This window comes from Amaranthus tricolor, chromosome 5 (assembly GCF_026212465.1).
Source record: "Amaranthus tricolor cultivar Red isolate AtriRed21 chromosome 5, ASM2621246v1, whole genome shotgun sequence".
Lineage (NCBI taxonomy): Eukaryota > Viridiplantae > Streptophyta > Magnoliopsida > Caryophyllales > Amaranthaceae > Amaranthus > Amaranthus tricolor.
The window spans coordinates 17,761,544-17,833,632 of record NC_080051.1 but is presented as its reverse complement, the minus strand read 5'-3'; the positions used below and the strand labels follow the sequence as shown (position 1 = coordinate 17,833,632).

Sequence of the window (72,089 nt, the reverse complement as noted above, 5' to 3'; positions counted from 1 at the left end):
TGGAACTATTATGTACAACTCAATTGCTTATTTGTTTCCAAACACATATCTGCAATTTCTCCATACATAATCAAGTGAAGTACCCGCTAATGATGAAAAAATGATTATATATATATATAGAAAAAGATCCAAACCCCAATCTGGATAATTCTTTAACATGTTCAATTCTGCTAATATGATGTTGTATCTGAATTGTAAGAATCACACCAACAAATCTATGATATATAGGTTGATTGACGAACCTCAAAACGGACTTCCGTGTGCTTGAGAGATTATACTAACATCTATTGCATTAAAAAATAATCCAGAAAGACTACAAATAAGATTTAAGAATTAATGCAGTTGTTAAAGATCAGTGGACCAAAAAGGCAAAAGGCTGATATGCTAACATGATTTTTAGATTCTGACAAGTTTTGGAAGGAATCCTATAATTCCAGATCTATTGATGTCAACTCATAGGCGGCATAAAAGCTGCATGACAAAGTTCTGGTTTGAGGCAATGCTGGCAAGAAACTCTACAAATCGGCGAAGAGGAAGAGATCAAGTTGATTCAACTCACATGGGTGGTTTTGTTCCGCACACAATGGCCAAGAGGAGGTTGATTAGTTTTATTTAATCGTAAAAATTTTATATTGTATTTAATTGTTATTTTCTAATACTCTTTTATCAGTAAATGTTGAAGGCGATTCGACCTCCATCTTATAAGGTATTTGGAAAAACTCATGGTCAGATCGATGTTGAAACTAGGTTTGCTGAATGAACCAACAAATAGGCAAAAAAGATTTATGTAATTAAAATTTTAAATTTTAATTTATCTTACAATATTATTTAATTTACTAGAATGACGAAGACTATAAGAAATCGTGGTGGTGAAATGCGAAGGTGTAATAAGGAGGTAAAAACTATATAAAAGATAAGCAATACAAAATTTTAGAAGCTCATGATTTACATGGATGGAGAGGATCAACTAATTAATAGAGACGGGTGTAAAGAAGCTACGTGAAAGGCAAAGAGGGCGATAGCGGTGAGAAAATCTTTAGCATATGAGGACTTATATAAGAAGTTAAACAAATAAGAAGAACATTGTATTTATAAGCTTGCAAAGTTTAGGTTTTGAAGGAGGCGGGATAACGAGGCAGTTGAGTACATCAAGGATGATGAAGAATGAGTTTTATTGAGGCATGAGAACATTAACATGAAATGGGAAGAGTATTTTTCTCAATTGTTCAATAGAGCTTGAGGCCTAGAGGAGGTAAGAAGAAAAACTACTTACTTACAAGGTCTTCGTGAATATAGTCTATCCAAAGAGATAACAAGAGAAAAGGTGAAGGAAGCTCTCAAGAAAATAGGGAATCTAATGTAGTCGGACCAAATTTTTTTTTCTATCAAGGTGTAGAGTTGTTAGACTAGAGGATATCTTGAAATTGACAAAATCTTTTAACATTATTTTGAAGATGTCTAGGATGCTAGAGGAATAGAGGGAAATCACACTTATTCCACACTATAATAAAAAGGAGATACTTAATTATATGAGAATTATAATAGGATCAAACATCTATGTCATGCAATGAAATTGTAGGAAAGACTAATTGAAAGGAAGCTCAGGTATAAATAGTAATAAAACAGAATCACTTTGGTTTCATGCTAAGATGATTCACTACTGAAGATAATCACATTCAAAGGAGGTTGATGGAGAAGTGTAGTAAAGAAATAAAGATTTACATATGATAATCATTGATCCGGGGAAAGCTTATGATGGTGTACCACAATTCATTATAAAGGATAATGTTGAGGTTAAAGGAATAGTGTTGAGGTATATTAAGAAAATTCAGGATATGTATAACAGAGTCACAGTTAGATTTCAGTCACATGTAGGGGTAACTGAGCTTTTTTCAATAGAAGTGAGTTTGCATCGGAGATTAACCCTAAGCCCTTTAATGTGCAAATTTTATTTACGCCCTGTAGTCGCAGGTCGAACACAAGGAAGTTAGGAGAAGAAACTTGCTAATCTCTACTAATTATATTGCACAAGGAGAAAAAAGGTTGATTGGTTGTTTAACTAATAAACTAAAAATGTAGACATGTATCAAATTTCACCTCAAAACTTTTGCATTATAAACACTCTTTCACTCTTTTGCTCATTTTCTTTATAGAACATCTTCGCCTGAGTTAAAATCTCCTTAGTAAACTCCGTCATCATTAAAACCATGAGAATTATGCTTAAAACAATCAAAACCACTCAAAATCAACATGAATAACCAAAACGAGTAAAGTAGCATAAATCTTAAAAATAAGCATGGAATTACTAACAACGACCATTATTAAGGAGTATAAAATGATATAAATAAGTGCAAATATTTGCACTTATCACCCTTTCCTATCAGCAATAATACTTGATGTGTTGTCCAAATCTATTTGTGAAAGTGTTCCCTGATGCATGCTAACTGCTGGCGATATTATGCTAGTAGTAGAAATTAGTGAAGAAGTCTTTGCAAGGCTCAATGAATGGAGGGTAACCCAAGAAAGAAAATGTTGCGAATAAGTCATTCTAAAATAGAATTCTTACGATGAATATTTTTGCGAGGGAGAGGAAATTGGTTAAACTAAAGTGTTCATTGGAGTAGACGCTGTTGCACAAACGACTTTAAATATTTAGGATCAGTAATTCGATGTAATAAGGAGATTAATGAAGATATAGTGCACTAAATTGAAACTGGATGGCTTAAATGAAAAGCATCCATTGTGGTTATGTGTGATAGAAGATTTTCAACTATATTATAATGTAAATTCTACCTAGTTGAAATCCGACCTACATAGTTTGTTGTATGGGCATAAATGTTGCCAATTACGAATATATGAGCATAAAATGGGAGTAAGAGAGTTGCTAATGTTCATGTGGACGTGTGGAAACTTCAGGTTAGAAACCTAGTTTTGAGAGAAAGGCTAAAGATTATACCCATCTTTGTGAAGATGTATGATAGTAAATTAAGATGGTTTGAGCATATGTAAGGAAGACCATCGGTGCGCCTTTGAGAAGAGTGGAGAATATCACGATTGGTGGAACAATAAGTTGTGTTAGGTCGAAGAAAATATGGGAGGAGAAAATTAGAAATGACATGAACAAGTAGCACTTCTTGGAGGACCTAATCGACTATAGATAAAACCAATTTAAAATGTCGAATTTTTGTAGTAGACTATTGATAGTTATCTCTACCATTTTTAATGTTGAATGTAAGGATAAAAATTAAAGAAAAAAATATAGGTTATGGTCAAAATTAAAAATTACATAAATTTGATGGGATAGACTAAAAAGAAAAATGAGATCAATTTTTTTGGAATAGAGAAAGTAATTAAGTTGGGGTCCTCATGAGATCTGATCACTTTGATCATGGTTAGAAGTATTTAATAGAGCGGATCAATTTCTTAATGGGGTGGGTCGGGGCGAGTCAAAGAAAAAACTTAATAGGTCGGGCTTAGCTTGCTCAGAAGCCCGATTTACCCAACTCGACCCAGCCCATTAAAATATCTTAAATAATGAAAAAGGGTTGGAAAAATAGTACTTCCTCCGTTCCACTATAGTTGCTACATATGACTTTTTGCGCAATCCAATGTGTTATTTTGATCTTTTAAATATTGAACGATGCACATCTAAAAATTATAAAAAGTTAATATTATGAAAATATGCGATTAGACGATTCAAACAAGATCCCACATGACTATATTTTTTCTTACACATTAGTCGCAATATATAAAAGAACCTTGAACGATAAATAGTGTCAAAAGATTAATATAGTGAGTATTTCAGAAGGGAGGAAATACATATTTGCAATACTTAGATCAATGTCTAAAAAATAATTATACTATACTTCATTTAATTATAAATGCTTGAAAGTACTGTCCAAAAACATGGAATACTTAGATCAAAATGTTGTTAGAGTACATAACACATCCTGGGGTCTTAAATATAAGTTTAAGCTTTTGGTTGAGTTGGTTTCATAACATAGTATTAGAGGCCAGCTTGACAAGAAGTCACGAGTTCAAATCTTAACCACTCCTCATTTAAAAGTGAAATATTCAGCGTCATATATTATTAATGTATAAGTAGGGTCAGTGCTATATAACACTTTTAGCCCAAAGAACTCTTATAAGAGGAGACGTGTTAAAGTATGTAATATTTTGAAGTCTCAACCATCAGCTTTTTGGATTGATTCCTTGACAAATGTTAGCTTCACCTAGGTTCTAACCAGCAAACATCCCAATTGATTTCCAAGTCAATGTTATAAGAACGAATATTTTGATCCGCCAGATGATAGGAAATAGTGTTCTAAGATGATTGTTAAAAAGATTTTTTGATGACGTATAATTTGTTTTAATGTTTGTACTAATGTTATTTATAAAAATTGATAATTATTTCTAGAGACAACGGAGCATTAAGAATTTAGTACTATTAATGATATTTTTAAGTTCCGTTTGTTGGTATCTAATAAAGATGCTTTCTTTGTGGTGCCTATTGCCTAAATAAGTATGCCTTGTTTACGGTAACTATTTTTTTCTCTTTAAATTTTTAGGGTTTTTAATAGAGCTTTTGAATTTTGTATTATTTTGATGATTATAGAATATAAATTATAGATAATAGATGCATTATTCAAATTAGATGATACAATGATTAAATAGTAGTCAATCAAAATTTAAATTGTGATTAATTAGTTTGATAGTTCAAAGGTAGTATTATAGTTGTATTATTCAAATTTTACTATTTTAATCAGTTCGATTGTTTTTAACAATTCAAATGGCTAGTATTTTAAATTTAGCTTCTGGATCATCTCAAGGCTCTACTAATTCAAGGTTCAAAAGTTCACCAATTTCTCTAAAAACGCTCAACATCAAAATTCATTTGAATGTATTATTCAAATTCACATGAATCGTCCTATATGCCCTTAATAAATCATTGTTGAATATAATCCTTTTACATATTTAAATGTATTTTTTAATTATCAACATTATTTTTTACTGAATCCACCCCCACTGCATAGCGTATATAAAATTACCAATAAAATAATATTAATATTTTTCCTCATGCGGATAATAAATTAAAAGAGACACAATCAAAGTAGCAAGTTGCATACTCTGACATTAGTCATGATGAATAAAAAAAGAAATGGGAAAGTTGATATAGATTTATCAAGTGTCTAAAACATGTCCATTATTGAAGTACGTCACTCCGTCAAAATTCTATAAAGCTCTCTTTTCCTGTGGCTGTTAGTGGGCATTACGGCATCAGTACTATTAGCAACAAGCCAAGCCAACTACCCATTTGATGTTCCATGTCTCCTCAATACTTGTATTTCCATATCATCGATATATATCTGATAAATTATAAAATATCATTTCAATCTGTATTTAGAGTTTTAGGATATATTTTACATTTTTTTCTTTCACATGGTCTTTAATTTTGTACAATTGTTTTTAAAATGAAGCTATTGGATGAAAAATTAAAGTTGAAGAATCTATCAGGAATCACAAATAAGTTTCGAAATGAGAAAATTTAACAATCGATTAAAATGATTAGAAAATGAGTTATTTTATTAGGGCTCGACAACAATGATGGCTATTGTACAGTGATAGTATTTGGACCTATGATTTCAACTTTTAATCATGCCTACTCTATCCAATTTAATTTTTTTTTGTCGTCGTTTTTTTTAGAATGAGAGCGAGAAATTTGGTAAATAAATTATTATTAGAAGAAATTTAATATAAATTTAAAAATCCCAATGGGAAGGGAATGAAGAGGGAAGAGAGGCTAAAAATAAGTATACAAGTGATACAAGTATATAACTATAAAGAACTAGTCAAATCTTAGTTTTTATTATAAGAAATTCTTCTAAGAAAAAAGAGTTTAATCTCCCTTTATAGTAAGCTGAATATGAATATGAGCAACAATAAAGCAAAGAATTGGAATTGTAGCTTCCCAAAGGGCAAGATTTATAATGCAAAGAGCAGCCCAGAGAATCTGTTTGCTGATCTTCGTTCAATAATGAATTCCGTAAAAAAATTTCTATTAGTCAAAATTAATTTAGAACAAATAGTTTAGTAAAATAGATTTGATCAAGTAGAAATGAGTGTTCATTAGTAAAATTTATTCCAATCATTAAAATTAATCTTAATTAATTAAAATCAGTATCAATCAGTAAAAATTACTTTACTTAGTAAAATTATTTTTATTTATTTGGAAAATTTGTTATGAAGAATTCAATCTATTTTCAATTACCTGCCAATAATCTCACATTTTAAAATTTTTTTAATAATTCAACTTTTGCTTTTAGTATGTTGTCAATGGACCCTTCCAAAAATGGCCTGCTATATCATGTTACTTCTCATCTTCTTCCTTCTTTATAATAATCTAATCTATTTGTCGTTACCTATCAATAATTTCACTTTTAATTTTTTTTTATAATCCAACCTTTGTTTTCAGTTTGTTGCAATGAACCTTTCAAGAAGCTAAATGAAATTGCTATTATTTTCCAAGCTTATGAAGTTGATCATTGAATAAATAGTAATTGTCTTTACATACAAATCTCATCAACTAAGGGTGTTCAAAAAATCCGACCCGTCGACCTACTGACTCACATCCTAAATGGCAAATCAATTTTTTTTAAAAAATAATATAATCCAAGTCGATACCCGACCCGCCCTAACCAGGTTGGGTCATGGGCCACAAAATACATTGAATGGCAAAGTATACTACTATTTAAATCAGTGACAAAGAAAAATTGAGTATTTAAAAAATTGTGGAGTTTTAGATAATAATTGAAGAGAAAATGTGTTAAGAAAATTAAAAAAGACTTAACATGTATGGATAAGATATGTTGGATTACTATAAATTAGTGGCAAAGAGAAATTGAGTATTTAGCTTCTTGAAGGGTCTATTAGCAACAAAATGAAAACAAAGGTTGGATTATTAAAAAAAAAATTCAAAGAATGGGATTATTGACAGATAATGGGAAATACGTTGGATTATTATAAAGGAAAAGATGAAAAGTAAGCTGATATAGCAGGTCATTTTCTAAAGGGTTTATTGACAACAAACTAAAAGAAAATGTTGGATTATTAAAAAATTTTCAAAAAATGAGATTATTGGCGGATAATAGAAAATAGATTGAATTATTCACAACAATTTTTTCTATTTATTTTCAAATATTTTCATAATTAAATTTACAATAAAAAAAACTACATATTGGGTATGATTATCATTTAGTTAGTCATTTTGCACCAGTCCCGAAAATTATGAAAATGAAATCCATGTATATAAATGTTAATCTAACGTACTTCCATTCCATAATACTTACTACTGATAGTAACATATTCTCACATAATATGTCACACTCAGTAGTAACTATTATGAAACCGAGGAAGTATTATACATTACATGTTTAGTCTTCCTCGAATCATGTTCTCTTAAAACAATTGAAATTATGTTATTTTTGTTGTATTGCTATATTTTTATCATAAAAATCAAGGATTTGTTATGAATGTACTTATTAAAACCTAACCTATTAATAAACAACCACGTGTTTAATTATTTTTTACTTATGTTACTAATAGTGTGATGCATAAATTATTCTATAACTTTTGCCAACATTAACATTTTAATTTATATGAATTTATCAAACTAACATATGTATGAAAGTTAATTTGATCATAATAAAGTTTTTTGTTCACAATTTTTCATCATCATCTAATGCCACATTTTCTAATGATAATCAAATTGGAATGTATTTAAAAAAAAAAAATGAGATTGCTAAAGAATAATAATCATGACCATTAAATTTGTCAATATATATTCCTATTAAAATTATACTAGCTATTCAATACTATTCCAGCCATTTAGCTACAATTATCAAACAAATCATAAATATATATTGGATCAGTCTAATAGAATTGGTCTATGATTTCAAGGAGTCACGGTGATATAAAAAAGGTTAAGGAGGCTTAGCTAAGCTAGCTTCTTTCCTAATCATGATGTAGTAGCAATATAATGGAGTGCACGTGATAACTTAAAGTTGATCTTAATACATACAATGATAAGATTAGATGGAGATCAAACAAGATCTATTTAGATAGTACTTTGTTCTAATTTCTAAATTATGGGCTGACTACCCAACCAATGGAAGGTCACATTTCCAGCTCCATTCTTCACTATGAAGTAGGAATCCTAATTTTCTAAACTTACTGCTCAGATAAATCCCACCCATGTCATATTCATTCACTTGGATTAGCCTTCCGTACAATGTACTAGTCATATAAATTAAATACATAAATCAAGTTTAGGTAGGATAATTTATTTTAACTATCCTGTTAAATTCGTCCATATCTAGGATAATGTACACAAAAATATTTAACCTTCAATTATTGTTATTGGGTTTTTAGGTAAATTGATTTTAGACGTGTCTAGTTGTTAACCATCAAAGCCCAAGTCATTGCGTTGTAGATTTCCACCATGAAATTATACGCCCTGGGTTCCTTTCATTTAATACAAGTTGTAAAATGGATAAAATTTAATAAAGGCATGCTTGGATTGAGTGTAAATATTTAAAAGGTAAAATAAATCAAAGTAAGAAAAAGAAGTTGATAAATGAGAAATTAGTGAAATTTGATTGTTGTAGAGGTGAAAGAATGGTTGCGAAGTAATGAAAAATAAAGGGAGCTCTCAATTTTATAGGTTAAATATTTATTTAGGGGAGGGTGGGAGAATGTATTACCTCCATAATAGGGAAAATCATCTTTTTCCTTCATTATTTTTATTTCATGCTTATTTTACCTTCTTTACAACTATCTCAACTACTTCAAATGCACCTGTATTTGCTTTCATTTCATTAGTTTGACTTTATTTTTCCCTTAAATATTCACACCCAATCTAAGAATGCCCTTACGGAAAATTGTGTTGGAGAATAAGATAAAAAATTAGTTGATAATAGAAATGAGTGGTTGAGATAGAGAGAGTTTTAAGTTTATAGATGAGATTAATTCGTTCCAAATAAAAAAAGAATACAAAATCAGTAGGACAAACTAAAATGAAATTAAGTGGTGTAAATTCAAAGGGGCAAATGAAGTAATGTGATATTGATACATAAGGACATGCTTGTATTTAAGTGTAAATATTTATGGAAAAATAAAAGTCAAACTTTAAAATGAGGTGAATTTGAAAGGATAGATGAGAAATTAATAATAAATGATATGAGGAAGATAATGAAAAAAGAAGATGATTAACCTTACCATGAGGAAGAAGGAGAGAAATATTTCATCTTCATCCCACTAGGGTAAATATTTCCTTCAAAATAAAACTAATTCTTCTATTTCTTCTTTTTCCATCACTTAATATTTATTTCTTACCTTTAACGACATTAATATTATTTTATATTCTAATAACCTTATTTTCTTAATTTGACTTTAATTTTTCCATAAAATATTAATATAATTTATAATGAAATCCCATCAATGTAATTGTCATTGATATACTTTATCTATTAACCAAAAATATTTTTTAAAAATGCACTAATTTATTGCCTTGAAACTCTTTCATTAGAATGGAAATAGAACCCTAACCTCAAGAAAAGAGGAATGTATGACCTACAACATGTTATATCGGCTACTTACAAGTTTTTATTTTTATTTTATTTTTATTAGATTATAGATACCTAAAAATCATGTTAAAGATTTTTATAACAAGACAAGTTTAGATTAAGTAATTAAGTAGAATAAATTTCTTATGTCTAGTTTATAAGTTGAAAAGATTATACAATTTGATTATAAAGACAAAGAATAACATTTCTTACTTAAATTCATATGAATTTTCATACATTTAAAATATATTATGTCTTCAAGCATAATGTAAAAAACAATTCACAATTATCTACTTGTTATTGAACACCTTTGAACTTAGTTTTACCCTATGCTTGTCAAAATTGAGACTAACCATGCTCATTAACCATGACCAGAGTAGATGACTTGAATAAACTCCTCTTAAACTCCTGCTCACAAAAAATCAAAATTTAAATGTAAATGTTCTTCTTATATAAAATCTTTACTTTTTATATCATATCTGTTTGACCAAATTAACCTCCATCATTCTTACGGTTTTCACATATTTTCTATTAACTTTATTCTAACAAATTTTTTATATTTATGACCCTTGCAATTTTCAAATCATGTTTATTTTTGAAATCTTTTATATGCTTACACTTTTCATATTTTTCTCATTAATTACTAAACATAATTTTTTTCAATATTCTCTTTTCCTTAATTTTAAAAAGATTCAATATGGGAAGAATTTGTCTTAAAACAATTTTGTGAATCTAAATTAGCGCACGTATTATCAAATAAAAAAGCATAATTCCTAGTCATAAAAGTGAAGAGTAGTAATTAGTGGATCATCACATACAGCCGAAAGTGGCACACGTAAGCATGCTCGTCGTCTTAATTAAACATTACGATTCATTATATGATCGGTTCAATATATGAAGGGTCACCACCATTAAACACCAAATTTTGAACACAAAATTTAAGTACAAACAATTTATTAATATTTCAGATAAAAGGTAGGAGTACTAATCCTTAATCCTTTCGTGTTTAGTAGGCAAGCAGAATCCCTTAATCATTTTTATTAATTATTTTAGGAATATGCTAATTGTTTGTACATGATAATTTTATTATTTTATTTATGTCCATGATAAAAATGAACATGTAATAACATCATCATTTTTAACATTATTTATTTTGAATTACTGGGTAGATTATATAACAAGCTTGTCTCTGAATTTTTGATGGCCCTGAGCGAAAAATAAATATGAGATTTTTTAGTACAAAAGTGTATATTTATTTTTTAAGTGATAATAATAAACTACTATTGTATTTTTATTGAATAAAATACAACAAAATAATAATATCACTATATTTTTTATAGGATTGAATAATAATTATCAATGAAAAAAATAAATCAAACATAACTACTGTCCAAAAATTATAAATATTAAATTTTTCAATATTTAATTCAAAAATCAAATATAGTTAATTATTTGGGTTATTAAAATAATAGGGCCTTCAGCCGCCACTCATGTTGTAGAGCCGGCTCTGGGCGGAGAGATGACGGAGAGCTAACGAGAATCAAATCAACGTTATTTTCGGAGAAAATGGTACATACTTTAACCGATATGATTTTCGTTAAAAAAATTATTAAAGGGTATATATTATCATAATATATATAATATGGTGCATGCTTTGTCTACAACCAGCATAGGCTGCTTGATATATATACTGAATATTTCAACATAAAATAACATGCTTGAGACGTGGTGTTGTTTTCTGACTTCTGAGTGTAGTCTCCATCTCAACAACCCGCAATTTGTGGCACAATGAGTCTTTTTAACCAGCCGCTAGGCAATTTATGAAGAAGAGGCAATTATAAATTAATAAGGCCATGGGAAAGAAAATTAAATAGCATATACAAGAAGATTGATTACAATTAATAACAAATGACCAAACATGTTAGACATAATCCACCGTTTCTTAGAAGATTGTATCTAAATGAATATTATGCCAATTGAATATGTACTTTATCGATTGGAGATAAAAAAAACGTATATTAGTGGTGATTCCTCTATTATTCGTCTATAAGTATTGACCGGATTATCTCGTATATTAATTTGGACTATGAAATAAGAAACTATTTTCTTATTAGTTTTAGGGTGTAATTTAGTGGGTTAGAGAAGAAGAAAATATCATAAAACATATGATGTTAATGATTATATGAATAAATGCATTATATATACATAATGTTCAATACTCTTTATAGTCTTACTTAAGTAAATAGCACGATAATAACATATATATATATATATATATATATATATATATATATATATATATATATATATATATATATTAGCTAGTCTGATAAGAGAGACCATCTCTTATAGAAACTACTCTTTAGGCCCAACCCAATATAATTTTAAAATTAAAGATAGGAAAAAGGGGCATCACTTGTCTAAGCTACAAACAAAATATCGTCGATGAATAGCTTGTACCAAGGAAAATATTTACAAATATGTTTGGATAACTCATCAAGTATTATAGCAAATAAGAAAGGATTTAGGGCCAATTCCTGGTGCAAACCCACTTCTACTGAAAAAGGCTCAATTGTCCCTACAAGAACTAAATACTAGTTCCGGCTCCTTGCCACTTATCATGTATTACCTTAATATACTTAACGATATTCTTTTAGTCCGAGCTTATCCCATATAATGGTCTTTCGTATCATACCATATGCTTTCTCCAGCTCAATGAACACCTTAGGCAAATTGTTCTTTCTTTTTGTATAGCCTTCTCTCTATTACTCACTCTTATAGCTTCATCGTGATACAGAAAAGTTTGATCCCTCTATAATTTTACATGTTAGAGCATCATTTTTGTTTTTATATAGCGAAATATATAAGTGTGTTTCCCCTCCATTATAAATTCATAAGTAAATTTGTTAAAAGTACATAATAAAACGCGCGATTAGAAGGCCGACCCATATAACTTCGCCCCGATCATTTTCATAATAAATTAAGATTTGTGTTAGCTTTTGTGAACCTAAAATTGACTTGGATTGATAATAAGTTCATGTACGTACAAATTGACCCTCTAAATTTTGTGTTGCTGAGTGACACATTACGCACCCATGATGAATAGAAAGACATTCAAACAACACACCCATGTTGAATACAATTCAAAAATTAGCTACACAAAAGCCTCTCATAAGAAAAGCTTCAAGTACAAGTCAATAATGTATTATTTAATAAAAAGGGGTATTATAATTATAAATTAACATACTTGTGGATGATCGATTTAGTCTAAGATTTGGTTTTGTCCCATGTATATATTGAATATTGTCAACAACTTTAAAATACAAGCTTTGTTGGTATCATCTTCATAAACTAAACTTCAAACATTGTTTTACTCATCTCTCTTTAACAAATGGAAAATCACGATGATAAAGACATACTAACATGCATGCCAAAGATCTTAATTCTTTAACGACCAAAACATATTCTAAAGAATAACTTTATTTTGAAACCTACGAGCTAGAAATCCACCCATTTTGCGTCTAATTAAAACTTAATATAATATTCCTCTGGTGTAATTTTACCATGGTCAACTTTAAAGCTAACTACTGTTATTGATTTATTAAAAAATTTTTGTTCGTTTTACGTTGTTGGATACATTTGGAATATTCTATATAAGGAAACAAAATTTTACAAATGATCTTTTATGGGTATAAAGGAATTAAAATATATTCATCATTTTAGATTATGTTAGATTTTTCTCGATATATAGAATTTAAATATATATTTTTTATATATTTTTTAAAGAAGTAGTACTTTTAAGACTCAAATTATATTGGAAAAATATGCAAAATAATGTTAAATGTGACCAAAATACAATTATAAAACGGAAAAATTATAAATTTAATAATTTTTGGTATTTAAGTTTGAGATCATGTACATATTCCTTTTTGTAAAATATAAAATTATGCAGAGAAACTTTGATATTCTAAAATATTTTATTTTTATTTTATTTTATTTTTATTAGTCAGAAGAATAAACAACTTCCATCTCATAATACAATTATGAATGGTTAATGTAGTTTTTACAAACATGTCAATATAATTTAATTATTAATATCTCTAATTAGACTTAGTTAAAAATTTAAAATAGATGATATTAATAGAATTTATATCAAGAAGATACTAACTAACCCGCACTTAACTATGTTCTAACTAAAATAAAAGTGATTGATGAATAGTCTGAAACAAGATACTCGCATTAGCTAAAAGCAGAGGTTTTCAAAACAAACCCGATGATCCGATATTCATTTGACCTTGTAATCGAACCTGTTTTGACCTAACTTAAAACTAGATTTACATTATGAACACCTGTAGTTATAAGGTACTTCCTCCGTACCATAATACTTGCTATATTTTTCATTTTTGACAATTTTATATTACTTGCTACATTTCTATTTTTAGTAATAAAACAATCATATATATATATATATATATATATATATATATATATATATATATATATATATATATATATATATATATATATATATATATATATCACTAACATTTTATCCTACTCTTTACCTCTATTATTATCCTACTCTATACCTTACTAACATTTTACCCTCTTCAATTAAGAATTAAAATGAAGGGTATAATTGTAGTTTACATGTTGTGTCCACCTTTTTTTAATTCCTATGCCCATACAAATTTAGCAACAAAAACAAAACACAGGAAGTACTTTAGCTAGCAAGTCGAAACCTTAAGCGCTGCATCTAAGAATGGTCATGGGTCCAGGACCCTATTGGACCTGCCCCGAATCCGCCCTTTTTTAAGGGTCTAGGTCTTATTTTTTAAGACCCATCGAATCTGGGTCGGATTTGAATCCTAAAAATACTTGGTGCGTCCGAGTCCCGGTCCAAGGGTTAGGACCTGAATTCGGACCCAGACCGTACCTCTAAACTCGGACCCTGGACCCGCCCCTTAGACCCGGATCTAGACCCTTATAATTATTAATATATATGTGCTAATTAGCTAGTATTAAATTTTCTTACACTCTTATTATTTTGTGACTTCTCTACATGTACATATATTTATATATGACGCTATGGATGTATTATTAGTATTAAATATTTGTAAAATACGCTAATGACTTACAAAAGGCTCAAATATGACAAATCAAAGAGATTTTTTTAGATCTATTAAGGACCTTAGACCCACCAGATTCGAAAGGTCTGGTTCTGGGTCTGAAAAATTTAGACCTTTAGAGTTCGAATCCGAGTCTAGATCTATAAAAAATAAAAGGATCCAAATACGAATCTTGACTGACCCGCTCCATGACCATCCCTAGAGCTTGCATCATTGATTGGTTAATGACACAATTGCAATGCACTTTCGTGTATAGCAGGCAGATTTAAACAATTCCGTCAGCTCGTCTTTTTGTACCAGCTTTCATCACTTTTTCTGCCGCCTATGCATATTGAAATGGTTGGAAATCAAAGTAAAGGCTAAAAAGGTAAATGTTGATTCATACAGGATATGCTTATTAAAGTATATCTACATTACTCCTTTTCAACCCGGGCCTAGGTTTTTAGGGTCTCAGGGCGAAAGATTTTTTATGGGCCCCAAAACTATTGTATATAGAAAAAGTTCGGATCTTAGTATTAGTTGAAAACTAAAATTTTTTAGGGGCCTTTGGCGTATGCATGTCTTGAACTTGCTTAGTGCCGAACCTGCTCTTTCCAGCTTCTGTACAATTGAATTTGCAGTATTTTTCATTTTGGTCTGTCCCACTTAATTTACGTCATTTTTATTTTTGGATAATGAGCAACTACGTTTTTTAAATTTTATCCGTATATTTTAACTCTCTTTTAATTTCATCTATGCAATTTATTCCCTGTATTTATTTATTAGTATTTTCTTAAAAATAACTCAATTTCTCTTTGATGCAAATCAAAGAGAAAGAGATGAGTAAATAATAAAAAAATAAAATGTAAAGATAAGTTAAATATATAGATAAAAAATAAAAAATTAAAAATAAAAATAAGATAATTTGAAAGATAAAAAATTAAAAAAAAAAAAATTAATATTAATATTAGAGTTAAATCATTAATTTCGCGGCGACTGAACAATGATCCATGCATGGCTGCTTATAGTCTTCACTCTTATTAGGAACATTACTATATATAATTGTATATAAATGCCAATGCAATTTAAGGTTAATTAATCTTAATAATTAGCTGGGTTCTTTTTTTTAGCACAAGCTGATTGGATGAAGAAAGGAAAACACCCAACACAACCAAAATCAAACTCATGCTATTATTTATAAAAAAAACAACCAATTTTCAATTATTAGTCTTTTAATAATAAAGTAAAATACGGAGACATTAGAACATTAACGGTTTGTTTGGTAACCGGTACTAAATGGTGGGAATGGTAATAGAATGTTAGAGTAATTTTGGTAAGAATATCTCTTGATAAATTTAATGATCATACTTATTTTCCTTCAACAAGCTCTTTTTATTTATAAAATTCATTCTAATGCATTATTACTAAAACATGTTGTATTAGATGGTAATAAAAAATTGTGAAAAAAAAAACTTTTTTTATGATCAAACTTTCATTACCATGGTAATTTACATATATCAAGAAAATTTACACTACAAATAATTCGTATTACCATCAATTAGTACCATTAACTAAACAGGTTGTAAAGGTATTTAAAAACAAAGATGTAAAGTATTTATAGGTTATTATGTTTGATGATGTTATTTTTAATGTGTCAAACTTAATAGGAAAATTACCAGAAATCCACATATACATGTGTCTATTCACCTAAAATAAATTGTACAAAATAGCTAATCAACATCAAAGTATTTATTTAATACTCCTACTATATAACTCACTTTATTTATGTATGAAATAAACTCCTTAATTTTTATTTTGACTCAGAACGATTGTTTCACTCCCTTATAAGATGATTTGCTTTAAGCAATTAGTGTAATAATATTGAAATATTTATTTTTTTTCCTAGTTTAATTCAAAGTGCCATAAAAGTATTAATTTTTAATAGTTTAACTTGAGTAAAAAAAATATTAATTATTTCTGTGGGCGATTTTGCTAGGGTTTTGTAAAAAATAATAAACGAGCTTTTTAAGTGGATTTTTTGCAAAAAGCCATTAAAATCATACAATTTTATAAAAAGACTGTAAAATTTCATATGACATTCTCAAAGTGATTTGCCATATAGAATAATTCTTACCAAAATTAACATCAAATTATTTATTTAATATGAGTATTATATCACAATTAGATATATTATGTTAAGTTTTCTTAGAATATTATATTTTTGAATTTAAAAGCCATAAGATTGCTAGTTAAAGTTTTGAATATATATATTTTTTTATATTGAAGTATATGCTAATTAATAATTTTTTTTTCATAAAAATTTTAATTTCTAAAATATTTCATCAAGAAATAAAAGATACACGATAATAAAAAATTATGTTGATAATGACAAAAAATCATTACGATGACGTTGTTAGAAAATCACATAGATTTGCCTCCAAATGTATGAAAACTTTAATTAATACTTATATTAACAATCGGATTTTTTTTCATTAAATGCAATATATATTCTAAAATTCTCTATCTATTTTATAAGAAATATTTTAATTTTATATCGATAACATGTTATTGCATCTCTATATAAAATTTATTTTTACATATATTTTTATACTAACAACTTCGTGCATTGTATGAGTTCTTCTAAAAATATTGTTTAATGTTCCAACAAATATTTTTTTCACGAAGAATAGTCCATATAGAAATTCACTATTAACAACTACTTATATAGTTTAAAATTATTCTCACAATTACTTTCAATTTACTTAACAAACCCTCAATTTGGGTTCATGTCAGGAAGATTGAATAGTGAACTACACATGTTCGGAGGAGGTTGATGGACTTCTAGGGAAAGAAAGAAGAATTTGCATATGATGCTTATCAGTCTAAATCGGATAACGCTTGTGCTAGTGTACCACAAACCCTTGTATGGGATAGCATCAAGGGTAAGGGAATACAATTGAGCTATATTAAAGCAATACAGGATATGTATTATAGAGTTACGACTAGCATTCAATCACCTATTGAGGTGGCCGAGCCTTTTCCAATAGAAGTGGGTTTGCATTAAGGTTCAGTCCTAAGCCCTTTCTGATTTTTATAATATAAATGATAAGTTTTTTAACTTTCGTCGTGAAAGTGTTCCTTGGTGTATGCTATTTACAGACGATAATGTGCATGTAGCAAAAACTAGTTATAAAGTCATTTATAATGCAATTTTAAATGTGTTGTTGAAGGATGACTCTAGAAGAAAAAGGGTTGTGAACTAAAATAGAATATTTATAATGCAATTTAGTGGGAAAGAGCAAGTTGGAAAACCTTAGATGATCATTAAAAATGTGTTGTTGTGCAAATGACCAAGTTTAAATATTTAAGATTTATATTTTAGAGTAGTAGAGAGATTGATAAAGATGTAATGAGTCAAATTCAAGCTACATGGCTTAAATAGAAAGCTGCCACTGAAATATTGTAAGATGGAAGATTTCTAGCTATATTAAAAAGTGAATTATGCAAATATGTAATGAGTTTGATGATGAACGTAGTAGAGAAGAAAATTTTAAGGTGAATGTGTGGTCACATCAGAATGTATGTGATTAAGAATCAGGTTATGAAAGAAAAGCTTGCAGCTGCATCTATTTTTGTTAAGATACGCGAAATAAATATTTATTTCGGTATAATATTATCAAAAAATATTATCTAAAAACTATTAATTACTAAAAGTACGAAAATATATAAATTTCAGTATAATATGTTTGAAATTTAATTAAGTTCTCGGAGAACAAGGCATATGGAATTATATAAATAAATATCTTGATATTATTAATTTAAAAATGGGTCCAATATTGTTATTAATATTGGTTTCCAATGTGAAATTAAATTCAATTGAGAAATAAATGTGATGAGCCCGGTATTTAAATGGAACTAGTTTGAGAAGGATATTCTCGTTGAGATGGTTTCACCGTGAGACACACTTCATACATAAGTTTAATAATCCAACTAATATAAACTATTAACATATTAAACTCGTTTTATTGAGAGACGGTCTCTCGCAAGAGTAAATCTTCTTGTTTTTATTTTGTATATTTCCATGGATAGTTGGTTACAACTAATAATAACATTACTTTCACTAGAAGGTGATGGAAAAAGTCCTTCTCAGAAGTTATTAGTGCAATAATCCACATGCTTAGTAAAGTTAAAAAAAAAGTTATTATGTAATTCAATCTTGGCTTCCTTTCTCCCCTAACTTACCCTAAACAAATGAGCATTGGCCATTAAGGAATACCAAAATGTGCATATTTTGTAGTTTTAAGAAAACATCCACCTTCTAGACTCCTCCAAGCTCAACCCCTCCACCATCCAAATAGCCAAAAAGCCATGTTCATCTTTTTTTTTATTTACTTGGTTTCTTTGTGTGGGTGCTCGATGTGGCGGTGAGCATGAGTGCCAATAAAGCAATGACACTTTTATGTTGCAATGTGGATTGTGGACTACAATTAGTAAGTGTTAATATTACTTTTATGTTACATTATTTATTTATTTAGATTAATAGGTGCTAATGACTCTTTTAGGTTACAAAAGTATTAAGTACTACAATAACCGAATGAAAACCCGCCTAGGCTTAAAGTCAGATTGATTATGAAAATGTAAAGTTGGACGAAAAAATTTTTCACCTAAATACCCATTTATATAAAATTGAATTGTGTTACGCTGAGTAGAACAAAGAGCATAAGAACCATATTTATTTACTGTTTGATGTTTAAAAAATTAAGATCTTTCGTCAAGCATTTAAAATTAATAAAGGATGAAAAGAATTTTGCTATATTTTTAAGATTGTACCAAAAAAACTAGATATAAATCATCAAAATAATAAACAATTAGCAATGTAACTAAATTTTAATGCTATTTACCTAAAAATAATAATAATTCACAAAATACTCAAATTTCATATACAATTGCAAAAGTAATCCAAATAGTAAATAAGTACCATTAATTTATTATCATATAAATAGAATAAAAATCAATCAAACACTATTCTCATATATTCTTCTATGTTGGTTGAAGAGATTGGTAACATTCAATTTAATTTGTTGGAAGAATAATATATCATTAATGTGAGGATTGAGAGAGAAAACGCTTAAGATAAATATAGGAAAAGAGATAAAATTAAAGTTGTTTATTTTTTTTCCCATTAATGGTAAAATAAGAATCAAAATTTAATGTTGGTAGGTTTTAACTCCATGACCAATAATATTACACTAAGACACATTACCAATTATGTTACGCTCTACTGATAAACTATAAAGAGTTGTTAATATATGAGGCCCCTATTTGATGGGATTTAGGCGGTCGAACACTTTGAATGAGCCTAGAACCGCCCATGGTCTTACGTAATTGAGGTTTAACACATAGTTCCACCGACTGACATCCCTTTGAAATTGCTGCTAATATCGACATGTTATAAAAGAAAATGTCATTATCCATAATAATCTCAAAGAAACAAAAAAAAGAACAAAAAAGTTGTACTCGAATCGCTATATACTCAAATGGGGTGAGCGAAGTCGAACCGAATCTTATATAGATTGAATCATCAGATTTTCAAAGAATCCATAGTTTTGCTCAACTGCTTTGTAAAGTAAAAACAGCTGCGCCTAATAAATCATACTCCACTATGTGAAATAGTATAAACAAGTTCGATCCGCCTGCCTACAAGTCAGAAATGATGGACGGACGACCATCTTACCTGAAAAAAGCTCATATACATACAGCCAGTCAATTTGGTCTGCGCCCATACAGTCCCATAGATAGTTAACTTTGCCGCACTCACAGCCCAAAAAGGGCGTGTTTTAAGTCGATTCTTGAGCTCATTTCAACTCTAAGAAATAAGAATTCTTAAGAACAAGTTATAGTTTAATTTTAACCCAAGTACCGAGAACATAAACATAACTCAATCTGACCAGAAAATGATCTTTAAATTGAAATCAACGACAGCTGATATACTAGCCCTATAAGCAACATAAAAAACTGACCCAGAGAGTAAACCCTGAAACCCAATTCAAACACATGGATGAGCACACACAGGCCACAGCTATGCGAAATGTATTCCTAAAAAAATGTCAAACATTTAGCTATCAGCTGCGTTTGTTCTCTTAGAACCACCAATCCAATGACAACTACGTATTCTCACTAGTGGAAAAAAGCTCATGCTGCGTGAAATATACTACGGTTCATAAAAAAGCAGCATAAAATGGAAAGAAAAAACGAGTTAAAAAAAAATACAAGTATTAATTTAAAAAACGTGCCAGTAGTGTAACACTTTCTAAAAAAAGGAAACATATATATATTTAGATGGCACTCGATACAAGTAAACACCTCCACATCCTCATCTAATAACCACAACATAGAAGATAAATGGCCAATGGGATGAGTATTACAAATTGTAGCAGTTCGTTATATTAAATATGTAGATGTAAATGATAGACAAGTACGGAAATAATATCACACGAGAAGGAACTTCTTACTTCCAGCACATTCCAGAATAACATACTGAAAGCAATAATGGGCATTTCTGATATCTTAATGAAAAGAAATGGGCTTGCAGTTTTAACATATAAAGCTTATTGTTACCTCACATGAACAAGCTTGGCCAGTTCCGTGTCAGATAATCCCGCCAAGAGAGCAAAGAGTACACACATGATAAGGATTCCAATCATGCAAGTTCTTATTAGCCCCTGATCGAAACTAGGATGGATGTCAATCTCAGATCTAAGATAATTAAGATCAACATTGTCGCAAAGTAGTTAATTTGTAAGTAGTTGATTTGCCACTTCCGTAGAAGAATGTCGAGTAATTAGAAATTGGACTTGAACATATTGCACATGCATTTACCATCCAAACATGCTGGAAGTTCCTCTAAAAATTCGGATAGAATATCTTGGTACTGTTGTCCAAAAAATTTCAGCTTTTGTTGAGTAACAGGATTTAGAACCTGAACGATAAAAATCAAAGTTAAACTACCTACCTCAGCAGAAAAAAGCAAATTAAGACAATCCGAGATAATATAGAAGCAAGGAGCTCACTTTCATAAGAGTTTGCAGCATCATCCGTATTACAGGAGGAAGCCGTATGACATATAAACTGCCAAGACAGTGGAAAATTATCTTGAAAAGGCAGAGCACATGATCTTCTCATCTGCATTGGAAGTCTTAAAGGAGAAAAACCTTCACAGTCTACTAAAACCATAACTCGAGGACATTCACGATCAGCTAAATGCAGGATACCATGCTCCATCTGAGACACTGCATCAAAAATCAATATCAACGCAACAACTTTCACAACAATGAAGATATTTTAGACTCTAGTATGTTGGTTAGTGGTAGCCCCAAAATGATGGGATATCTATCATCTTCAAAGTATTACATAATTATAAACAGACACTAATTTGACCGTGCAGAAAAAGGATAATCAGATCATCTATATGTTTCCATTTCTAGAACCTTAAGGTCTCTTTTAACTATCTATACCATTACATCATCAAATCTGCTACATCCAAGATTGACCTATGAAGAGTGCAATGCAAGCCTAGTGCACAGGAACAAACACTGTTATGTGTCAAATGTATACAATCAACCTTGACAAAGATCAAACAAATCGAAAGTAAAAGGGTGTAAGACAAAATTCGAACTCCATAACTTTACCCTAAGATCAAAACAGAACTCCAAAAGTAAAATGTAAGTGTGTGAGAAAATGAGATTTCAGCTTTGTTCTGTAAATGGTCTATCATAAATTATTTTGGAGATTACTCACACAAACTGGTTTAGTGGTTACTAATAAATGGTTTCCCATCACTGCCAATAAAAGCTGCAATTGACATCTACCATCCCTTAAAGGGGGCAAAACAAAATGATATACCCATGGAAAAAAAAATCAGTAAACCCTTGAGAAGGAATTTAGAATTACCAACTACCTGGGCAAATCGAGGTCGATCTTTATTTGGCAGACTGGTGCAAGCTACACCAAGATGCACAATCAGACAAGGACTGTTCCTATTATCATAGCCATGCCAGAAAACGAAATCTGACCACCCCTTAAGGTCCTGTTCTGAGAGAATGTGGTACGTTTCTCTCCAAAGAATTGTCTTCTTGACTGATGAAAGCAGGCGTGAAAAGTCACCATTTGCAGCACTGTAAAATCTTCGCAGCTCACTCTCATCAATCCTGCAATGTTGTGTATAACCAAATTTCCAATCAGTTATTGATTTTTTCAGACCCCTAAACCACCTCCAAAGAAATCCCTTGTCAACTTCTTTCTTGACAAGTTGCAAGATGTACCATTAAACAACTAAGGGAGAGGCTCGTTGTATGTCTTTCCTAAATAAGGTTGTTAAGTTCTCAACTAAGTGCTGCTATAAAAATTCCTAAATACTAAAAATCAGGGAAAATATCTACAAAAAGGTCATGATGAAGGAGATAATTTGCTGAAAAACTGGGAAGAATAATTCAAAGCTCAAGTCATCCTAGCAGTACTTGCTACCTTGCTGTTATGGGAATCAAACTTTTTCTACTGTAATTGTTGGACCACGAAAAGTATTAGATTAATTATGTATTCGTAAGTTTCAGAATACGACAGAGAACAGTTTGAACCTGAGATATTCTTTAACGAATTTCCAAGGAGCCTAGGCCCTAGATGTGGAAACCATCAAAGAAGGTAACCTCACCCCTATAGTCTTTTGGTTACTTCAATGACTGTTTATGTTTTTTCTTTTACATGCTAAGCAATACTCTATAATTCTTATGATGTACCATTTTAAAAGGCTTGGGAGGATAAATAACATATTAGATTATAGCACAGTCATTGAGTTTCCTTGGGACAAGTGATATGCTAATGGTCACCTTTCTGGTATACTTACCCCTTGCCTTATCAGCTCTTCGTGAAATTTATGCGACCACTCCTCTGATGACGAAGAACTAGGAATGACATCATTGTTTCTGAAATAGTAATGACAGAATGTAAATGATTATAACACCGAATAGTAGCAACAGGACATTCATAAACACAATTCCATTAAAAGCTTGTTACATCGGCAATTGCAGATGATTAAGTCAGTACACCAGAAGATTGAAACATAGAAATTGATTGGAACGTGTAAACACGTCAAAGTCAATGCATTTGGTTTACCTTACATCAACGTAAGGCTGCACAGAGGATGCATCTTCATTCAGGTTCTCAAATAAATGATAACCATGAGGATCATTTGCAACATTTGCCTGATCTGATATTTCTGAAAAAGATTCAACTATGGAGAGAACTAACAATGGTCGTGAGAACTTCTGAAAAAACATATAATAAAAATTGCTCAAGGGGGGAAGAGAGAGAAGTAGCATTGACTGTAACACCCCTGAATTGCCAAGCCTTATACAAAACCAAAACCGCAAAAGATAGGAGGAAATTCGGGTGTAACATTAAAATAAAATAAATAAGATAATATTAAATTTTAAAAGAAATTATGAGTAGAAATTTCGGCAACATCTCTACTAAAAATCAAACATGTGGTAGAGCAATTAGCACAATAAAAAAAAACATTAAATTAATCTAAGGCATCATTGCCTTTAAAATCTCACGGCGGAATGATTCAACGTCGGCTTCTCAAATCAACATGCCAAGCATGGATCGTGGTTCCAGTGTCAACGCTTGCATTTTAAAATGACTTAACTTTTTAGAACAATGCAAAGTTATAAACTACGCAAGGGAAAGACAAACATACAAAGGAGGACACAAGGCCGCGTAACGAAACGTATACAAACCAAAGTTTACAAAAGATAATTAATACCTATAAGGTCAAAAGATGATGGTATGACACAGGTTATGCTGCGCCCTCATTACTCTCCCTCAATGCAATGCAATGCAAAAGAAGCTCCAATACCTGCTACGCCTGTCTATGATCTTCCTGCTGCTCGACATTAGACCAAAGGCCAATGTGTCATACCAGGACAATCATAGAAATTCATCAAACAATCAAACATAAACACAAACACATACACGTCAGTAACTAACATCAAATATAATAAGGCCAACCTACTAGATAACATCATGTTATACAACAACATAAGATGATTTCATAAGACACAAGCACAAATAGTAACCGCTTATCGTCCACATATACTTCTTAATCTCATTACGTCCTTTCCAACCTGAACCATGTGTTCTTGAGTAGAATGCAGGTCTCCACACTCCTCTTCTCAAAACATAAACTCTTGTAAAACACACGTAGTATCAACTCAACCAAGGCATTTACAGACTACCTAACACATGACCGTATAGAGCTTGTCTATCCTAAAGTAAGTGTGATCATAGTCTATCTTTTGGATTGGTAACTCCCTTGAGGTAACTCAACTTAGGCACACTTCTCACTAGCATAAACTATTCTATCAACGAGTAAATTTTCTATCAATGTGTAAACTTTCTATCAACGAATAACTTTCTATCATTAAATACTTTCGATCAATGAATAAGTTTTCTATCATTGAGTAACTTTCTATCAGTGGATTTTTTCTCTACTTCATGGCATAGTGACAAGGCCAAGAGCGTTATCGGCCATCCGGTGCCCATGGCAAAGTATGAGCTCATACCCCCAGCTGACCCTCTTGGATCCTACCTTCGAGAAAAATATAAGACACTGCCAATCCAGTGAAGAGGCCACCATATTAGGGTTTGCAAAGCCCGCATGGTAACACCTCGGTCAAGGGGCAGTATCGGCCACCCGGCGCCCAATGACAAAAGTATGCTCATACCCCCCATATGGTGATCCCGTCGGATCTCACTTAGGGGACTATTAAATCAACCGGACATAATCCAGCTGAGTCACGCCAGCTAATCATAATCTAATGCTTTATCAAATGGGAATAATTCCCGATTTCTACTATTAATGAGTACCCTGGGATTATAGACTCACTGAACAACTCAAATAAAATATGAAATTCACCTATAAAGTAGTCATTCTAACTCCAAGTAAGACATAATCCAATTCTTAAATAGATAAGGGGGTGGTCCCCGCCTTCTACTAACACTTTCATTCTCTAAACTATTTTAAGCGCAAGGATTTCAAAATCGATAGCTCTTCATATAAAGTGTACTCACTAGTACCTCATAGTTTCTATATAATGCATATTATCACAATAAACAATGTCTTAAAGCAAATTGCATATAAGGGTTAGTTACTGCGTGTATGTACCTGTAAGCGTCATTGCACGACCAAAAAGTCACAAAAATCACCCAACTAAAATTCTACCTTCCTCTTATGAAATGAGCATCTATATAAGTTAAGAGTATAACTAATAAGTCCACTTATCTACTTTGTCATACCAACTAAATGCCAAACCACTTTAATCCATTCAAGATAAGTCTCCAATTACTCTAGCACGCACACATCATTCAACATAATCATAATCATCAACTTAACAACGACGCAAGTCTTTCCATCACTTTAAGAATAGAAGCGTTATGTGAATCGTTCTTTTACATCAACTAAATGTGAGTTATATTGATTCACGTTACTTCTAAAATATAACAAATCACGCTTAAATCTTACAATGTTAATATGACACTAGTATGATGATAATCACAAATCTTAAAGTTATCACATCGCAATATCATTCATTACATTCTCCATAGCTAGAAAAACTACAATCAAATCATCACAAGTATCTTCAGCAACCATCAACGATAAGTTGGCACTATACTCATGACCTTATCTATAACTTCAATAACAACCTAACAAGAGTATTTGTAATCAACAACAATCAAACGACAACAATTAACAACTATTATTCCCAATTAACAACCAAAATCACTTCCATAGTCAACTACAATCATAACCAATACTAATTATCACTATCACAACAATAATCAACCAAACTAAGTCTTAAGACAATTTATAAGGTTATCCAATCAATCATTACACCACCAAATGTAGCATAAAAGCACACACCATTAATAATTTTATCCCTAAATCAAACCCTAATCAAATCATGTTCAAAGAAAACACCTTTAGCTACTACCCATAATAAGATTCAATAAAATAACACAAAATCAACACACAACCCATAACCTTGATAAATTCCAATAAGAAACAAGAAAATCAAAATAGGGGAAGAAGAGATAGCTTACTAAGGTGAAACTAGAAGAAAAAAAATAGGTGAAGGGCAAGTGGAGGTTGTGGTGGTGGCGCAGGAGCTTCGTTGACGGTGGAGGGAGGACAAAATCGGCTGCTTCAGCCGCTGCTTGCTGGCGGCAAACACAGCTGGGTTCAAACGCAGCTTGTGGCTGCTGTTGGAGGGTAAAAGCGGGCTGCTACTGCCGGTGCTGCACGTGGGGAAGCAGGCGTGGCTGGACTAGTGGAGGAGGCCACGCCAGTTGCTGTTTGAGGGAGGCGAAAGTGGCGGCTGTTCTAGTGGAGGTGAAGGAGGCACATGATTGAGGGGGAGAGAAGAGGAGAGAAGATGAGAGGGACGAAAGAGGCGTGCTTTTTTTTTTTGAGCGAGGAAAGGAGTAATACCCACTCAAAACCCTAACTCATCCTTTTTATTTTATTTATTTATTTATAAAGATTCATCTTTTTGCAAGGCCCAACATAGAAAACTCACCTTCGTGTGCTCACAAATTTTATTAAACAATAATTTTGATTCGAATCTCTTTATTATAGTAATCGCAGATCTTTTTTTTTAATGTAAATATTTAAATTCGTATATGAAAGAAATTTATTAAAACTAACTCAAAATAATTTAATATAATTATAAAATCTCTAAAATCGATTATAATAATAATTAATGACATCATAAAATAGTGGGTGTTACATTGACACTTTAAACAGTATACTGATAACACAAGACAAGACTTTGTAAATTATGTTTCATTATCATTAGTCAGATGAGGAACACAACTTGTGCACCGAGCAACATAACATGCATACCTGCATACCATGAACAATCCTTTGAAAGGAGCCCATCTGCGAACCCATTTGGAATGCCTGAAGACTACGCTAAGCAAATGGGTACTTAGCACTTGAAAGCCTCCTTGTAGTTTCTAAAGCAGCAACTTTTAATAAGAAAAATGCAACATCGCCAGCAACTCCTCTTATTGCACGATCCTTCAAATCAACATGATTGATAGATTTCTGTGTCAAATTCTTTGGTATGGAAACAACTTTGGCTGCAATTCTCTGAGAGCTTACACTGGCCGATTCAGAATTCCATCTTTGATCAGCAATTCCCTGTGGATCCTCCATCATGCAGTGGTTACGAAAACTTTCCACACAAAATTAACTTTTTTTGGCTCAAATGGTGTATTGCTTAGAGAACGGAAGGAAAGAAGACCATGTATTCCTTCCTCAAGCAGTTAGTATGTACACCAGAAAGTGGAATTTTACTGCTTTTTCTCTCAAGAAATATGAGAAGCTAAACAAAGTGTATAGAACACCTGTTACTGAAGGTGTTCTGAGGCAGAATTGCGAGTTATCCTGCAAATTTGATGAAGCTGCGTCAGGACTTTCCCATTCAATAGTTCATTCGGAGATCATATGCATAGACAAGTTACTTTAGTATGTAAATCAAAATCTATAAACATGTGTTTCCTCTATTTGCTCTGTTCTCTTGTCATCGAGAAGATTTTCTGATCCTATACACTTTTGATCACCTAAGAAGTGTCATTTATGACTAACCATAGACTAATCACCAAAGTTTCTGATGCAAAGCACACAGTATCAAGATGCGGTAAACTAATGAGTTCACGGACATGTGTGTATAGAGAGTAAATATTTATAGGGTAATAAAAGTCAAACTTAGAAAATAAGGATATTAGAGTAGAAAATTAAGAGAATATAGCTGTCAAAGATAAGAAATAGTTGTAAAGTGATGAAGAAGAAATAGAAGAATTAATCCCCTCATTTTTAGGCCTAGTTTTCATAGTTATCCATTAGAGAGATTTCAATAGATCTTTGTTGTTTCAAGGTTTGTTTATTAAAGTTTCTTCTTCATCCTCTATCATTTAATCAACTTTTCCCGAATATTTATTGTTTCTTATTTCTGAATTTTAATTAATGTACTTAAATATATTATTCATGTCTGATATCATGTTTAGATTTTATACTACTACTTTATTGTTAATTTACATGTCTAGTAAGTAGATTTTCATTTTAGGGTAAAGGGTATGAACCATATTATACATGGATTGATATTTGTATGAAGTTGTTCATAGAATTATAGGTCTTCAATAAATTTGTGCTAGTTAATCTTAGGTTAAAATTATTTGTCAACTTTGTCAAAAAGACAACAGAATAACATTAGGATTAACTTAGTCTTAAGACAAATCTAAGTTCAACTCTCATTAATTAAATCAAGAAGACGACATCATGAGATTAGAATTAATTAGATCATAATCCGAGAGTCAATTAATAAGACGCCATCATGACCCATGTTATGTGAATAAAATAAGTGCAAATTGGTATCTATGTGAAATTGTGGGGATTTTCAATACCCTTATCTTTTTTATTATTGATTTCAACTCTTTAGATTTTGATTTTTAGTCGTAATTCTTCAACCATTATTTTTATTCTCACAACATATCCACCAAAATTTAGTAAACCATATTAACCTAAGCTTCCTTGTGACTGGTTGGCATCTACACAAACATAGTGCACTTACAGTTAAATAAAATTTCCTATCAAATTTTCGACTTTGTTGCCGAGGAAGCTACAATTAATCTTTACTTTGTTCTCTTAGTTACGTAGTTTTACTTCTTGCTCCATCCCCTTCACTAGATCTTACTCTTGTTTTATTGTTTTCTTAAGAATTTCAACCGTGAAGATTAAAGCTACAACTTGTAGATTAAATGCAAACAAATGAAGGAGAGCTAGACAGAAACAAGAGGAAATGGCCAACAGAATTAACCGTGTGGGCACGCCATCGTTCACCCAATCAACTATTCTCTGCATCGTCAAACCTGACTTTTGTGCGGATAATTTCAAACTAAAGCATCATTTAATACAAATGATCAAGAGGAATAAATTTGATGGACATCCTTGTGAAAGTTAACATGATCACATTGACGATTTACACCTACAGCACGTGAGAAGCATTTAATCAAATATCAAAGGCGTAAGAAAAGGAATAGAGAGAATGAGAAACACGATAAATGTGTGGACTTGAAGGATGAAAGAAGAGAATCTTTTTGTTATTAGTTTGTCATGTAAATGGAGGCATTGCATTAGGAAGATTGTTACAACAGTAGTATAAATACTTGAACTATTGTAAAAAATGGATTATGCAATGTAATTGAGAAATAAATCTTGGGAGCTAGTTTACCTATCTTGTTGCCTTTCACTGTTAAACACTATTTTTCTTATTATCATTATTCTAATTCCACCGAAAAGAAGAAGTGAATCTCTTAGACAGTGTAATAGCTGTCACAATACTGCTAAGGATCTCTCTAAGGAAACGGTATAGATGCTTAGTTTTAAAAAGCGCGTCTTCTCGTATTTATAAAAATAGGGTAGTCGCTCGCATATAAATTTTTGACAAAGTTCTACACACAACGCAAGACTTCACAGTTAAAGACTCAGATACAGACTTTCAAAAAACTCTTTTGAGTCATTTTATTGATGAAATTTCCTCATCATCAAATCCCAAACTGATTATTGGTACAATGCTTAGTTTTAAAAAGCGCGTCTTGCTTTGCAGCTAGTGCACCTCGAGCTCAAGCTCCGCTGGAAACGCCTCAGCTAGGTGAGGCAAAGCCCACTTCAAGAGGTGTGCGCCTTAGGCGCCTCAATACGCTTCACGCCTTATGTGCATCCATGTTGGGCTAGATAATTAACTTATGCTCGTTTGTTCAAAAAAGAAATAAAAATCGAAACTCAAATTTATTTGAATATGAAGTTTGAAAACCGTTGTTTTTTTAAGAAAAACAAAAAACATGCGAAGAAGAAAATAACTTCGGAAATTCTTGATATCATCATCATAATAATTTTGTGCTAAAGTGGTGTTTACCACAAGGATAATGAATGTTTTTAAGCTTGTTGATACTAAAATATGAATATCATGTTGTTTGAAGTATGTATATATATATATATATATATATATATATATATATATATATGTATGTATATATATATATGTATATATGTATGTATATGTATATATGTATATATATATATATATATGTATATATGTACATATATATGTATATCTATATATATATATATACATACATATATATATACATACATATATATATATATATATACATATACATATATATACATATATATATATATATATATATATATATATATATATATGTTTTAAAATTGATTTTTAAGCTTTAAGAAAAAGTGTGTCTCACATAGAAAAAGCTCATGCCTTCGCCTTTTGTGGTTTGTGCCTAGGCTCCAAGGACCTTTTGGGCCTTGGTGCGCCTCGCACTTTTTCATGGAATAATGAAAGGAGTTCACCACATCAACAAAGAGGAACATGAGAAAATGAAACTACACATAGCCATTCTCACTGACCAAATGGCTAAAATTAATTTGGTATCTACTCCCTTTTTTGCCTTATTAGTGTGATTCCTAATTGCGATATTTGTGGTGTCTTGGTCACAGTTCTAGTAGTTGCACTAAACTTTATGAGAAGGTGAATGCACTTTACAAAAGACAACAAAATGATCCCTTTCTCTAAAACTACATTCTTAATTACTATAATCATCTCAATTTCTCATACATGAACCAAATCAATATGCTATAAACCCACAATCACCTCCACTATTCCAATAGTCACCGAACCCACCTAAATATCATCCCGGCATCCACACCACTATCTTTCTTTCTTGGGGTTGATGTAATACTCTAAGACTCCTCCATCCTATTACATTCTTTACATTTCAATATGCACCATTTTTAAGAAACCTTTGGGAACCACTTAAAAGAGACCTCGTGTGCATATGTTGGCTATTTAGTAGGTATGATTAATTGGAGACCACTTAAAAGGTTTAAGAAACCATTGGAGATTACTTAAAAAGGTTTGAAAAAAAGTATAGCTAAAAATAGAAATGAGAAGATGTTACTGCCCAAAATAGAAAATAAAAATTATGTTGTGCATATTTCCTTCCAATACTTCCCTTGCATTTATTCCATATGCAAATTTCTCACTTTATTTATACTTCCGCATATGCACATTGAACCTACCCTCAAAAATTAGAATTTAATAAATGTTTTTATACTCCTATACTAAGGACCTATCCTCCCCAACTTGTTTTGTTGTTCTTAAATTTAAATAAGAAGTTAGTTTAATTTTGATAATAAAAGACATTCCCATCACTTTCACTATTTCACATAAATTCTAAACTCAATAAGTTCTTAACAGTTCAATTCCATCCAGTTGTCCTAATAAATCGGGAAGAACAAATTCTAACGTAATGAACGGTGCCCTTATAAACTCATATAACCAAGTAGCTAAAGGTCAATTCAGCTATTAAGGCAGAAACCCAATAATTCTTATCAAATTATGATTTTTCACCAAAATACAATAAAACAAATTGACATAATGTTTCAACCTCTAATTGCTAGTTAAATAATACATCATCATTCATCACTATTCGTTGGAAATTAAAATCTAAACCAGAATTTGCGAAATCACACAATGATCAACAAAACTGCTTCAAAATCAAACAATCGAAGCAATAAGCAATGCTCATTGAATTAAACTTCACAATTAATTCTTCAAATTAAGCAACAATGTTAAAATTCGAGAAATGGAAAACGATTTTGATTTAATGATTTACCCTAGAGAACTTCCTCTACTACCAAACTAAACATTGAGATAATCATATCATCATATAATTAAAAGAATACAAATAAAGACGAGTTTACAAATTGTTCTACAACAAATAATAAGAGATTCAAATTACCAGAAATTGAAAGATATATTCAGATGAAAATATAGTAGTAGGAGTAGTTAATTTACCTTAAGAAGGAAACTCCATAGTTCAAAGTTCGAAGCAAGAGAGATCGAGGAAATAGGGAAAGAGAAAGAAAATGATTGACAAAAAAAGAAAAGAGAAGAGAAGAGAACATAGAGGGGAAATAGTTACTACGCTATCAAAAAGGAGGGAAATGGACGACATTGTCAATGTCAGCACATCATTAGTCAAAGACTCAAAGCGTGTCGTTTTGTTTGAGACTTGAGAGGACTACTCTACCATGTAGAGATGCGTTGGTTGGATTCGGGCCAAAAATTTCTAATTAATAACCGTGATTTATAAATCATTATAAAAAGACAAAAATAATAATAAAATAAATAAAACCAAAAAAGATAAATTAAAATAATAAAACTCTCGTCCTATTAAATCCTATCACAAAGGGTGATTTGTTAACTTCACAAGTAACCGTTATTTACTAAGACCTTCTCGATTCAGGCTTACTCCCTCTGTCCCATATGGTTTAAATAAAAGATAAAACTGTTGTTTTATAAGAAAAAGGTGGATAATGGTAATAAATGAAGAGAGAGAATGAATTGTGTGGATAAAAATAAAAGAAAGTTAAACTCTATGGATGATATTGAAAGGAAATGGTGGGTCATAGTACAAAAATAAAAATGATGCAAATTAAGTGGAACGAACCAAAATAAAAAATGCTGCAAATTAAATGAGACGGAGCGAGTAGTATTGTTTCCAGCCAGTCTCCGGAGACACTTTAGGCGCATCCTATTAAATCTTAATGTCTACTTCCTGCATTTTTAATTTCTACTCACATTATCTTTAATGTTTACTTATTATATTCTTAATGTCTACTAGCAATATTATTAATGTATACTAATAGTGTCCTTAAATGCCTACTTACAATATCCTTATTGCTTACTTACGTCATCCTTAATGTACTTATTGTATTCTTAATGTCTATTTACAATATCCTTAACTAATGTAAAAACTCGTGCATTGCACGGTTTTTTTAGCATCGACGTCTATAAACATATGATATTAAAAAAATAAAATCAGAGATATTATGCGGTAGAAACACTCAATTTTGACAGTTTTATGTATAAATTAACTCTATAATTGTGAACATTGTCAACAATATATTATTCAGTATATTATGTTCTCTAATTCACTCAATTTAACTATAAATAATTACTAGTTAAAGATATTTAATAGTAGAAATATTGATCAAGATCAAATGTTATATTATTTTTTTAGTCAATAAATGAGTTCCATTTGGAATTTTCCAAGCCTTTTATATAATGTATATGATGCCCACCGAGTAAACGTGTAGTACTTACAATATCTTAAATGGCTACTTAAACATTCATAATGTCCACCAATTAACTTACTCTACATTATCCTTTATGGGCTGACCCAATTAGAAATGGTTTCTCAAAGAGATCGTTTCTCACAAGAATTTGTGTTTTCCTTGTTTTAACTTATTTTCTTCGTTTCATTATTCTTGCTATACTAGATAGATTCCCGTGTAAAACACGGGTGTAAATATATTACTTATATGAATATGTTAATATTAATTTAAAAAATTAATTTATTTACAACATAAACTTAATCATTAAATCTTTGTATTTGTTATAATAATATAATTGACAAAGGGAAGAAATAAGATATTATACAATTATTTTAAAACATATATGTGAAAAATAGACAAAAAATTACCATCAATCAATAAAATTTTATCAAATTGATTATCGTTAATCTATATTATATTGATGTAAACACCCAAGTAAGTCAAAAAATGTCGGTCAACAGTTTTTATTAAATTTTAATCACTACAATTTTAACATGCGATAGAATACTTTGTTTGTTATAAAAAAAAATATTCTTTTTCTATGATCCCATCATTGAAAGATTTTAGATTTTCCATCAATATATTATATTTTAATTTGATTTGTAGATTTTATCATGTATGAATATAAAAAACATGTAAAAGAATAATAAAATATATAAAACTAAATATAAAAATATCATATAAATTTAAAGCTTAACACTTAAGATTGTGTATATAAAAATAGAAAATTAAAATATTTTATTTTTGTCTTTTTATGGTTGAATCATTTCTTAATGAAGCAAACTTAAATTTTAGTTCAGATTTGGGATAAAAAATTTACAAGTTTTTATAATGATATATATATATATATATATATATATATATATATATATATATATATATATATATATATATATATATATATATAGTCAATCAAAAATATTATATTTTTAATGAGCTTATTATTTTCTTAAATATCAAGTCAAACATCAAAAGATTTCATCTCAACAGTAGAAAAATGGCGAAAATTTTTTAATGATAACGTGTCACGTGTCCCAAGTCGTTTCTTCATTGACATATTTTATTTTATTGATTATTGATGATTATTGGTTGATAATTAATTGATAATATTTACGTGAGCCTTGTCTATTGTTATCATTTTTGAGCCAAGATTTTGTGAAAATTAGAAAAAAAAAAAAAAGTTTATAATAAAAAATATCAAAGTAAGCATTTAACAAATATATTTTCCAAAACTTGATCCGCTGTTACTAATATCAGGCGATGAATAAAATTTATAGGTTTATACAAGAAAATATATTTATAATCAATCAAAAAATCTTATATTTTTAATGAGCTAATTATTTCTTTAAAGATCAAATCAACCATCAAAAGTGTTTATGTCATGAGTAGAAAAAAGGCGGAAATTTTTTAATGAGAACGTAACACGTGTCCCAAGTCGTTTCTTTATTAGTATATTTTATTGATTATTTATTTGCATTTCAATGTTAATTTTGTTCGTTTATATATTAAACTATGCATATTATATTAATTTGCAATCTAATGTTAATTTTGGTCCTTTATATATTAAACTATGCATATTAAACTATGAAAATATGTGATTGGCCGATTCAAACAAGATCCCACTTTACTATATTTTTTCTACACATTAACTGAAATATAAAGTATATACTTGAACGATGAATAGTATTAATAATCGTAATGTAACAAGTATTTTGAAACTGAGAACTTATTAGTTCTAGGGTATGTTTGAATTAAGAGTAAATGTTTAAGGAAAAAAAAAATTATTCGACACAAATGAAGTTAATTAGATGTGAATTTAAAAGGAGTGATGAAGGATAAAGAGTACTCTCTCCAATTTATTGAAAATGGAACATTTATTTTTTCACGTTATCTAGTGCACTTATTCAATGCTTAATATCTCTTGTTATACATAACGAAATATTACAAAAATGGATATTAATAATCTTTGCATTGAAATCAATTAAACAAGATCTCACTTGACTATGTTTTAATTTATAAATTAAGCATAAAATACAAATTAAAAGTACTAAGTAAATAGTTTCATAAAGTAAATCTCTCATTTTCAATGAATTGAAAGGAGTATATTGGTAAATAAGTTTAAAAATTTCGTCTAATTTTACATTAAATTTCAATTTATTTTTTGGTAAAAGTCATTAGGTTATCCCAGTTTACTTAAAACAAATACCCTCTACAATTGAGATTATTTATGATTAATCAATAGATAAAATTATAGAAATATAATGAAAAAATTGAATTTTAGGCAATTTGTCTAATGTAATGTGATGTTAGCCTAGCTATTGATCATTTTACAAATCAAGGTGTCAAAAATCAAAGAGAAAAAACAGGTGGCTCTATTTAACCTTCACACCTTGCACAACCACCACGCGTAAAAATTAAATATGTAAATAAATAGTAAAAATAAACAAATTAAAATAGAAGAAATCTTAAATTAGATTTAAAAAAATAGAAAATTCACATTACATTATATTTGAATCAAACATATTTCAAAAAAAAAAAAAAAAAAAAAAAACAAACTGAAATCAAATTGGAATAGTAGGAAATCAAAAAATGGCTTCAAATGATCTGAATCCAGCTTATGCATATACAATTGTGTATGTGAAAGACGTTGCTAAATCCGTCGATTTTTATTCTAAAGCTTTCGGTGTTAATGTTCGCCGTTTGGACCATTCTCGAAGGTTAAATCGCTATTTTTTCTTATTTTTCCAAATCTAGTACTCCTACCATTTTGCAAATTGCAATGCATCATTATTGTAATTTATAAAACATGCAACTAATCATTTTGCATCTCATGTTCTTTATAATTATAAGGCTGTTTGACAAACGACTAATAGCTGATAGCTGATTATAGTGGCTGATTTGATCAGCTGATTTTAAACCCGCTGCTATGAGCAACTTGTTTAAAAATAACTTATTTATATCAATAAGTTGTTTTAACTCGCTAGTTCACCAAACACTAGCATTAGCCGGTTTGACCACCCAACCACAAACAACCACCATAATCACCCACCCTAAATGTGATCCACCATCATAACCATCCAAGATTTGAACCAACATCATCTTACTCTACCTTTTTACATCTAAATTTGTCCATCAAAATCTACCACCACCATTAAATTGGTGTTGCAGATATGGGGTGGTGGGCCTTGTAGCGTGAGGAGCTCTCGCAGAGGCAGGGGAGGGAAGGGGTGGTGCACATATGAGAGATTGAATGCTATAGAAATTACCTGTTTTATAGGTCACGTGCAAAATTGGATGCTATGGAAAACATACTCTAAAGTTAGTTTTTATTATCGTAGAGAAATCAATAAAAATTCGTATTGAGTAAAAATTAAATGATGTAAGAAATAATATTTGAAAGTTAAAGAGTTGCTTAGAAAAAACTAATAAAAATATTAAAAAAATCTAATTAATAGGATTTGAATATATGACCATAGAAATTTTAAGTAAAACTTTAACTAAATACTCTACCTCTATAATATATTATTTCAATACTATTTTCTTTAAGTGAGACCCTTTAAATTTAAGGTTTTATGCACTTGCAGGACACTCCGTACACACCAAAACCGCCTATGCTTTAAGCCTAGCCTTTAGTTTAATTAGTTGATATCCAAGTTACCTAAAAAAGCTTAAATTAAAGTTCGAAATTAATCTAAACGTGGAATATTTATTTCATTATTTGGAGAGTCACTTTGAAATATACTTACTTTAGTCTTTTAATTTTCACCACTTTTTATATTAATTGTTTCACCACTTTTTATATTAATTGTTTCACTAATTACGTACTATTTTTTATGGTTATATCTTTTTAATTTCATTTGCAAAATTATTATTCCTCCATTATAATTTCCTAGAAAAAAATTCCGGATGCGTGCATTCATATAGGGACGGAAGGGGTATTGAGCCTAAACATTGTGTAGGTGGATTGTTTTGGCAATGGGTAATACTAATAGCATGTTTTGTGATGGTAGATGGGGAGAGTTAGAGAGTGGACAAACAACAATAGCATTCACACCACTTCACCAACACGAAACAGATGAAGTCACAGGCACTGTCCAAACACCTCAGCCTAAAAGGGGTGAGCGCAACCCCATTGAGCTCTGCTTCGATTATGCTGATGTTGATGCTGCTTACAAGGTACTAAATATTCATAAACCGATTATATCCTACTATTTTTAGAAACTTATTCTTTCTAATGTTTACTGCTTTGATGTTTTTGTTTGGGATGTACATTGAGCAGAGAGCAGTGGAGAATGGAGCAGAATCTGTAAGTGCACCAGAACAAAAGGAATGGGACCAAAAGGTTGGATACGTTCGAGATATCGATGGGATGGTAGTTAGACTCGGGAGCTATGTTAGACCCCATCAACACTAATAATACCAATAATGTTCAATCTTAGGAGCTATGACCAAACATTAATAAGTCATGTATCGTTTCAAAGAAATAAAATAAATGTATGTAGTTAGTTTAAGTATAATGGTCATTTTAAGATTGTACCACAATTTTTAGTATGATGTTTACTCTTTAAGAGTATATCATTGTTTATGTTTGATGACTTGAACTGAGTATGAAATATGAGTATGAAATATGAGAGAAGAAATAAGATATCGGGAGATATGTGAGGAATCGTCTCTAATCTGATATTTTAGAGGAGTTGAGCGATAAATAAAATACGAGCCCTTTAAAAATAAACATGCGCTATTGTATAAATGAATAAATATTAGGAAAATTTAATAATTTAATTTTTTACTTTTTTGAAAAAATTATCGTGAATAATACAAACTGTTGTTGATTTTTCTATATTAATACCAAATTTTGATTAACCATGAATAACACCAACTTAGGGTGTGAATTTTCTGAACAATACCAATTTTTGTTTAATTAATAATTTACCTTTTTTTTTGTCAAATAGCCTACTATAAAAAAAATTAGTACTCCATTATTTTAGGGAACACCCCTAAGTTGATATTATTCATTGTTAATCAAAAGTTGGTATTATTTTAGGGTTTGTATTATTGATGGTAATGTATCCATTATTTTACAATAATCTAACATTTGCCTTTATTTTGCTATCAGTATAACTCATTTACTTTATTAGTATGTTGACAGCAAACTAAGAGCAAAATATTATTTTATTAAAAAAATTCAAAATTAAGATTATTCACGGTGGATGAATGAAATGTTTGATTATAAAAGTCAATTTTTCCCTACAATTATTGTTTATTACCAAATTTATAAAAATATAATTAAATTTTAAATTTACATGTTTATCACTTAAAAATTTTCATCCTTAATATTTAATTCAAAATCATCAATCAAAAAATCAAAGGAGGAGCAACATAGCGTGATTCAAATCAAAATTTCCAAAATTAATAATAAACCATCAAACAAAAATTCCCAAGAATTAACAATTCCCAATCGGTGATTCCCATCCAACCCCGATCGACAATACCCACCCAGCTCCAATCGAAAATCACAAATTCTTGTTTAGAGACCGTCTCTTATTGAATCGGCCTATTATATGTTTTAAAATATTGTAAGTAAATATAAAAAATAATATAAATAGACATTTAAGATATTAAAAGTAGGCATTAAAGATACGATAAATAAGCATTAAGGATAATGTAAATAGGCATTAAAAATACGATAAATAAGCATTACTTTTTAATGGGTTGGACTTGAGATATGGAGACGATCTCTCAAGGGACTAATTGATGGAAAATTCCCAATCGACAATTCTCACCCGGGGCAATTGACTATACCCATTGAGCCCCAATGGACAATTCCCAATCAGTAATTCCCACTTAGCCCAGTCAGTTCCCCAATCACTGAATCTTTTCCTATAATAATGCCAAAATAAAAAATAATTCCCAATGTACATCAAATGGGAAATTATTTCCCTTAATACTGTCCACGTAGGACTGTTGTGAAAATTTTTTTTTCCTTATTTTTATAAAACCGCTACTTGAAAAAGCGGTTTGTTTAGGAATCATAATAATACCGTTAGATGAAATAGCGTTTTGCAGTACATGGATTTTTTTTTTAAATATATATAATTTAGGTAAACCGCCATCTCAAGTGGTGGTTTTAGTCCTATACAAAAGTGCCCGCTGCCTTCGTTTTTCGCTCCAAATTATTTGTTCCTTCCTGCTTGCTATCGGTTCTCTTAAAAAAAAAGAATTTTACTCTCCTCATTTACTTCATATTCACAATTCCTCTCATTCAACTAAATCAATCAACTACATAGCCATCTTCTCCTTCATTACTTGTTCATTATCATCCTCATTTAAGGTATGAACATTACCCTAAATTTTTTCAATATGCAAATTGATTTTTTTTGTTCATAATTGTTGTGATTTGAACTTATAATAGATTGATTGTTTGTAACATTGTCTTGATTTCAATATTTAAGCTTACATTTTACACATTTATAGTTGAATTTTATGATTTGTTTTGTATGCATATAAAGTGTTAGATGAAATGCTACAATGAAAGTTTACTACTTTGTAGGCTTAGTTTAATGGAGTTAGTATATATTCATGGTATTGTTAGTTTTATATTTGGAATTGACCCTTCTAATAAGTGTTGTAATACTTTAATATTACACATTCTTGTATACACATTTATACTTACTTTCCTTACTCACAATGAACAATAAAGTGTATGTGAAATCACATGAAAAACATGCTTGTGTATGCAGAATATGGATCATTAGCCCGTTATAGTGTATTGGGGTGGGGAAGTTAGTTATACGGGATCCGATGTTGTGTATAAGGAAGGATTGAATGCACTGATGTTTATCCATCGTCAAAATATTACTTTTGAGGTGTTTCATAGCAAAGTCTATGATGTAATTGGTTCTGAACGCAACTCTTTTATATTAAAAATGGAGATGAAATATCCGGTGACTAGGAAAAATGTGTTAGTCCCGGTTAAGAATGATGAAAGTATAAGTGCTCTTGCTTATGCGACATCACAAACCCCTGGAACGACAATGGAGGTTCATGTCGAAATGGTTGCGAATTTGGGTAATACGAGGGAAGTCATAACTAGCATGGAACTTCCAGAATTAGGTCCTAGTGTACGCCATGATACATTCACAAAAAAATGTTAACAAACCCAAATTACGTTTAATTCTCCAACTCATTCACGTGCCATTGGTTGTGATGCAATGAACACGTTCTCCACGACTCACTTGGGTAGGCGTAATGCCAACGAGGTTGACTCTTTAGATCAGAAGGATGAGCATATTGATTTTGATTCAGAGGAGGATGATGAAAAAAGAGAAGCTCTAGATGCAGTGATTAGAGATATTGCTCCATCTCAAGACTGGCTTAAAATTGATGAGGTTGATCAAAGATTGATGGATGCATGGATGACTTGGAATAATGACAACTCCATGACTGAAAATGGTGACTTTAGGATAGGGCAAGAGTTTAACTCGTTAGACCACCTTAAGAAGAATGTTAAAGCATGGGCAATATCTAGCAATGGAAACTTTCGTGTAATTGAGTCAGAGCCTTCAAAGTATGTTATCCAATGTACTAATGTGAGGAGAAAGGTTGTGAATGGAGGATGAGAGCTATCATGACCGCCACTGGTTCATTTAAGATTGTGCGATATAAGGGTCATAATCAAGAATGCTCAGCACATTACAGTGATGACCATCCCCTCCTTACTTCTGATTTTGTTGCTGATCTTATCGTGGATATGATAAGAGTTGATCCAGCTTTCAATGTGAAGTCAATTGTTAATTTTATTAACAATAAATACGGATTCATTATAACATACATGAGAGCTTGGTTGGCGAAAAATAAGGCTATAACTAAAGTCTTTGGGGATTGGGATAAGTCTTTTGAGGAGCTTCCAAGGTAACTGCAGGCGTTAATGCAATCTAACGGAGGAACAATGGTGCATTGGGAAGTCCAACCAACAATGGATCCTACCAGAGTTCTTTTTCAGAGAATTTTCTGGGCTTTCGGACCATCAATTAAGGGTTTTCCCTACTTTATACTCCTTATATATCTCTATAGATGGGACACATTTGTACGAAAAGTACAAAGGCACATTAATGATTGCTATGGTGATAGATACAAATTCTCAGTTGTTCCCACTTGCCTTTGCTATTGTTGAGGGAGAAAGCAACGACACATGGAGTTGGTTTTTGGATTGTATAAGGCAGTATGTTACTAAAAGGGATGACTTATGTGTCATCTCTGATCGTCACAAGGGAATTTTGCATGCAATGAACAGAGTCGGAAAAGGGTGGGAAGAGCCATATGCGTTCCATTGGTTTTGTAAACGACATCTTGCTTCCAATGTGCATAAGAAGTTCAATAACATACCAGTTAGGAACTTATTTGGAAAAGCTTCTGAACAGACCAAGATTCGAAAATATAATTTCTATATGATTCGCCTTAAAGAGTATGACGAGGACACATATAAGTACTTAGTCGATGGTTCTATTCCTGAGCGCCAATGGACTTTGATTCATGATGGTGGCCATCGATATGGAGTGAAAACTACAAACATGTCTGAAGCGTTCAATGTCGTAATGAAGGGCGCCTGGTGTCTCCCAATCACTTCATTAGTTAGGATGACATTCTACCGGGTTAATGAATACTTTGAAAAAAGGAGGGATTTAGGGAGAAAGAGATTAGAAAATGGACACGTGTATGCCAAGAAACCAACTGATACGATTGATAAGAATATTGAAAAAGCTCGCTTTCATGATGTTAGGATATATGACATAGTACGTGGGATATTTGAGGTTACCACTGGTCGTGGCAACAAGATAGTAGGAAAAGGTGGAAAGTGTTACATGGTTGACCTCACAGCTACATCATGTTCTTGTCAGAAACCAACCATGTTCAAGTTACCATGCTCACATGTACTTGCAGTATGTCGAGCTCATAACATTTCATATGATGCTTTTGTGGACCCTTCGTTTCACACTACAGAATACGTAGCGACATATAAGAATACCTTTATGCCTATTCCAGACATGTTCACCTGTGCTCCTTGGAATGGTCCGACAGTTGTCCCAAATCCATCAACTAATCGTGGAAAGGGACGTCCGCGATCAACTCGCATAAGGAACGAAATGGATGCACTGGTGACGCGTTCTCGGAACACATGCGGCAGTTATGGATTTAGTGGTCGTAATAAGAAAACATGTCCTCGTAGGAATACAGCTCAACTAGTATGTTTTTTTTACTTGTATGCTAGTTTGTCATTATATTGAGTATAATAAAAATGTATATATATAACAGGAATAATGACAATGTCGGGCCCTGTTGATCCATCAGTACTTACGCTTCAGACGAACCATTGGAGCGTACGTGCATGGGAGGGATCAACTTCCCAGTTGGTGACTCGTCAGCATTACCAGTTGGGGTATCGCCTATGTACTCAGACCTTGGGCTCCATCAACACGTTGACGGAGGCCTTAAGTCTGACGGGGTATGATTACCTTATTCCCACTCGTCCCACTACCATTGATGATGACACGTTGCACACTCCTTCCACTTCGGGTTCTCGTCACAGGGGTAGTTCTTCACGAGGTTCTAGTAGAGGTTCATCAAGAGGATCCGGTCATTCATCTAGTCGAGGTCGATCTTCGGAATCTCCATCAACCTCTATTGGCGCTCTGTCGCCATTTGTTCCCCCAGGGCCTGTGTTCATTCCTCCACATCCATCGTCTCCTAACCGGATCTTGACGTATCAACGTGCTAGTCAGCGATGAGCGCCTACTCTTGAAGTCATCACAGAGGCTGAGGAGTCCACATCCACCTCTACGACCGATGTACGCACCAAACGGGGTCGGGGAGTCTAGATTAGTTGCCTTGGGATGTTTATTGTACATATTCAACTTACTTATTATTTTGGATTGTCGTTATGTAATATATATGCGCTCTTTTCATTTGTCATGAGTACTGGAGGAGCTTGTTGGTTCATTTCTTATGTAATATGAAGTATTAAATTATTTTAATGTAGGGTATGAAACGTTTAATGTTCAAGAATTTGACGGAAATATGGAAAAGGGCTGCAGACAAACCACCACCTTAAAAGGTGGTTTAATTAATTTCAAAAAAAAAAAATAAAATTAGTGAACCGCCACTTTAAATGGCGGGTTAGGTGAAAAATGTTGCATTATAAACTGTTATTTAAGGTGGTGGTTTTAATATTTTCAAAAAAAAATAATTAAGTCAACCGCCATTTAGAGTAGCGGTTTAGGAAGTGATGCAAACCGCCATTTAGAGTGGCGGTTTTATACCTGTGCATAAAAAAAAATTTATCTGTCCTACGTGGACTGTATTGAGGGAAATAATTTTTCCTTTAATGCAAAGTGGAAAATTCTTTTTATATGGGCATTATTATGGGAAAAGATTCCCAATCACTCTACTCTACTTTTTCCCCACCACTCCACTCTAATTTAAAAAATTTTACAAATAATTTCTTGAGCTCACATTTAAATTATGTCATGTTTGGGAATCATGTTTTCATTTGGAAATTTGGAATTGGTTCAAATTTATTGTTTGGCAAATCAAAAAATTTCATATTTGAATTTAGATCAAATTCCATAATTGCTAAAGTAGTTTATAGTTGAGAATTTGAAAATGACTAACCAAACCTTGTCATTCTCAAATTCTTCATTTATGATTTTATAATTAAAATCCATAATTCAAAATGAAATACTTATTTCCAAACACTACATTAAGAAATTTCGCATTTTACAACCAATTCATATATTTACATTTTACAAATATTACAAACATTTCAAAAATTTTACAAACAATTAAAAGCCCGATCTCAATCAATTTCCCATTTAGAAATTCAGAAATTTACAAACAAGAAAAAAAGTAAGATAAATAAAATCATAGAGAAGAGATGAACAACAATTTTAATACTTCACATTCAATGGCTATTTCTTGAGTTCTTCACTTTTTACAATTTGGGGGAAATAAAATTTTAGAGAAGATAAGAAGGTGGATAATTCAGAATTTCATCTTAATACTAAGGAAAAAAAAACGGAAAATATGAATTTGGGAAGTTGAATGACTTTTTTTTTTATGGGAAATGAAAAATGAAAACGAGGAAGTAAATTTGATTTTGAGAAGTTGAAATACATTGTTACTAGAAATGAAAACAAACGTGTCTAACGTTGCAACCTGAGACAAAAATCACATTAAGTTTTTTTTATAGAAATTCAGCCCTCAAAATGCCGGGGCCCTAAGTCATTGATCATGGTGCTACTGGCATGGGTCGAGCCTATATTCCGGAAACTAGCAACGCGTTGTCGCTTCTGGCATTATTGAAAACGACGAGTCGTCGTACTGATGTTTACTTAGAATTCTAGTGACCAAGCGATGAGTCGTCGGTTTCTGCAGGTTACGGCTTTTGTGCATTTCTTATTCAGTTTTCTTATTTGTGTTTAACCTAATATCCTTTTTAAATGAGGGTTACTATATAAACCCTATTCCTTAGGTTTAGAGTTAGAACAAGTAGAGAGGAGAAAAGCTAGAGAGAAAAAGAGAGGATTCAATTGGAGAACCACAAAATTTAGAATTTCTCTGTTTCATCTTGTTTCATTAATTCTTCACTCATAGTGAAAATTTGTTCTCAATGCCTAGTGGATCACATTGATAGTAAACCACATCAACTTATTGGTGTATTTTCTTATTGTTCTTGAATTCTTTATTTTTTCTTGCTTGTTTTCATTAATTGCTTCCGTCAAATCAGTACAACAATTGGCATCAAGAGTGATAAGCGCAATTATTTGCACTTATTAATATCATTGTATACTCCTTAATGATGGTCGTTGTTAGTAATTTCGTGCTTATTTTGAAGATTTATGCTACATTAATCATTTTAGTTATTCATGTTGATTTTGAGTGATTTTGATTATTTTAAACATAGTGCTTAGGTTTTAATGATGATGGAGTTTACTAAGGGGATTTTAGCTCGGGTGAAGATGTTCTACGAAGAAAATGAACAAAAGAGTAGGATAGTGTATATAATGCAAAAGTTTTGAGGTGAAATTTGATACATGTCTACTCTTTTGGCCATAGCTTTTGATAGGAAAATCGCATTAATGCAAGGTTTGGGCATTGGAAATTAGACTTCAAGAGTTTTCTTAACGGTATATTATATGCCAAATTCCGATAACTGAGTAAGAAATGACGATCGTTTGAAGTTTGCTGAAATTGTCAGTACAAAACGCCGACTCGGCTTTTTGGTCCTAAATGTGAACGCCGACTAGGTTTTTTCTTCTGGATTTCGGGCAGCGTTTTTTTCGTCACTTTAATTGTGTATTATTTTATTTTATCTTTATTTTTAATTAACTTCTTAGGGTTTATTTAGTGGTTAATAAGGGGATTTGAGGAAGCCTCTTTTGGGGGAGCAGAAGGGGGGAGATTGAAAACCTCTCCTTCTTCTTCCTTCCTCCTTCATCTTCCTCCATAGAACTCCATTTTTAATACTTGTAAGTTTTTAATTTCTTATCTTTAATTTACTTTCTTATTAGTAGTTTAATCTTTCTTTATCAAATTTGCATTAGTTTAATCTTTTCTTGTCAAACTTTAATTGTTTTTCCTAGAATTTGTCATTTATTAAAAGTAGTATTATTCTTCTTATTTTTGTCTCTTGGATCTTTAATTGTTTGTCTCATAGTTTAATTATTTTTTTCTTTGCAAATTTCATTATTCTTATCTTTTATCATGCTTAGTTTCATTCTAGGGTTTGTGTTCATTGTTTCCACCATGAATAGTGAGTACATAAATTTTCTAGGATTAGGGTTGAACCTATAATTCAAGTATGATTTAATGATTGAAAGTGTTTATGAAACTAGGATTGAAGTGGTTAAATTGTGCTAATAACCCTAAATTAAATATGCTTTGTTGAACTAGTCAATAGAATTAGCGCGTGAGATTAGGATCAACTTTGCTTTAAGGTAAATATTAGTCAAATTCTTATTAATTCGTTCAATAAAACTAGCGTGTGAGAATTGAATTAGTAGGGTCTAAATCTAATAGTTAATCAACAGAGCGATAGTTTGAGATTAACAAGATCATATTTAATCACATAATTAATCCAACATTTCATAGACACTAACAAGAGTTTGATCATACAAGAATTTAGGGGATTCCCGACACCCTAGATCTTTCATTATATATAGTTTCAACCACATCTTCTTATTGCATTTTTAGTTTGTTAGAAAACAACCAATCAAATTTTTTTTTCTCCTTGAGCAATATAATTAGTAGAAATTAGCAAGTTTCTTGTCCTAACTTCCTTGTGTTCGACCTGCATCTACACGTACACCGTGCGCTTGCGGTTAAATAAAATTTGCACATCAAGTTTTTTCGGCGTTTTGTGCCGACAATTTCAGCAAACTTCAAACGATCATAATTTCTTGCTCGTTTATCGGAATTGGGGATATAATATACCGTTAGAAAGCTCTTGAATTTTAGCTTTCAATGCTGCAAACCTTGCATTAATGCGAAATTACTATCCAAAGTTATGGCCAAAAGAGTAGACATGTATCAAATTTCACCTCAAAACTTTTGCATTATAAATACTCTTCTACTCTTTTGTTCATTTTCTTTGTAGAACATCTTCACGCGAGCTAAAATCCCCTTAGTAAACTCCGTCATCATTAAAACCATAAGAATATGCTTAAAACAATCAAAACCACTCACAATCAACATGAATAACCAAAATGAGTAATTTAGCATATATCTTCAAAATAAGCACAAAATTACTAACAACGACCATCGTTAAGGAATATAAAATGATGTAAATAAGTGCAAATAATTGCACTTATCAAAGAGCACAAACTTCGACATTGGAGTGTTTTTAGGGAGAAACAATGGTTGCATATTTAACAATTAGAGTTGAGAAATTTATTGGCAGGAATAGTTTTGGGCTTTGACAGATTAAGATGAAAGCATTGCAAAAGCAATAATAAAGTAACAACAAATTTGGCGTCTATTGATCCCTAAAGGTGCGGTGTCTACTTCGAGATCTAGAGACGAATTGACTGAGGGGCAGTTAGAGTCTATAACACCTCGTTAAAACAACATGTAAAATATAAATCAAATCAATGTATTCTCCATTTGTTACATGCTTAGCGTGTTTCTCATACGGCGTGTTGGTCGCGTAACGTTTTATTGTCATGCTTTTACACCGATCATTGATTTAGTAAATAAATTAAATTAAAAAATGTATTGATGATGGCTTATGAAGGGTGGCCGGTTGGTCATGAATAAGAAGAGGAGGGTGAAAAAGCTTGTAGTTATTGGTGTTTACGGAGGTTTATGACCATCAATTGATATTCAATCCTTAAGTCCTTCATTCCTTCGATCAAACTTTTTATTCCTTCAATCCTTTCATTTCTAGCTTAACAATTAAGCAATTTAGATTTTTATGAGACCTATTAACTCCATTCTTAATGAATATATTGATGAGTATTATAATTGTAGGAGTATTACTTCTTAAATCTCTCATCTACAAATCAAAATAAGAGAAAGAATTCAAAATTTTCACTTTCAAGCCACAATTTCAACCTAAAACCTTTCATCTTTTCCTTAGGATACTAACTAAAATTCTGACATGTGGATATATATACATATATTCTTGAATGATTAAAATAATAATTCATGAGACTTGGATTAGAAATGTATATAAAATATATAAAATTAAACATATTATTATTATTAAAAAAACTAAAGAGAAACTAGCATTATTCAGAAGGAAGCGACAAGTTGCTGTTAAAAGCCACAACTCATCGCCAGTGTTCTGAACTGGCAATATTCAGTTCAAAGGGAAAGCGATGAGTCAATGCTTATAGCGACGACTCGCCACTAACCTTCTGAAAGCTTTTGTTTTGTTTTGCATTTGAACATCAACAATTACGAAACTTGATACTCAAAGTAATTAATACATTCCAAATATAATGGTGGTGTCGGATTTTTTATTTGAAGTACTTAAATCGGCGGAAGATGCCATTTAATTTGTAGACATATATTGTACTTGTGTACTATGATGTTTGGTGTGTAAACCTTTGTGTTGATGATTATTAGGGGTGTAAATGGTGTGATATGAGACACATGTATACGCACATTTTTTTTAATACGTGGTTCTATGTTTGTTTGTTGATAGGACCTCGGTTTTTAAGGAGTCAATAATCGTTTAAAACTCAAAGCTTTTATGCGGTAGATCGTGCCAATAAGGTATGCCATGCTTGGACTATGCTTGTTATGCCATTGGTATTGTTGAGTAATGTTGTTCATTCAAGTGTTTTATGTTATTTATCACTTAAGGTCTAGACACCTCAAATAATTTGAAAATAGTTAATTGGAACTTGACGATGTTTATTGTTATCGAGTTAAGCTGTCGGGCAACGACTTGGTCAAGATTTTTCCTTGGGACTAGCTCTCCCTCGTGTATTCTTATAAAATTTTACTATGGTCACCCATACAAGCCGGGCAATATCATAAGTTGGGAATTTGAAATAAGGGATACTTCTACGCAAGTTAGAGTCTTTAACTATGCTAGGACGAACACATTGATTTGCTTAACTATTAGTTGCTCATGTATTATGTCTCTGACGTGCACATTGTTCTTTTGAACTTACGATGATGTTGTGATGATGACAACTAGTAGATTTGATTGACAGGTCGGGTTATAAAGGCAAGTAAGATGGCTCATATGAAACCTCGATATGCACTATCCCTTTTTGTCTAATAATGAATGTTATCGTTCATGAACCTCTAAAAGTTACAATATATATTTTGGTTCTAATTTTTCGAGGCCATATAGTTCTCAAGTTGTAAACTTATAAATTTACGTTGTAGTTTGTTTTCTATTGTTAAACATTGTTCCTCTGTCCTTAGAACGTAATCGATCCATTGACTTGTTAAATTCTTATATTGTCCGATTTACTATCTGAAATTTATATTTTCATGTAAATAATTCGGGTCGTCTTTATTCTAACTATTACGAAGACGGTGGAAGACAAGACTCACTCTACCATGTTACTGAGTCTGGGTGGTCATATCATCATGAAGGTTGTTGATCAAGCTGCGACCACGAAGTTGTGGTTGGAATTGGAGTCGTTGTATATGAAAAAATCTTTAGACAACAAACTGCTAATGATACAACAGTTATTTAACCTTCAAATGCAGTCAAGTACGTCATTAAGAAAGCATTAGAAAGAATTCGTACTTAAAACATTATACACAACTCTTTAATCTCTGTATCTAAAGTAAATAGGGCAAAATATCTTACTACTTTAAACATTATCCACACTCTTTAATCTCTATATCTAAAGTAAATAGAGAAAATGGTTAGAACAAAACAGTATTAGTACATTTAAGAGAGTACACTAGCTATTTAAGTGCAAACGCAAAACCATACTTGGTGTCGTATTTCGAACTGCTCATATGTACGCATAGAAACTCGATTCAAAACATAAAGCTTTCCGTTTTGTGGTTTGCATCAAAATGAAAAACTGGACTTTTCCGTAACAAAATTTGTTTAGTGCAACATTGGTACTAACTACTAAGAAAATGCAGGGTACTTTTTTTATTGCATTTAAGCACGTGCAATACGTACGTAATTGATTCCTAGACCTACAAAAAGAAGGGAGATTTTTTTGATATGAAAAATGGGAGAATTAATACAGCTAATACTCCTTGACACTACTATTACAATCTATTATTACCAGACAAGATGTGTAATTCACTAAAACATCTTTGAATCAGAACCTTAGAAATGCAATTCTTTTAACTAATTTTGGTGCTTTCTTTTCCTCTTTAATAGGTAGTGTCACTTTTATCTACAAGAATATTTGTGTATGCTTTGACAAATACATAAAAAGCTACAACTTTCCCATTCATTCACCAACTTCTTGTCTTTATATATTTATTTGATTGCGTTTTTTGAACGCGTTATTTACTTTATTTACTTTTATTGTTCCAAGAAAGAATAATATTTCAAAATTCTTATATTAGACGGTCTTACTATGATATGCTTTCTAAACATTGGCTGAATAGTTCAACTAATACAAATTATTAGCTTATAAACTCTATTAAGAGATTGTTTCACCGCTTTCGGTGTTTCACCAAAGTAAATCATAATATTTGTCTTTGAGGAGGTCTACCTCGATCAAGCATAACACCCAAACTTGAGTATTTCCCTTTACTCAACCTCCTATAATAGTGCACGCCTAAATAATTCCATAAAATTACAAGTTTAAAAGGGTGATAATTTCCATTTTCTTTTGATACTTTGACAGAGAAAACAAGCATGGCTTCAGAACAACTAGTACCAACTACATCAACAATACTAAGAAATGAAGACAAAGCAGTTGTGGAACAAATGATGAAAGAAGCCGAGAAAGTTTTACTCTTGGAAAATCCTAATGTTGAGAAAGTACAATTGCAAATTGCTGGTTGCATACTAAACATAACCAACGGAAATAGGTTACAACTACTAAGTAAGCATGATTGGTGCGGCCAAGCAAGTGGACGAGCCAATTTTCCAGCAGAGATTCCGATAGGAGGGACGGCCAAGTTTGTGCACTATGGAGCTCCTTCTAAAGGCTCTAAGGCTGCTGTGGTCTATGCTAGTGCCAATACCGCATGGCTCTTAGCTTGGTTTGTACCCTTTGGTGATCAACCTAACAAGGTACTCCCCTTTGCCCCTCTTATTTGACGCCACTTTTCATTTGAATTTGTTTACTGATTGTTCATCATTTTCTTTTTTTTAGTGGTATCACTCTCATTCTTTTAATCTAATCCACATATCTTAACCACTTATTTATATCCTACAATTATTTTTCGTCATATTTTTCAGCCTAACTTTCTTTTACATTAAATTACACCTTGGTGCAAAAATAAATGACATAGACAAAGAAAGTACTATTGAATATTTGTGAAACTCCCTCCTATTCTTCACAGTCATTTTTATTTTTCATTTTAGATTGTTTTTTTTGTTGTTTGCATTAAAAATCTTTTCATTTATATCAAAAACTAGAATAGAAATTCGTGCATTGCACGAAGTTGTAAGTTAAAGGACATATAAATATAAATTTTGAATAAAGATGCAATTACATGTTATCAGTATAAGTTATAATATGCCTTATAAAACAGATAATGGATTTTAAAATATATTATGCTTTTATAATCAAAAACTTAGGTTGTTAATATAAGTATTAATTTAAATTTTATATTTTATTGAACAAATCTAGAGTAATCTTCTAACAATCTCATCATAATGATTATTTGTCATTGTCCGAATAAATTTTGATTGTTATGTATATTTTGTTATTTCTTGATGATATGTTTTCGAAATTAAAATTTTGATGAAGATGATCAAAGTCATCTTCTATACCAGGAGATTTGGGATTTGACAAAAAAAAATATATCTTTTTAATTGTAGCTACTTGTGAATTCTGACATTGAAGATCATTTTGAAAGCTCACTTTTATTTATTTATGGAGTTGATCTTTTAGGTTTGACACTGTTGTGTTGTGTCTTATACCAAAATTCAATTGGCATGAGTTTTGGATTTTGAGGGTCTTAATCCGACTCGACTCTAATTTAAGAGTTGAGATTCACTTATTTTTTAATCCTAAGGGTCCGAGTCGGATCTGAGTCCTTGATCTAAGGGTTTAAGTCTACACTTTTGATATTATATTTATTTTTTAAAAATACTACTTAAAAGAATTTATGTGTATTTGTTTTTTTGATTTGAAACTTTGTCAGTTTATATAATTTGAAAAGTGATTGTAGTATGTGTATTTTGAAAATTGAAAGGCGATGAATATTTTGTTTTAAGAACTTGAATGGTAAAAAGTTTCATATATTTGATATATCAATTTATAGAGTATTAGAAAATCCTTATTAATCGGTAATCTTCTAATAATTTTATATAAATAGACGAAAATTGCATAAGGTGTTTTTAATTTCTAGACCCTATATAGGTCTGAATCTAGATCCAATAAAAAATTTAGTCTGAATTTAAATCTAATTGGACCTGACCCAAATTCGACCCTTGCTCATACTTGGTAATTATTGTATCTTTTTGCTAAATTTTCTTTAATTATCTATTCGTAAGATTTACGTTGAAGATGGGCCAAAAGAGAATTATAAAGCTATAGATTGGAATGGAATTGAACGGAAACTTGACGCAAGCAGCTACACAAGTGTGCAAGTAGACCCATCCACAACATGGCAGTCAATAATAGCTAAGATTAGTGATGGTAAAATAGCTAAACTTGGTGTAATGTTCATCTGTGGATGAAGAATATCGTTAAGTTTAATCATGTTGATGGAGCTTATATGACAAGAACCTATATGCTTAAGATAAACAAAATCTCAAGCCATATTCGAGATTAAATTTTATATCTTGAAATTAAGGCTTTAGCATTGATGTTGTGATACCAACAACAAAAATATGCAAGAATGTCAATAATAAGAAGAAACAAGATATAATAAAGGGTATGTACATTGCTTTCTTATGTCAATAATAAGAGGATACTAGATATAATGAAGGATATGTACATTGGTTTCTTTTACGACTGTTATGTTGTTAGAGTATATAACATATTTTGGGACCTCAATCAAAAGTTTAAGCTTATGGTTGAGGCCCCATAATATATTGGTTTCGCTTTGGGTCGCTTTGAATTGGGATCAATCATAGTGAGTTAGTGACAATATTTTGATTAGGATGTTATGTATTCTTCAAATTGTTGTATGATACAATCTCGCCAAGAGATGTGTTTCATACATGGGTTAAATAGTTCATCTTATACATATTATGAAAATACAAGCTTCTTATTTGAGGTCGATGAGACGGTATCTCACAAGAGTAGCTCATATAAGTCATAGTCGGTTCTAGGGGTATCCCAGGTAGCTGACCGCCTAGGGCCCCCGGAATAAGGGGCCTCAAATATTAAATGGTGCTATTCAGGCTCGGTTTCGAACAACACTTTTTAAGTGATTTGTTTGTAAATCTATTTTATATTTGGAGTAATATAATGTTACAATACATTTTGTTTTTTTTAAAGTGGAAAATTTTTTATCTTTTAATATATTGAAGGGTCCTATTTTAAAAGACATCGCAAAAATAAATAATATAACCTCTAGAATCTTTGCTTCGCCTTAATATAAGGGTAATCAATATGATGACCATGGAGTAAATTTTATTTATTTATTTTTTTTGCACTTGAAATCATGAACTCATTTATACTTAAAAGGAGAATGTTTGCACCCCAAGCCTTTATTTTTATATTTTAACTTTATAAAATTAGAGCCACATACTCCTCGACATGGTCTTATGTAGCTTTCTTATAGCCACATACTCCTCAATAACATGCCCCTTAGGAGTATGGTCGTGATATGAGAGATGTTCATCACTAAAGTGACACTATTGGGGATAGAAGCCTCAACTTTAGAGTTGTGAGGTGCTCTCATTCCGCTAAACTAAGACTAAGTTGGGTAACCAAGTATTGATTATTGGTTTGGTGGTGGACTTTCTTTTAGTTTTAAGGATGATTGTTTTACTAAAAATTTTATGGTCTTTTAAGACATTTGAAAGAGCATACTTTTAGTATTATGTAATTTCTTATATAATACTTTTCTCCACACATTGAAATTACATTATATTTACACTTATATAAAAAATACTATATAAATACTTCTAGTGTGAAATTCTAGAGACAAGGTAAAGCATTAGCTCTCTAGACTCTAATAGGATAAGGGGAGGTTGGGCAACTTTCGGCCACATCCTCTCCCATGGGAAAGGGTTTTCCTGTCTCGATTTTAGTTGTGAGTGAGGCCGAAATAGGTGGTATGTGACTATATAACAAAAAAATGATAAAGAAACACAAATTATGAATTTGGGCAGAGTGGAGGGTAAGAATAAAATTTTAAATAATAGTGATAATTTTTTTGAGTTGGTTGACATCTAAATTAGAATTAGTTTCTGTTTTATTTGTTTCTTTTTAATGGTAGTGATAATTCTTATTACTATCACAATTTGATATGTGATGCGTACAAATGTCACTTGAGTTTTAAAATGCGTATATTTGTGACTATTGTTTGATTTTGACATATGCAATGGTTTCAAAATGTTCCACCAACTAAAATTCACCGAAACATCGATCACATACAATTAAAATAAAACCTAACTAGCACAGATGAGCAACAATCGTAAACCAAGGATATTTCAAGTAGATTCTCTGGTTGTGCATCTCAATTTGAAGCAGGAGATGAAGTAGATTTGGAAGTTTTAGTATAACATACCTATTTGAATGAATCCAGGAGATTCAACAATGGAAGATGCAATAACTTGGGATTCCTTTAGTTCAGATGCGAAAAGTGACGATTAGAAGATTGAGTTTTAGTATTTCATTTTCTTGTTTTATAATTCAAAATAACAAGCCTTTTGACTCTTATTTTGAAGAATAAAACTTGTATGCGACTGCATTAGTATGGCTTGGCAGCCCATTATTATAAAATACAAAATTAAAAAATACTTCTTTCCTCACTAATATCACTTAAGCTTTCTACACCAAATTAATGGCTTCCTTCACCAAAGAAAGTTTCGACCACCGTCAGTCTGTGATGTCCTCTTCTCCATCATCCACTCATGCCACCAATTCTAGAACCACCATCATAATAGTCTCCATCGCAACTGTCATTGTCATCTCCAATGAAATTTTAATCGCATGTATTGTAGTTTGTTGGCGTAAATGCTCTAGAAAATTGTTGTCTTGTTCTCAAATTTAGTGTTGATTGTATTTAAAATTTTGTTCTCAATGTTTTCAAGTACTATAAGTTAGCAAATTAAAGATTTGATGCAAAAATTACACAACTATAAAAATTCATACAATTGTAAAAGTTACTCAATATACTTTAAACCTTAAAATGTCAATTTTCAAACCTTAAATGGTTAATTTCAAGCCTTAAAATAACAATTCAAAGGCTTAAGAGATCAATTTTAAGATTTAAAAAGACTATTTTAAACCATGCATTTAATATCTACTACAAATCGTAAAATGTCAAATCCAAGCCTTAAATGGCCAATTTCAAGCCTTAACAAGACAATCAAGCTCCAATACTAACTCAAATAATACAAGGTCTATTCCAAGTCTCAAAATGATAATTCCAAAACTTAAAAGGCATATTCGAAGACGTATAGTGCTTAATCAAAGAGAAAAAAAAGCAACATTAGTATAAAGCACTCCAATACTAAACATGCTTACTAAAATAATATATGATATTTTTCAAGCCTTAAAGTAGGGACTATAAGCCATGAATTAGGGATTTTAAGCTTTAAAATTAACATTTTAACTGTTGAAGTAAGCTTAAAATGGCCATTCTAAGGCTTAAAAATATAGTAAAGTCTTTGGAGAAGAAATGTTAAGGCTTGGAGTAGGGATTTTAAGCCTTAAAATGGGCATTTTAAGCCTTCAAACAGGTGTTTCGAAGCTTAGAATTGATATATTTTTAAAAAATTAAAAAATTAATAAAAATATAATTGGAATTGGCTGGTCGCATGTGTGAGGCCGTTGCATTCAAGATTTGCTGTATTTTTTGAAATATGGATCTCTTTCTTATTTTTCAATTCCTTAGGATTTGGGCCACATTTTTAAATTGCAGCTGGTCTTATGCGAGACCGCTTCAATATGAGATAAATAGCCAAATAAGCCCCAAAATAGTTTTCTTCAATTGTGCTCAATACTTGATCTATTTAAGGTCATAATTGATACCTTTAAGAACAAAAAATGGGTTTTCAATTGATCATTTTAAGGTTAAAATTGATCATTTTTAGATCAAAATTGAATTTTTTTATAACAAAGCAATCATGAACTCTTGATTATTCCCAAAAAGCATACATTTAATTGATCATTTTGAGGTGTGAATCAATCTTTTTTAGATTAAAATTGAATTTTTTATAACAAAGCAGCTATAAACTCTTGATCATTTCCAATAGTATTCATCGAATCATTTGGCAAAACATAACTTGAGATCGACACTTCCTCTGCCTTCACATAAAGGGTAAGAAAACACTACACCTACAAACTTTATTTCCAAGTTCATTATAAACAGAAACCGTTGAGGAAAGAGCAATACACTATTATTGATCGTTGATTAAAGAGTACAAGTACTCTTATGTTCCATTACAACTACCATGTTGCATTGAATAAAATTTCCTTATATAGTACAATATTTTTAACACTATTATTGATAGTGTTATTGACAATTCATTTGTTGTTTGAAATTCATCCATAAAATGATAGAATAAAACCATCTTTATTAACTCCATTCTCAAATAGCGAAAACAGAACCATATTTAGATAGAAATTGATCAGTTTCACGTCAAAATTGATCACTTATAGGAAAAAATTTAAAAAATTTTATTTTAATTGATTTGTTTAAGGTTTACTTGAAGTTGAAATTAATACCTTTAAGGTTAAAATAGATAAATGCCCAAAAAATGAAAAAAACGAAAAAAAGCATGTGAGGCTATTACACGCACGAATTAGATCGGCCCAAATTAATGGTCTCAAATTGAAACCGCCTCAGCCAAGTTTTGGTGTTTAAAATGTAGGGTATCCAAATAAATAATTTAGCTAAATCCATATTTGGAAATAAAAGTTGAATTTCCAAAAGGTCAATAAAGGTAGTTTAAAATAAAAATTAGGTTTAGAACATAAAAAGAGCATATAAATTTGATACAGCAGGTCTCCTGAAAGACGCCTCTCAGACTCAATCCATTAAATGCTTAATGTCTATTTATTATATCCTTAATGTGTACTTACATCATCGTTATTGCCTACTTACCGTGTCCTTAATATCAACTTACAATAGCAGCAATGCCTACTTATAATATCCTTAAATGCCTACTTACAGTATACTTAAATACCGACTTCAAGTATCTTTAATGCCTACTTACATCATCCTTAATGTCTACTAACATTATCCTTAATGCCTACTTACCGTTCCTACTTAGAATATCCTTAATGTCCACCGAGTAAGCGTTCGATATTTACAATATCTTAAATACCTACTTAAAATATCCTCAATGTCCACCAAGTAACTTACTCTACACTCTCATTTATATGCGGACCAATTAAAGATGGTCGTTTAAAGAGACGGTCTATCACAAGAATTTGCAAATTTAATAAGCACCAATAGAAGAGGAGGCTATTTGGGTATTTTCAAAGATATGTTGGAATCACTTTAGAACAACCCAATTCAGAGCCAAAAGAGGAAAGAAAGTTCACAAGTAGTCAATTTGGTCTTCTTATTGCAATCAATTAATCAAGATTACTTTTATCTTTTTGGAGTAAAGCCCAAATCTAAGAAGAGTAGATTGCTCATTCCCATTGGCCATTCCAAATACCAGAGCAGATACTTCACGATCACTATTTTTGTCATAAAAAGTAATAATCACAACTTTCTAGTTCTAAAAGGCTGGAGATTAATCTTAAAATATGAATTTAGAGCTTGCTTTTTCAAGCTAAAATTCATTAAGATAAAATGCAAGGGTCAAAGCGATTGAATAAAATTACACAATACTTAATTTAAACTCTTAAACGTTAGCCCCACTACCCATAGAATTCCAACTCGAATCAAGAAGAGTTTAACATTAACTTATATCATCATCGTATAAAAGTAGAGTTCAAATCATTTGCATTCGCCAATTCGGTCAAATAGAGGGCTGGTGAACTCAAACCAAGTGATTCAGCCTCCGGCAATTTTGCTTCCGCTATTCATGCAAATATACCAAATATTGAAACACAGACAGTCATCTCGACTTGAAAAAAAATGCAACAAGCACAACAAAAAGTCACAAATCTAACGGGCACTAGGCATTTTTGACAGAAATTATCTGATCCCGGTCAAAAATCCTAAAAAAAAAAACTTGTATTTGATCCCAGCCAAAACCCCCCAAAAAACATAATTTAAAAGAGTTGCCATCGGAATTTTCCACTTTTCTCGTCATACCATTAGGACCATGGCAACATCGGAAGCAGGATACAGAAGTCCAGGTGAGAGAAGTGTTCAAGATATGCAAGTGCATCATAGCATTTCTTGTGATTTCCTTACACATCGGCTGACCTTTTTTCTGAACCCGTCTCTGTCTTCTCTCCATTCCTTCTGCAAAAACGAAAAACGGGAAAAATATGTTCAATTTCTCTTGCAGAACCGACTTTTCAAGCTGCGTGATCATTACTAGAGCATGTGTAACAAACGTAACAATGAAAAGCACAAGCTCCAACCAACAAAAGGTGACAAAAGGAACAACGAAATCACATCTACCAGTAGGTCCATAATTCTCAAGGGTAAGTGATTGCCTCAAGATAAAGCTTAATCACAGCTGCCAGTAGGTCTATAATTCAAAAGATGAGGTGACTAGCGTGCAAGATAGAAGTTAAGATCTAAAAGTGCTTGCCTAACTAAACTGATCCAATTTTCTCAAGCATCACCATAACAAACCAAAAATACATGGAACTCACCGCGGCTTCAACATTTGCCGGAGATTCATCGTTTGGACTTGATAGCATGGATATGATACTAAGAACTATACTTTCCACCTGAAATGAGACATAGGCAAGTGTAAGCATCAAAGCTTTCTTATTTATAAAATTTGATAACAATTCAAATGAAAATAAGAGGAGCCTCAATAATACTAATAAAATTTGAGTAATCAACCCCGTAATTATACATTAGAATACAAAACGATGCAAAATGAGTAAAAGAAGAGTATAGCTTAAGGAACGCTAGACAAAACCCCCAATTACAAAAACTAAACCATCCTCTTACTGCATTTCCCAACATACCTTGTAAATTTAAAATCTTCACCCTCACCCTTTTCCTTGTTAAAAATCAACGGTGAAATCCTTTGCATTTTACCTTTGACAGAAGTTAAAGATTACTCGTTCACCAAATGTAATCCATTCAAACATAATATGGAAAATGGTGTAGACTTTTTGGTCAATACTACAAAGTACACACCATCAAGTACTCCGCAGTATAAATCTGTGCAACCCATCTCATGATCTTACACAAAGTAATAACCCACTTTCTCTCCAATCAAGCGCAATCAAGGTTAGTAAGACACTACATTTTGAATTACTGATGAATCGCAAACTTGGAAAGCGTGAAAAACTGGCACTAAGACATAGTAGCAGCAACAGAGATTGAAGCCAAAGAAATCATCAAGTTACAATCGAGGAGATACACTAAGGTTTATTATTGGTTTATTATTGGTCAATAATTCTTAATGTTTATTATTGATTTTTGCAAGGGAGTATAGGAAGCAAGGTACAATCGAAGAGATACACTAAAGTTTCACGCTCTTAGTTTCACTTCTGAACATAATACTCATTTCCGAGTTTCCAATCATCAAGTTCTACAATCACTTATATAATTCCAGACACTAGTTTCAGACTTGCAGCATCAATATAGTTGAGAGCAAAAGCATGAACATGGTGAGTTTCTATTTTCGGAATTTGAGGTCTGCCCTTGTTAGGTTTATGAAGCCCTTTAAGTTCAGGACTCTAAACGTGCATTCCAGTCTTGATGTATTCGGCTAAAACTCGCTTTAAGATCAATGACAAGATAAATTTTCACACACAGGGAGGGGCTACATTCAATTTATAATCAATCAAAGGATTTCAGAATGTATGTGATTAGATTTTATGCCATCTAATCATATACATTCTGATTGCCTGATTGCACATAAACATTCACAAATCCAACTTCAGTAGAAAAAAGGCATGATCTCCCAGTCACAAAACTTACGGTATGAACAGGACTCCACCGCTCGCTTGCAAGCTCGTAGCCATTTGGGTCATCACCTGGAGGATGAAGGATTGATATGCAAACCCGGCCATCCTGATAAACTGGAATTCAACCAATAATGAATAAGCGAAAAATAAAGGAATACTCCATATTTCTATTAAATATAATCAAAAAATGCCAAGAACAAACCAACCATTTGGATGCCATATATCTGATGTAAACCTCACTTGCGGTGGACTATTTGGATAATTTGGAGGAAATGTCATGATGGCATTGAAAAATCCCCCTTCACTACACAGCAGAAGAACTTCTATTAGTAATATTAACTAGAAACACTCACACATCCAAAATCAATTAAGAACTCTCCAATTCTTTAATTCTTTTCAATCCCAATCAGCAAACAAAAATATCGAATCATCCAAAGAATCAAACAATTATAGAAGATACAAAAAGATAGGATCTTCAGCAACAAGTCTTTATTAATCCAAGATCATACAAAAAGCCACCCAATTTCTCCCTAAATTCAAGAAAAACATAAACCCTAAAAATGAAACACACGTGAACAGAATGAAATTCATCGAAAAGGGAATTCAATTCATACTAAAGGGTATCAGGAGGCCCAATAATTGTAACGCTCCATTCAAACAAATTAGACTCATCAACCAATCCAGCTGAGAACCCATCAACAGGGTTTTTGCAAAGATCTGTAAAAGGAAAGAAAAAAATCAACAATTCGATCATAAAACGTAGAAATTAGAAATGACCTAATCATAGAATCAATGAATTTAAGCATAGATCAACTGAAATTGAATTGGGGTTTTTACCTTTAAGCTGTTTTTGGAGCAGAAGTGAAGCTTGAGACGGTGAAGCCATGGAAGAAGAACTTAGATTTGGCGATAAGAGATAGAAGATTCCAGAAGAGAGTTGCTTAAGAATCCAGTCGTTTCACTCTCTTCTATAATTTCTCTCTCTATCCCACTAATTTTTCTCCTTCTGCGGAATGAGTTGCTCTTATAATTATTGCATGGCCAAACAAGCGGCTAGGGTATCTACATTTACCGCTTTTTTTTATTGTTTTTCTTTTTATATGTTTAAATCGTAGATTATTATTTTATTTTAGGGGAAATCATAAAAAATAATCAATATTTGTTCAATCTGCTGAAAATAAATTCAATTATTGTTTATTTTTAAATAAATTCACCTATTATTATAATTGTTGAAAATAAATTCAATTATAATTTATTCATAATTTTTTACTTACAAAAAACCTTTCAAGATTGCTATAAACAATAGGTCGATTTATATTTAACAAATATATACCTAAGTGGGTTTATTTAAAAATAAATAATAAATAAACTTATTTTTAACAAATCAAGCAATGGTTAGTTTATTATTAACAATTTACCCTTTATTCTATTGAGAAATCATATTGATTTAGTTTGTTGTAATTTTAATAGTTAGATTTTATACTCAAAAATTTAATAGTTATGAAAACATATTTACAATGGTATGTATCTCAAAATTAAAAAAACACGCACATCCATCGACATAGACTAACCAATTAACATTGCTCAGACGAAAATTTTGACTTGACTAAAAATTCCTACTAAATTCATGTTAGTAGGAAATTACAACTGAATCCCAAAAAAATTGTCGTTATAATAATACGTGTAGCATTTAGAAATGTTAAAAATAGAAAGCCGTAGAGGGCAGGCAAAGTGTACTCTCCAGAGTCCAGATAGACAGCATGAACAAGTACAATCAAGATATGAAAATCAACTATATCATCATAATATAAACGTAGAGTTCAAATCATTTGCATTCGCCAATTTGGAGAAATAGAAGGCTGGTGAACTCAAAACAAGTGATTGAGCCTCCGGTAAATTCGCTTCCGCTATTTATGCAGATATACCAAATATTGAAATACAGACCGTCGTTTTGACTTGAAACACAATGCAGCAAGCACAATCAAAAGTCACAAAAATCCTTCAATTTAAAGAGTTGCCCATTAAAATTTCCCACTTTTCTTGTCATGGCAACATCTGAAGCAAGCAGGTGAGAGAAGCGTTCAAGTTATGCCATCATAGCATTTCTTGTGATTTTCTTACACATCGACTGACCTTTTTCCTAAACCCGTCTCTATCTTCTCTCCATTCCTTCTGCAAAAACGAAAAACGGGAAAAATATGTTCAATATCTCTTGCAGGAACGACTTTTCAAGTTGCAAGATGTTGAAAAAGATGCATGATCATTAATATAAAGCTCAATGTGTACCAAACATAACAATGAAAAAGCACAAGCTCCCACCAATAAAAGGTGATTAAAGGAACATCTTAATCACATCTACCAGTAGGTCTATAATTCTAAAGATGAGGTGACCAGCGTGCAAAATAATAGTTAAGATCTAAAAGTGATTCCCTCAAACTAAACTAATCAAATTTTCTCAAGAACACATGGAACTTACCGCGGCTTCAACATTCGCTGGAGATTCATCGTTAGGACTTGAAAGCATGGATACGATACTAAGAACTATGCTTTCCACCTGAAATGAGACATAGGCAATTGTAAGCATCAAAGCTTTCTTATATCTATAAAATTTAAGAACAATTCAAAAGAAAATAAGAGACACAAACAAATGAACAGGGGAGAGCAAAATCTCAGGAAATTACTTCCAAGAGACTCAATAATACTAATAAAATTTAAGTAATCAACCCCATAATTATACATTAGAATGCAAAATGATGCAAAATGAGTAAAAGGAGTATAGCTTAAGGAATGCTAGACAAAACCTCCAATTACTAAAACTAAACCATCCTCTTACTATATTTCCCAAAATACCTTGTAAATTTAAAATCTTCACCCTCACCCTTTTCCTTGTTAAAAATAAATGGTAAAATCCTTTGCATTTTACCTTTAACAGAAGTTAATGTTTACTCTTTCACCAAATGCAATCCATTCAAACATTATATGAAAAATGGTGTAGAATTTTTGGTCAATAGTGACAAAGTACATACTATCAAGTACTCTAGAGTATAACTCTGCGTAACCCATTTCATGATCTTACACAAAGCAATGTCTCACTTTCTTTCTAGTCATGTGTAATCAAGGTTTGTAAGACACTACATTTCGAATTACTGATGAATTGCAAACTTGCGAAACCGTGACAGACTTGCAGTAAGACATAGTACATGCGACAGAGATTGAAGTGATTTTTTAAAGGGAATAAAGCAAGAAAGGTAAAATTACGGTGATACACTAAAGGTTCACGCTCTTAATTTCAGTTCTGAACATAGTACCCATTTCCGATTTTCTAACCATCAAGTTCCACAATCACTAATATAATTCCAGACGCTAGTTTCAGGCTTGCAGAATCAATTTGTAGAGAGCAAATGCATGAACATATTTGAGGTCTGTCCTTTTTCAGTTTATGAAGCCCTTTAAGTTCAGGACTCTAAATGTGCATTCCAGTCTTGATGTATTAGCACAACTGACCAAGCAATATACCCTCACTTCAACCACCCTTTGATTTTATAAAGGCGTCACTTCAACCAATTGAATATTGAAAAATTCACATCAATCAAAGGATTTCAGGATGTATATGATTAGATGACATAAATGATTGCACATAAACATTCACAAATCCAACTTCAGTAGAAAAAAGGCGATCTCCCAGTCACAAAACTTACGGTATGAACAGGACTCCACCGCTCGCTTGCAAGCTCGTAGCCATTTGGGTCATCACCCGGAGGATGAAGGATTGATATGCAAACCCGGCCATCCTGATAAACTGGAATTCAACCAATAATGAATAAGCGAAAAATAAAGGAATACTCCATATTTCTATTAAATATAATCAAAAAATGCCAAGAACCAACCAACCATTTGGATGCCATATATCTGATGTAAACCTCACTTGCGGTGGACTATTTGGATAGTTTGGAGGAAATGTCATGATGGCATTGAAAAATCCCCCTTCACTACACAGCAGAAGAACTTCTATTAGTTATATTAACTAGAAACACTCACACATCCAAAATCAATTAAGAACTCCCCAATTCTTTAATTCTTTTCAATCCCAATCAGCAAACAAAAATATCGAATCATCCAAAGAATCAAACAATTATAGAAGATACAAAAAGATAGGATCTTCAGCAACAAGTCTTTATTAATCCAAGATCATACAAAAAGCCACCCAATTTCTCCCTAAATTCAAGAAAAACATAAACCCTAAAAACGAAATACACGTGAACAGAATGAAATTCATCGAAAAGGGAATTCAATTCATACTAAAGGGTATCAGGAGGCCCAATAATTGTAACGCTCCATTCAAACAAATTAGACTCATCAACCAATCCAGCTGAGAACCCATCAACAGGGTTTTTGCAAAGATCTGTAAAAAGAAAGAAAAAAATCAACAATTCGATCATAAAACGTAGAAATTAGAAATGACCTAATCATAGAATCAATGAATTTAGCATAGATCAACTGAAATTGAATTGGGGTTTTTACCTTTAAGCTGTTTTTGGAGCAGAAGTGAAGCTTGAGACGGTGAAGCCATGGAAGAAGTATAGAGAAAGGAGAAAACCCAAACTAAGATTTGGCGATAAGAGATAGAAGATTCCAGAAGAGAGTTGCTCAAGAATCCAGTCGTAATTTCTCTCTCTCACTAATTTTCTCCTCCTGTAGAATGAGTAACTCTTGTAATTATTGCATGGGCAACGTCCTAGCTTTATAGGGTCTCACTAATTTTTTGAATGTTTAATATAGTAATATTATGAATGTATTTATTTTATTAAAATTTATCAAAATAATTCAATTTTTTCATGTTTTCCTACAATAATCTTATCTATTAATTAATTATAAATAATTTCAACTTTAGAAAGTATTTTACTAGAGTAAACCCGATAGCCTGATAAATTTGCTATAGTAAGTTTAAATTTTAAAAAGAAAATTAAAATAAAATGTCAAAAAAAAGTGCAAAAATAATATTGAAAAAAATTATGATTTTTTTAATTATTCAAATTTTTTATGTAAATTGTTTAAATTTTTCTCTAATTTAGTTAATTTCAGTTTACATTTTTGTGAATACAGCAGATTATCGGATTATCCAAGTTTACTCTAGGAAAACACTCTTAAAGTTGGGATTATTAATGATTAATCAATAGGTGGGATTATTGTAGAAAAATCATGAAAATGTTGGATTATTCTAGGAATTTTTCCTTTATTATTGTAGAAAAATCATGAAAAGGTTAGAGTTTTGTAGTATTGCTATTGAACATCAAGTTAGGACGGGGGAGTTGGTTTTTACTCCCAATGTACCAAGTGTGATAATGTATCAAAGGTAAATAGTGTAAACATCTTTAAGGAGCACATACTTCGACTTGGATATATACCTCTATATCATAGTTTGGCATGGTGAGGAGGGAGTTTTTAAAGAAAAATTATTCCACATAATGTGTACCAAGAAGTATTTGCTCATACAGTAGAGAATAATAATGGGTATGAGACAAATAAAGAGGATATTAATGAGGATGTAGATCATGTTGATGAGATGATGGAGAGGGTCGAGGATAAGTGGTGTGCAAATTTTAAATTACCGCAAGCACACGGTGTACGTGTAGCTAAACGAGTCGAACTCAGGGAAGCGAGTTAACTAATTTGTTCGATTTATGACTACGAGACACGGATAAACGAGTAGTTGAGTTGAGAAACTAATACTACAATCCAAAATGATTAATACGAAGATAATAATAATATGACAAATCTAGGGCGTCGGGAATCACCTTATTCTAACATGGGAGTCAATTACTCTCATAATTGTATGAATTTGAGCCATTGGCATAATTAAACGTGATCTAATTAACCTCAAGCTTTCGCTTTATTAATCAATATCTGTTTAAGACCTTACTAGTGTTAATCCTCAAACATCCGTTTTATTGGCTAAACTAATAGGAAGTTAACTTAAATATATCTCAATCCTAAATTAATCCTAATCTCAAACTTCTTTTTTATTGAAAAGGTTAATAAATATATTTAAACTAAGATTCATTAAGCATAGGTTTAATCATAGACCCAAATTTCACACAATTAATCGATAAAATATCATCCCATGCTTTGAATTAGAGTTTTTACCCTAACCTTAGAGAGGAAACTACTCGTGACATCAGGGGCGACGAGTCATCACTTTTGTTCTGCCTAGGGTATGTGAGTTCAGGGAATGTGCGACGAGTCGTGACAAGTTGGAGACTAGTCGTCACTCAGCCTCTAGAATGCAGTGCTCAGATCAGAAAGTATGCGACGAGTCGCGACATATATGAGACAACTCGTGGCTTTGTTTCTGGACTATTATGCTGAGATCAGTAGATGTGCGACGAGTCATGGCATTTTTTGGGACGACTCGTTGCTTTTGTTCTGGACTGTAATGCTGAGCAACGAGTTGTGGCTTTTTGGCGTGGCTTAGCTACGGCTCGTTTCTTTTCCTTGGTGCATGTTTGGCTCAATCTCTTCACTTCTTTTAGGGGTCTTAGACCATTTCTCCAGGCCTTCACCCTCTTATTACCCGCGGGACCTAATAAAACTTCGATTTTGCCTCAAAAATTACATAAAATACATTATTAAGCACATAAAACAAAAATATCAAACATCCCTAACAAAACTACCTAAAACCAACTAAAATATCGTGTAAGGAACGTGAAAATAACACAAATAAGTGCAAATAATTGCACTTATCAAACTCCCCTATGCTTAACCTTTGCTTGTCCTCGAGCAAATCAAGGTGAAAACATATGAAAATCAAGGTTAAGACATGGTCTCCAAATCCTAAGGTACTTCTTATACATCTCTTTCCTAAACTTCACTAGTACCCGGTGTTCACCAAGAGTCCAAATATCCTTACCACTTGTCCCCTTCACTTGTCTAACGCAACACATCACAACACAACCAACACAAACAAGAGTATAGACAATAAGTACCAAAATTCCCTATGCTTCAACCTCCTTATGACTCCTAAGAGCATGAGAAATGAAAAATTCTACACTTTTCCCTCCAATGGTGACCTACCCAAATGCTTGCCTTATAGCTCCCGCTTCTTATGTCGCTAGCTCCAAGTACAAAGTGAAATACATGAACATTTGAGTCTCTTTTTCTCTCATTTTTCCTAGGAACTCATATTTGGGTTTTCATCCTAGCCACTCATTATTTTTTTCAATTCTCACTTACTCACCCACTCATAACCAGCTTACCCTTAGCTACACTCTCTAATATGATGGGGGACTTAACATCCTCAGGTATGTCCATAATGACAAAGTCATAAGGTACTACAAGTTTGCCAATCCTTAAGGCCACGTCAAACAGGATTCCCTTAGGATAGACAATACTACGGTTAGCCAACAATAATGTCATCCTAGTACAGGTCAGCTCATTCACATTGCAGAGTCTCTTATACATTGAGTAAGGCATTAGGCTCACACGGGCACCTAGATCACACAAAGCTCTATCCACAGATAAATTCTCAACAGTAACGGGAATACTAAAACTACCAGGGTCAGCTAGTTTAGGAGGTAGATTCCCAATCATGAAAGCATTAACATTCACCTCCTTAGAGACCTGAACGATCTCATCTAGCTTCCTCCCATTGGCGCAAAGGGTCTTAAGAAATTTGGGGAAAGCAGGTATCTCAGACATTGCATCCAAGAACGGAAGTTTAATGGATACATTTTTCAACAAGTTTAGAAACTTTCCATATTTCTTTTCTAATTTAACGCGTGTCAATTTCTGAGGAAAAGACAGGTGCTTTATGAGAATGTCAGTAACCTTAGACTTTGATTTATCATGTTTCGCATCACAGTGTCGGTGGTAGGGGTGTTCAAAACCGGATACCGGGTCCACCCAGATTTAGAAATCCGAGTACCCGCTTTTTCGGATACCTAAAATTGTGATCCAATCTGACTCGGCTTTGTTCATTTTCTAAAAACGTTTTTTTTTTCCTTATTTCTTTTAACATCAGTCTGGTGATGAAGACTGATTAGTTGCAAATGTAGTCGAGAAATTGAGTGATTCTGGTATCGCTACCACGAAGTCCAGCATTGATAAAGGAGCAGCAGAGGGGGATGGTGCTGGCGTTAACGGTGCCAAATCTGATTTTGCAGTCCCTCTTGTTATTGACAATGCTGGTAAATGATTATTGAAGATGGTGATGAAGGACAAAGATGAAGAACGAAGATGGTGATGAACTGATAAAGGACGGCGCTGATGATGATGAAGATTGAAGAAGGGAAGAGTCTGGAGGCCCAATACATGAATACAATATGAATTAGGTTCAACAATAAGAAATCCCAAGCTGCTGCCTGGGAGCGGGACAAGCACTTTAATTTTTTTAAAAAAAAAAATACAAAAACCGGATACCGGGTATCCGGATTTATAAAAATGGTATCCGAATCCGACCCGAATATCCGGTTTATAAACCGGATACCCAGTCCGAAATATCTACTTTTGGCAATTCGGGTTAATTATCCGGTTTTAACAACCGGATACCGGATATTTCGGGTCGGGTTTTACAAATCAAATTTCTTTGAACACCCCTAGTCGGTGGCATCATTATCATTCAAAATACTTTCATCAACAACCACATTATCATTTTCAACAAGCTAATCAACAGCGACATTATCAGGAATAGCATCATTAGGTACTAGCCTTTCAGAAGATACCTCCACAAGGGAGGGATCGACTAGTTGCTTACCACTTTGTGTGGTAACTACATTTACGGACTGGTCTGGCTCCTTACCCTTAGGTTCCGGCTCGCTTAGGAACTGGTTTAGGGCACGAGAATTGACCTGTTGTGCCATTTGAGCGATCTGTATCTCTAAAAATTTCATGTGTGAGACACTATATTGGATATGGGTTCGTAGTAAGTTTCGCTGCTCGCCAACCTAAGACTCAAGACTAGGTTGAGTCTGCAGAATGTACTGCTTGTATGGCGGTGGGTGTTGGTATGCAGCTCGCAGCTCGAAAGTTCCTCCCACGTGATCACCCCTATCGCAATACGAAGAAAGGGAATATTTTAGCAGGTTAGTGATCGCTTGGCCGCTTAGGGATCGAGTAGTTAGATTCACCTAGAAAATTAGTTTCACTAGTATTCATGTCTCATTTTAAATTTCACTTTCAGTTGTAAGAAATATTTAGTTGTTAAATTGTATAAAATTATTATTTTATAGTTATTTAGCCTTATATTTATTTCTTAGAAATAGATGTGTCGGTAACACTCCCATGAGTAGATTTTGGTTTAAATTTTACCTTATTAATGAACTTTAAGATTAGACCTAATTATGGGGGTGTTACAAATAAATTCAACAAGAAAGCAATACATGCAATAAACAAGATTTGAAAGCAATAAAGGAAACAATACTCAACCAAAGAGAAGTGCTTCAATGTAAAGGTAATGAAGAATCCAATACAAGGCTTGAATTCAAATGCTTAAAGATAGAAACTTGAAATGAAAAGATTAAAAGCAATAAAAAATAAAACTAGGGTTTAGAAGAACTAGGGAAAGCTTAAAACTAATCTAAACCAAAACATAAAGAAAAGCATAAATGATGTTGTAACAGGAGTGGCAATTTCGATACATAATTAACATATAATTATGTTGTCTAATACAAAAATATTGTGGAAGTCCCAAAATGCCGAACTGTTAAAAACTTTAAATCATAAAAACTGAAACTGTTTAAAACAAAAGTAAAATATTACATCTGATAAGAAATATTGTTTGCTCAAAATGAAAAAAAATATATCATCATCAAGTCATCAATAAAGATACAAAAAGCAGCTAAGTTCTCGATAAATAGTAATTGCTACGGCCTGGATTGAAACCTGAACTAACTCTTGCAAAATGCTCCCATCCATAATACGGATGACAGCCAATTGAATCGGTCAGCGCTTAACGTCGAGCATAACTTCCTATCCAGCTCAAAATACGAAAATTATACGCTACATTTACAAAATAATAACTTAAATTCGAACTTATAATTAATTGACACCACCGTATACCTTTACCACATTCTTTTTCTATTACATACTTGTAAGTCATTAAGATACCATTCTCGATCCTAACAGAAGTACGTTACTGCCACTTATACAATTCGGTAATTTTAACACTTAAGTAAGTTCGGTTAATACTCATAATCGTACCATGCATCATAGCATCAACACTAATCAAGTTTATCACTGATCAACAAGCACATCAATATGACACCTGATATATGTAAGGGTCTGGTTAGGTGAGGACCGTAGTCCTAAACCCTAACTGTGGTGGAGTCGTCACCCCTTCAATAGAATTTATGCTCGAGCTCTACATGATATGTAGCTAACCCCCTGTCTTACAACGCATTTTACGTGCCAGTCAACACGGGCGCCAAGGTTTTACATGTCAGTCTATGGTTCGATATTACCTTACTATCAGGGTCATTCAATCAATATTCATTCACACAAGTACATCACATTTTTATTACTACAATTTGACTTTGATCAACTTAGGTGATAACCTCCTTTATTTAATAAAATTCTTAATCATAACGTAAAATTAACCTTTATATCTTTATACATTCATTATTAAATTTTTACACATTAAATTTTACTTATAACTTTATTTTAATAGTTCGCTAAATTCACACTGATAACTTAATATTCTATCAATAGTCTTCAAATTAATATTTTCCACAAGTGGCTACTAAAATCTATTTCTCTTTAAATAAGTTCCCAAAATCAACATTTCCAACTTTACAATAAATAAAACTTTATTCTCCTAAAAAAAATCAAATATTCTAATTAAAATTTAAGTTAAAATAACATCATTTGGATAAGTTTCCAAAATTTTACAAGTTCACCAAAAATCAATATTTCAAGTTTAGAAAAATAAGTAAACTTATTAGGTTTGCAAAAATCAAAATTCTAGTTATAGAACAAATAAAACTTATAATTTCACAAAAATCAATAGTTCTAGTTTTAAAACAAGGCAAACTTATAATTTTCACAAAAGTCAATATTTCTAATTATAAAACAAGTAAAACTTGTAATTTCACAAAATCAATATTTCACACATAGTTTGAGAGGCAAGTATACTAAAAATACTTTTACATCATTTTACATAAATTTTGGTCAAATAGTTAGCAAATAAAATATTTTG

At 31.6% G+C, this 72,089-nt stretch overlaps 5 protein-coding genes and 1 long non-coding RNA gene across 11 annotated transcripts; 3 read left to right on the top strand and 3 right to left on the bottom strand.

Annotated features, from left to right (window-relative positions):
- Positions 1–21,031: 21,031 nt before the first annotated feature.
- On the bottom strand, positions 21,032–32,884 carry LOC130814324 (uncharacterized). Of its 6 annotated transcripts, XR_009042362.1 has the most exons (8): positions 32,731–32,883; positions 27,687–28,232; positions 24,549–24,668; positions 23,897–24,048; positions 23,628–23,706; positions 22,686–22,935; positions 21,799–22,017; positions 21,032–21,707 (listed from the first exon to the last, which is right to left on the bottom strand). It is a non-coding gene; the product is annotated as an uncharacterized LOC130814324 (long non-coding RNA). The 6 variants fall into 6 exon arrangements; XR_009042365.1 differs by adding an exon at positions 29,662–29,829 and having other exon boundaries at positions 23,897–28,232; positions 32,731–32,884; XR_009042364.1 differs by having other exon boundaries at positions 24,549–28,232.
- A 3,729-nt stretch (positions 32,885–36,613) lies between these two features.
- On the top strand, positions 36,614–38,466 carry LOC130813506 (uncharacterized). Its single transcript, XM_057679345.1, has 3 exons — positions 36,614–36,769; positions 38,063–38,228; positions 38,332–38,466. Exons 1-3 carry the CDS (start codon positions 36,642–36,644, stop codon positions 38,464–38,466), a joined length of 429 nt encoding a protein of 142 aa, XP_057535328.1. The 5' UTR covers positions 36,614–36,641.
- Positions 38,467–41,883: 3,417 nt separating this feature from the next.
- LOC130813505 (uncharacterized) lies at positions 41,884–43,336 on the top strand. Its single transcript, XM_057679344.1, has 2 exons — positions 41,884–41,963; positions 42,055–43,336. Exons 1-2 carry the CDS (start codon positions 41,884–41,886, stop codon positions 43,334–43,336), a joined length of 1,362 nt encoding a protein of 453 aa, XP_057535327.1.
- A 7,751-nt stretch (positions 43,337–51,087) lies between these two features.
- Positions 51,088–53,661, top strand: LOC130814321 (jasmonate-induced protein homolog). Its single transcript, XM_057680436.1, has 3 exons — positions 51,088–51,284; positions 51,392–51,783; positions 53,215–53,661. The coding sequence occupies exons 2-3, from the start codon at positions 51,403–51,405 to the stop codon at positions 53,398–53,400; spliced, it is 567 nt and encodes a 188-aa protein (XP_057536419.1). The 5' UTR covers positions 51,088–51,284; positions 51,392–51,402; the 3' UTR covers positions 53,401–53,661.
- A 5,087-nt stretch (positions 53,662–58,748) lies between these two features.
- On the bottom strand, positions 58,749–61,983 carry LOC130814322 (ubiquitin-conjugating enzyme E2 7). Its single transcript, XM_057680438.1, has 6 exons — positions 61,739–61,983; positions 61,516–61,618; positions 61,108–61,205; positions 60,915–61,015; positions 59,627–59,704; positions 58,749–59,267 (listed from the first exon to the last, which is right to left on the bottom strand). Exons 1-6 carry the CDS (start codon positions 61,785–61,787, stop codon positions 59,190–59,192), a joined length of 507 nt encoding a protein of 168 aa, XP_057536421.1. The 5' UTR covers positions 61,788–61,983; the 3' UTR covers positions 58,749–59,189.
- A 520-nt stretch (positions 61,984–62,503) lies between these two features.
- Positions 62,504–65,634, bottom strand: LOC130814323 (ubiquitin-conjugating enzyme E2 7-like). The gene is made up of 6 exons (XM_057680439.1): positions 65,423–65,634; positions 65,201–65,303; positions 64,793–64,890; positions 64,600–64,700; positions 63,378–63,455; positions 62,504–63,073 (listed from the first exon to the last, which is right to left on the bottom strand). Exons 1-6 carry the CDS (start codon positions 65,469–65,471, stop codon positions 62,996–62,998), a joined length of 507 nt encoding a protein of 168 aa, XP_057536422.1. The 5' UTR covers positions 65,472–65,634; the 3' UTR covers positions 62,504–62,995.
- Between the last annotated feature and the right edge of the window lie 6,455 nt (positions 65,635–72,089).

Coding starts and splice junctions, on each gene's coding strand:
- LOC130813506 (XM_057679345.1), top strand. CDS start 36,642: ATGGCTTCAAATGATCTGAATCCAGCTTATGCATATACAATTGTGTAT. Junction 36,770..38,062: donor CGTTTGGACCATTCTCGAAG/GTTAAATCGCTA, acceptor TTGTGATGGTAG/ATGGGGAGAGTTAGAGAGTG. Junction 38,229..38,331: donor ATGTTGATGCTGCTTACAAG/GTACTAAATATT, acceptor TACATTGAGCAG/AGAGCAGTGGAGAATGGAGC.
- LOC130813505 (XM_057679344.1), top strand. CDS start 41,884: ATGAGAGCTTGGTTGGCGAAAAATAAGGCTATAACTAAAGTCTTTGGG. Junction 41,964..42,054: donor TCTTTTGAGGAGCTTCCAAG/GTAACTGCAGGC, acceptor GTTCTTTTTCAG/AGAATTTTCTGGGCTTTCGG.
- LOC130814321 (XM_057680436.1), top strand. CDS start 51,403: ATGGCTTCAGAACAACTAGTACCAACTACATCAACAATACTAAGAAAT. Junction 51,784..53,214: donor TTGGTGATCAACCTAACAAG/GTACTCCCCTTT, acceptor TCTATTCGTAAG/ATTTACGTTGAAGATGGGCC.
- LOC130814322 (XM_057680438.1), bottom strand. CDS start 61,787: ATGGCTTCACCGTCTCAAGCTTCACTTCTGCTCCAAAAACAGCTTAAA. Junction 61,619..61,738: donor GCTCCAAAAACAGCTTAAAG/GTAAAAACCCCA, acceptor TTCCTTTTACAG/ATCTTTGCAAAAACCCTGTT. Junction 59,705..60,914: donor GGTGGAGTCCTGTTCATACC/GTAAGTTTTGTG, acceptor GTCTCATTTCAG/GTGGAAAGTATAGTTCTTAG.
- LOC130814323 (XM_057680439.1), bottom strand. CDS start 65,471: ATGGCTTCACCGTCTCAAGCTTCACTTCTGCTCCAAAAACAGCTTAAA. Junction 65,304..65,422: donor GCTCCAAAAACAGCTTAAAG/GTAAAAACCCCA, acceptor TTCTTTTTACAG/ATCTTTGCAAAAACCCTGTT. Junction 64,701..64,792: donor AGATATATGGCATCCAAATG/GTTGGTTGGTTC, acceptor GTTGAATTCCAG/TTTATCAGGATGGCCGGGTT.